The following is a 71167-nucleotide window of genomic DNA, read 5'->3' on the forward strand; positions in this document are numbered from 1 at the left end:
TGGGCGTGGTGTCTCAGATGTTTAGATAAAAAATTTAGCCAGTCAAGGTCTCTGACGTGCACCAGGCAGTGGTGATACGCGACCGCACGCTGGTACGATGTTCATCCAGATCGAAACGGACAAGGGTGGGGATTGAACCTAGGATACCTGGGTTCTGCAGCGCGAGCTTTCGCCCCACGTGCTCCGAGCTGGCTTGCGCTAGTCCACTCGGCCACCGATCCCCTGATCTCATCAGCCAGTTATGTTACGCCGCCACTGTCGCAATGCATCGAGGGAACTTTAGTCTTTTTGCACGTGGGACAACCTGGCTGAAGCACTGCGCGTCCAGAACATGACACGGCACGAGGCGTCTCGAGAACTTCCACCTGCCTGCTTTGAACTGAAGTTATTGCGGCGTCACACATAAACCGGACACTTGGTGAGACCGGCTTATTAGAAGTGCTCCTTGTTCCTGTCTACTTCGATTTGAAGTCAAAACTGCCGTGTGCTTTTTGAGTCTACGCGAGGAAGCGGGCAAGGAGGGGGGGGGGGGGGGGGGGGGTCTTTTTTGGTGTCTTGCCGGTGGTGCCATGAGAGTGTCTCAATGGACTGCGGGTTGCCGACCCCTAGTGACAGAGCGCCCCCCCTTCCCCCTTCCTCCCCCTGCCCCCACACACACTTAGTAGGAAAACCTGGTATTAATGCGGCCAAAGTTCCACGTATCCTGAAGTGCAGGGGAGGAAAGGAACAAGGCCAACACAACACAATGCTGCCCTCGCTTCAACCTATCACCTTGTGTTCGGCTGGAAGGGCCTTCACCGAGCGGCACAGAAAGTTTACTGGAAAAGATTCACTTGAAGTAGATTGACATATGGCCACTTAAAGTGTACAAATACGAGGGGGGGGGACGGGGAGGGTCGATGGACGAGAGTGACCTCCAGAACTCAAAAGGGGACGTGTTCCGTTCACTTCTGAGCTGACAGCCGGGAAGGGGCTTCGCTGTCGCTGGATCATCGGAAAGGGAGGCGACCTGATGATCTTGGCGAGCGCGTAGCTCTCATCGCGTTGTCAGCTCAAATGGTGGGAAAAAAGGGAGGATAACGCCCCCACTTCCAATTTCGAACTGCAGGTGCTACACACTGCTCATGCTGACAATGCGGTTCTTTTTTTTTTTTCTTTTTTTTTTTTCTTTTTGGGCGGGGGAAGTGGGAGAAGGTCATAATGCATCCTCTGCTGATCTCTCAGTGATAGATTGTTTTGGATAAAAGCTTTCGGCATTTGGTTCCGAGTACGAGCGATATCCCTGGAGCCCGAACACCTGTTGAGCGCTGTGGATTTCCCTACGTCGTGTGACCTTTTAAGATAATGTGCTTTTGTTATATCCCTCGCTATCGCTGCAAAGCCTCACCAATAGAACGATAGAACACAGAATTTTCAAGGACGAAAAATACAATTTAGGATGTTACCATCTTAAGTCTTGCTCGACGCTTGCTCTCTCTAGGTAACCAAGAGATCCTGAATTCAACCCCACCCCTGCCCGTTTCGATCTGGATGAGCCTCGTATACCGCGGCGTGCGGTCGAGTATCACTGCTGCGTGATGCACGTCAAAGATCGCAGGCTAGCAGTAGCATTGCATTGGCTGAATTTCTTATCTACAGCGAAGAACCTATACTCGTTTTCACCTCAAGAAAAAAAAAAAGCCTGCTGAAGAAGTTCTTGCAAGACTTGGTTGTTGAAGAAAGAAGCGAAACGTGCACGTCTTGATAAGATAACATGTAGCTAATCTAGAATGCACCTACATATGTATATCTTAACTCTCCGCACAAAGGGGCAAATTAGTAATGTCAGCGTAGAGCCGGACTTTTTTCCACTACGGTTCTTGAGGCGAAAACGAGTATAGACGTCCTTTAGGGCTGACTAACTTCCGCTTGTACAAATAAACACACTACAAATTTACGTGCTTTTTCTTTGTTGCTTATAATTATACCGTATTGAGGGCTCGTAATTGCTGTACAAGTTCTACTGTGAATGAACTGCCCATCTTACTGTCAATATTTTATTTAAGATATTGCGGCACACTATCCGTATAAGGTAATTGGCTAATAATAGACACTGAACTGAAAAACGATGAAGGTGGTGACGATAATGACGACTCGGATTATGGTACTGACGCTGATGAGGATGCCTACTGCCACAAAGAGTCGTAATATCTATACCCTTCACTCTACTTTCGAGGTTTGCGCCATTAAGGAACATTCAGCGCGGTTGTCCCTTCTCTTTCAATCTCTACCGTCATTTTATAGAGTTGGTAGCAGCCGTCTCAGTTCGCGACTATGCGCAACCGCTGGCCGCTCTAAAGGCAGACGACTTCCGGTCATGAGGCGGACCTCGACAGCAGACGGCGCCAAACTGGAGCTTACTGGTGCATGCAGCGGGCGCTCGCCAAAGCGGGCCTCAATCGCTTCCGTAAAGGAAGTAAACATTGGGCCCCAGTTTTCGCCCCCTTTTTTTTGTGTGTGTCTGTGTGTGTGACTTTGCCGGGAATTCGCGCTCCACTACACAGGACCCAGTTGTGGCGGTATTAAGTGCTCGTCACGGCTTAGTATAGCGCTAGTGCAATAAATACCGTCAACTAAAGAAAAAAAAAAAGAAAAGTTTTAGAATATACCGTTACCGCAGTTCCAAAAAGCCAAGTGCGCATGCGTGGCTGACTCCTTGGAGTGACAAGAACAATCTTCTGCAGTGCTCGTTTCCAAGCAGCCACTCTACAAAAGCTTCTCTGGCCACCGTGGATGCAACTGCTTTGTTTGGGCTTCAGTCCGGCAACTGTGTGTAAGATGGCCGCTCCCAGAGGCCGTACTTGCAAACTCCAAACCTATTTCATAAGGGGAGGGCCAGTCAGAGAAAAAAAGGGGAAAGGGCTACCGGCGCTTTCCTCCTTGCTGGTGTGTTAGAAAAGAGCGGAAGACCCGGATGAACGCCTTGGACGCGTGTGTTTCTCCAAGTTCGCTTGTTTTCTTCGCGGTTTCCTCTATTCTCTGAATTTCAGACTTAAGTGGAGCTAGCGGATTGAATAACGACAGTCCCCTGGTCATCGCGGGACACAATTGTTCGGTAACAGGCTGTACGAAGAAAAACCGAAAGCGCAGAATATTAACGGTGGCCATCTGAATCGCGCACGGGAAACGACAAGGCAGCTGCGGCTGCTATGTCTCCAAACTCCATCGCTTTTGAAATGACTGGAGCCCTGCACGGATAACCGTTTGATCGTCAGCATCCGGTCCGCACCGGCAGATTGTATCCGCACCCTAATCGCATCCGCAATGTTCTTAAATTATTCTATTCGGATCCAATCCGCATCCGCATACTTTGCATCCGTATTCGAACCGCATCAGCTAAATTCGGAGCCCCTCACCATTCGCAATCCGCGCATTCACGTTATGTGATGAAACCAAGCGTGGATGAAGAAAAGAAGCTTCGCAATGGTACCTTATAAGTCGTTTGCAAAAACTCTTCAAGTCATAAGCGAACGATCGCTTATAATATAAATACGGTAAAACAGAATACGATAAAATTACTTTGAAAGTAATTTTATTGTATTCTGTTTTACCGTATTTACACTATAAGCGATCGTTCTACCAGAGACACTTCGCGTCACTATAAAGATTATCGCCGTTACGGGATCGCCCTGGGAGTCTCCGACATTCTGCCCCAAAAATGTGTGTTTTTCTTCTTTTTTTTTTAATTTTTCAGGGTAAAAGCAGCGCGAACAAGGACACAGGACAGAGATGTACACAGACGGAGCGCTGACTGTCAAATGTTTATTTTTAAAGAAACGCCCAACGGCGTGGTCACACCCAACAAAAATTACATCGTGACCCATGACCGTCACATGACCCATGAAACATGACCGTCACATCTTCTCTGTCCTATGTCCTTGTTCGCGCCGCCGCTGAAGCGTAAACACGCTTCATCAACTAGCCCAAAGTTTCAACAGTATTTAATTTTTCTTTTGCTTTTTGCTTTGTAACACCCACTTCAAGCGTACGCGTATATATCCTAACCATTCATTCATTCATTCATTCATTCATTTGTTTATTTTTTTGTGCTCATTAACAGCTTTCGTCTTTAAATTAATAAAAGACAGACTTATAACATTCTGTCATTTTATGGCTGCAGAACCCAAGGATCCTGGGTTCGATCCCTGCCTTTGCCCGTTTCGGTTCGGATGAGAATCGTACACCGGCGTGCGGTCGGGTATCATCACTGCGTGGTGCAAGTTAAAAACTTCACCCGTTGAAGACCCCAGGCTAGCGGTTGTACTGCACTGGCTAAATTGCTCATGTACAGCTGGGAGACTCGTCGCCCGTTGAGACTGACCAAGTTCTAGGCTGTAGAAACGTGGTAAGAGTCGACGTAAGTACACCACTGGGAAAATGTGAGGGTATTCAATGACGGAGAGACTTTTTACTGGATTGAGTTTTAAACACAACCCCGCAAGTTTGTGCTCCGGGCCACATACTTAGCAGCAACTTGCCAATTACTGAGAGAAGAAACGCACGCACAAGCAGAAACCGAGTTTCACCTGTCGATGAGACTTCTACTTTCTTGTAACTTGTACTTATTGAGTTTTCATATATACATATAGATATATACATATATATATAAATTTTGTTGACACGTCAATCATCTCTCCAGCCAATGAGAGATGTGAGCACCTGATACGCACGGGGCGGGGCTTAGCGGGCAGGCTGCGACCTTCACCCACCTTCTGCACCGAAATTGCGTGTAGAAGCGTAAATATTCCTAAAAAATATTTAATTTCCGTGGTAAAATTTTTTTTTAATATAAATATCCCATCTAAGCTTTTCAGAGATTTTTTTTTCTTTTTTTCATTGCGGTGTTTTTTATGCTGTCAGTAGAAGGAACCATCTGCGCATGTCCCTTCCGCAGTTTCTGACGTCACGGCCTTCCCGTGACGTAAGAGTAGACACATAACGACCGATTCAGGCGTCCGATTCGAGAGTAAGAGAAAAAGCCTGCACGCAGACGTCAGGGTGTACGTTTAATCTACCGCATCGGTTCCATCCCCGTCGGTCTCGCGTTTATGGGGGACATAGCTATAAAGTTTAGCCACACGATATCCCGGACGTTCCGACATGCAACGAACCGCGTAAACGCGGGTTATTTTCCGCAACTCTGATCGGCGGCACTTGGAGAGCCCATGATTAAAGAGGGACATCAACTCATACCCTGGCGGGCGTTTGCAGTGTAATGGCGGACACCTTCCGCGCAGATTGGTTACAGGTGCGCGTGCGTGTGTTTTAGAGTGGCGAGGAGGATACCGGGCGGAGCGGCTGTGTGAAGCCTGGAGACGCTTACAGACGATCAAATACAAATCACGTGACCTCGATCGAACGGTTGGAAACGCTCTGAAATCCAGGCACGCCAGTGGCACTTATGGAGCGCGTCGTGACGACATCGTCTGATTACCAAGATCTCGGACCACCCGATTAGACTCGCGCACGCATCGATGATTTCCGAATGTCTCACGAGTCCAATAAAACCGCGTTTTAATTTTCCTACTTGGCTTTCCTTTTTTTTTCTTCTTACGACATAAACGCGGAAACGATAGTTTTTTTGTTTTTTTTTTTCTCTCTCTTATGATACATGTTTATTACGGAAGAATCGCCATTAAATGCGCGAGGATTGGAGAGGAAGGCGGAGAAACGTAAATTATGAGGTATAATTACTTTCGTTGAAAGCGCGGCCGCTCCATGCAGATGACAGATTGCAGGGTATAATATTACACGGATAGTACGAGCTTCGCAACGTCACGAGAATTCTAATATTCCTTTTTTTTTTGTCTAAATTATAATTGTATATACGATTAGGAATATTTCGTGAAACGGATAGATTTATCTTGATTGAACACTCCGTAATTCGGAAAACGTATACCTAATAGACATTTCCCCAATCAACCCGACCACCATGGAGAATGCCATTTGTTTAAGTCTTTGCTGCTGTATCATATGGCTTTATAGACGCCATCACGTGCAGAGCGTGCAACTATAACTCGCGACGGTCCTTGGTGCTTCGGTAATATATATAAAAAAGTACATTAATTGTTTGGAAAATTTTCTCACCGCCGGCGTGTTTGATGCTCTTCTCCTTTTCCCCTATACGCCATAATTGATGGCGCATATATAGATCATTCCGATTGTCGTTTTCTTCGTTCATCTGCGCGCTTCCATCTTTGCATGCCCACTGGACTGTGGATGACCAACATGGCGACACGTTCCCTTTTGGCTTCATTGCGAGACCCCACGTGGCGTCTAACAGCTTGTTGTTGCAAACGCCCGATACCATCGAACAAATGACCATGAGCGCCTGGAAATGTGGTTTGGCCTCGGAGCGGCGTTGTACATGAATGTGCTGACTTTACGGGGGTTACCCGTAAAGTCAGCACATTCACCACCCGTGACAATATTGTGGTTGCGAAAAGTTTCGAGGAATAATACGTTTTCATAGAAATACTGAACTTTTTTTTCTTTTTTTAGAATGTGCTACGAGTTATACACTATCTCGGTCCTCGGAAATATTATGTTTCTTCACTATAATAAAAAAAAAAAAGAACTTCTTTTAAATTGGTTTATACGAGTCAATGCAAACCAGAATGTCGGACCTAGGAATACAAAGAGCGCGTTACCACGATGTTCTGATTTGTGTTAATTAATATTGTATTACTGCCGTCTATAACTACCAAAGTGCTCACTGTTAATAGGTCCGAAGCGCTGCCCAGTGGCGATAAGCTAGGATTGAAGTGGCATTAGTAGAGTTCCTAGGGTTCCATCATTGGCGGTGTCTTTTTTGTCCGCCATTGTGCGGGGGATTTCCAACAGAAGGCACACTATCCGCAGTTATTCGGCGAAAGCATGTATGTTACTGTTGAGAACTTTCTAGAGAGTTGGCGAGGGGCGAATGTTCCAGAATTAGGGGATATGGTATAAACGCGTTCTGGAGAAAGCGCAGGAGATATCAGACACCGCACACGCGTCCACAAGCCCAGTGACTCGACAGTTTTCGCCTGGATGATAAAAGCTGGAAAGCTGTAAATTTTGGCTATAAGACATTGAGCTACGTATATCAGGGTTGCTTTGTCCAGCTTGTTCTCATCAGAGGATCGGTGTTTACTCACAAGGCCTTTTGAACCAAGTTCTTCATGTCAGCTTCCTCGATCGAACGTGGTGCACGGATTACCCATGACGACCCGTCAATCAAACAATGCGTCAGAAAAAAAGAATTTTGTTTTAAAGTGTTTATAGTTCTTGACGTAGCCGCTAGGGGCGTGACGGTTGCATCTCCTCCCCAGTAGGGACTGACAAGAAAGGCAGGACGTGCCGAGATCCCCAGCATCTCAATATCACTCCGCGGCCATTCAGGTTGCGGCATGGCCTCTCAGAACACCCAGTAGCCAATCACGAAGCAAGAAGCATTAGCAGCATAAGCCTTCGTTTCTTTACGCTGTCAATCCCCCCAATAAAGGTTGCGTAGAAAAAAGAAGAAAAAAAGGGAGTATGTCATTTTTGTGTTTGTTTTTGGTCATTAGGAATAGACAGTATGACCTCGGGCGACCCGCTAGGACATTAACGATCATAAACAGAGGTACAATAACCTCTTAGAAGACGTGTCATACGTGGAAAATGGTCGCCGTCGACGCACTGTCTTCGCCGACTAACACACACCGACGACAAAACATCCTGTCTCTCTAATCTATGTACGGTCTTCTGATAACTGGACTTTCACCTGTTCCGAGCAAATACACTCGCAAAAGGGGGTGCGAGCCGTCATTCACTGACGGCTACAGACTAGTACGAGATAAGCGCGAAAAAGAAGATAGAAAAAGGAATACACAGAAAAAAAAAAAAAAAAAAAAAGCGCGCTAAAGCAATTAGATGAAGAAACGCGCCGGTGGAGAGTCAGCCATTCATAAAATCATTTCCGTTTAGTCGCATTTGGAAATACACGCGATGCGATCTTTTTTTTTTTTTTTTTTTGTCTCTTTTGCTCGTATTTTTTTGCGTTATCGTTTTTATCTGATAATTGTTTTAGACAAAATGACGTTCATCTACTTTTATTCCTTTCTGGGTACTTCCGGGGGAAAAATCCAAAGTGAAATAAAGAAGAAGGAAAAAAACAAAGTCAGGCCGTGTGACTTTTTGCGTTCCGCCCCCCGGCATGACGCCGAGGGCGGAGCAGGCGCTCTTCGGCGAAGTGTCTGCGCCTGCGCGATGCCCACCGCAACCTAAGAGTTCTGGAGCGCTTACTTTCCCGTAAAGCACTCGGCTGAGCCCATCGCCGCCATCTACGTAGGCATCTCGACGAATGGCGGGGTCTCAACATATGCTTAGACCTAGAAAAGGACAGTCTGCGCCGTAAATCAGTCAGTCAATCAATCAATCGATGCATTCAAGTTTATTGTGCCCCAGAAACAGCTGGCAGGCATTAGGAGGGGGCACATACGCATATGTTGCGTCACTTATCATGATGTTCTATGCTCAGTGTGACAGGGCACACCCCAGTTTTTTTTAGGTCTAAACATATTTTTTACAGTAGATTTGCAGCGATTGGCTCGCCCAAGTGTGACGTCACGGGAGAGGCGGAGCATGCGCGAATGCTTCGCTGTTCGACGATCAGTAGCTTCTTTGCTCGCGATGGCACACTACTGTGAGGGGAATACGCTCTTGTTCATAAACAGATGAGTCGGTGTTTGTGTGTACACCGTGGCAGTTTCTTGGTAGGATGTGACGTTTTATCCCAGCTGGGAATTATCAATAAAACACAGAGACAAAAGAAGACAAAGAAAGAAAAAGGGAATTAAATCCAATTGGTGCCGCTTGTCGGGTTGCGTGTGCGACCTTTTCTGACGTACTACACTAATGCTTTTTTTTTTTTAGAGTATTTTGCTTGTTTAATTTGGACGCCTAAGTTGCTACTGTTCAAGCTATAAAGCTATACGTGTTGCGACTGTTAACGGCTGTAAACCGAGTGTGTGACGGAACGAAAAGAAAGAAATTCAAAATAGATATACCGGATTGCCCTCTCCAACACGCGCAACGCAAGAGCCTAGGATTGTCGGTATGCGACTCCGCGTCACGAGTTGTTTTTGCAAATTGTCTCAAACCGAGAGTTATTTCTCTTAGTCACCTGAACACAGTAGAAGAAGAAGAAAAAAGTGTTTAGCTTCGGCTAGCGAAAGTATTTACGCCAGAACCTTTTTGATGATAACAAATGTTAGCTTAACACCTCCCTAAAGCTTAGAGGTTTGCTAATAAAAAAAATAAAGGCGCTTCATCTCGAATCCTTTCTTTTTTGCCACAGGCGTTTATGCACCGGCGCTTGTCACTGGCGTTTATATTTATGCAATGAATATATATATATATATATATATATATATATATATTACCGTCAACTGCACCTTCAAGGTCATTGGTACGGGCCACGTATTTACCATGATATTCTAAGGAATAAAAATAAAACCTGCAGTGAGTATTTGCCACCAACTGCGATTTCAGAGTGGTTGATTGTGGGTACTGAATTCCCATGATGAACAAACGAAGGGCGAGAAAAGTTGTTAGATCACTTTTTTGAATTACCTTTCTGTAAACAACTTTTTTTTTTTTATTCACCTGGTTGTAATGAGGTCTGCAAAAACCGCGAATCAAGTTGCGGCTCGATCCGTGAATAATCCGGTCACTTCGTACTCTTTCTCAGTGATATAAGAAAAAATATATATATATATATATTTCTTTAATTTTCTTGTTACGTTAAACATTTAGATTTTCTGATGTAATTACAAAGAGCTAAGCAGTTCGGAAACACACACACACACACACACACACACACGCGCGCGCGCGCGCACACACACACACACACACACACACACACACACACACACACACACACACACACACACACACAATGAAAGACGTCCGTTGTTTTTCTAAAGCTTCGAAAAATAAGCTCGGACCAGCAGCGATGTTGTCGGTTGTGCGGAAAACACGCGAGTAAAAATCCAATCCTGACCTTTGAAATAATTAACGGTAACGGAACGCTGTGGCAGCGGTCACAAACGGCTTTGCTCGTCTATTTTTGGCGCGAAACGCAGGGAAATTCCAGTACGTGTGCTTTTCCCCCGCACTTTTGCTCGACGCTCAAATAGCTAATAAAAGAAAAGCTTCTCGTTTACGAACTTTTTTTTTAATGTTTACTTTCCGACACATCGAGCCTGGGAAAATCACGTACATATCAAAAAGGTATTCATGCCATTAACCACCTACGCGGACTTTACGGGATTGAACAGAAATCCCGCCGTGACTGCGGACGACACACAGGCACACACACACACACACGCACACATACACAACACATTTGTACTTAACAACTAGGAACATCGTGTGATCAGCGAGTTGTTTCGATTATGCAAGCCGTCTTTCTCCAGCGGAAATACCCCCGACAAGAAAACAGCAGGCAACACACCGTATAATGTCAAGATTGGTTTGTGCCGCGTACAATCCAATAATAAAAAGAGAGAAAACAAAATACGAGAAGAGAAAAGAAAGAGTACAAATAACTTGTTTTATCATCCCAGTAAGCTTTATGGTAAGCCGCAATTGACTAGGGGAGAAGGAGAATGATCAAGAAACTGCACCCAGCGCGACGAAGTGACGTCAACACGCGACCTTAGCTACAAAACACCAGAATACTCAGAATCCCACTGAGCTGCCAACAGCAAAAGCTCAAGGGAAGAGAAAAAAAAAAAAGAAAAAAAAGAAGAAGAGTGGTTTGGCTACCGTCCATATTAACCGGTCTACGCCGCCATCTTGGTGTGCACATAAAGCGGACACGGAGAAAAACCTTCACGAGCCGGCTCCAGCCGCCACACACATATCGAGAGAGGCCCTTTCTCGAAGTCTAGCAGCAAGAAAGCAAGCCACTTCAAAAGCACGCGCGCGACGCACGATGAACGTGCAATGTCCTCCACCCAGTGACGTCAGGTCACGTGGACCCGCCGCGTCGTCGCCCGTGACGTCACGAGCCTCTCCGGAGCATAAATAGCGGAGGAGGGTTGTCCGTGCTCTCTCGTATGTCGGTGTTCTGGCTTCGGCTGCTCTTGCTCCAGTTTAGTCAGCCGCGCGGTCTGCGGCGGCCGTGCGTTGTCGGTGTTCTTCGTGTGGTGCGGTGTTGTGTGCTCCTCCCGACAGGAGAGCTCTCTTTCACGTGAACACCTCGTGTGTGTTTTTTTGCTCCAGCCTCCGCAGGTTTCGGCGGGGTTGTGATTGCGCTGCTTGCTGCGAAAGACTGCTAAAAAAAGGAAACCGCCGCGATCGGCAAGAACAAGATCTTTGCGCATGCCGTGACAGCGAGATTTTTCGTCGTCTGCTTCGAGCAAACGTGAAGAAACAAGCCGGATCCGTCTGGTTTCTGCGATCGTCTGCTACGGGTCTTCCGAGCTTTCCGGGTTGTTTCTCGGTTAGGTGAGTTTCCTATCCGACGCTTGATTTCTGGTTCTTCGTGCTCTATATACGGCGTAACGCTTCCGCACACGGTCTCTGCACCGTTTGAACGCGTCTTCGTGACGGACCAACAACGGACTCGGGCGAAATCGTTTATCCGTGTTTACGGCGTACCTAGAAACCGCCCCACGCAGCTGTCTGCTCCGGCCGAGGTTTTTGAGAAACCGGGGCCCGAGCCCTTGGCGCGCTAGCCCTAACCCAAAGAAAGGAGGAACCATTTTGAGCTGGCGCCTTGCGCGAGTTTCGTGTGAAACTTTAGTGAACGCAACGCTCGCGACGTTTATCTCTCATCTTTAGGAGAATCGGAATGTTCGTTAAACAGCACGGCATATCTATCGCTCCCAGCTAGCTGCTGTAAGCATCGCGACCTGTCATTACCGTGTCTGTCATGCTCGTATGTTTGCGACCCAGCGTTTCCCACTCGCTGTCGGTCAAGATGTACCGTTTTATTTTTTATTGGAATCTAGGTAACTCTCGTATAAAAGTGAAGCAGTGGATCAGGCAATAGGGAGTCGTACAAGTGTATAAAAAGAAGCGAGGGAGCAAAGTCGCACCCTCACCCCCTCGCCACTAATTCGCGCGACCTTGTACGAGTTGGGAGAGTATTGATTTTTTCGGCGTGGGCCACGGCCCCACACATACACTTTTTGATGGCTAGCGGCGGAACAGCGAACGTATGCGGCAAATTGTTGTCTGATTTTCGCGTTCGCGAAGACGCTTCTCCAATGAACGCGACCGACAAAAACAAAAACATTGAAACAAAGAAACTCTAGTTATTTTCTTTTGCCGTGTGAGGTATAGGCTTGCTGAGAGAATACGACAGTAGTTTTCTTTGTTGCTGCGTGTATGACCAGTGACATACTGTTTTTTTGTTTGTTTTTTTAAAAAGGGGGGGGGGGATGAAAACGGGACAAAGCGAATGTGCTTCTTTAATGTTGTTTTTTGGACAGAACGAGCGAGGAAAACAGAAATGTGTTTCTGTAAATTTACGTTTGCAAAACTCAAATAAAAAAAAAAAATCCTGCTTTCTTATTTATCTTTGAAAGAACGCGCGTCTACAGCACGAGCAATTAGTTTCAGTTTATCTTTTTCCCCTGCTGGTTGGCCGCGCATAATCGGAGCGATTGTAGGCTCATGGCGACAGCCAATAAGGCCTCGGTGTTACACGATAATAGCAGTAAAGCGAGCAGCTCCTCACCGGGCGATATTCCGGACCTCTTTAGCTGTCAGAAAATGAATCGACTGACTCGGTCAAATAATGAAATGACCCAAGATTATCTATCGTTCAGTTGAAGCATATATTTGTGACACTTGTGCACACATAACTAGGCGAGAGAAAAAAAAAAAGTTTGCGTTAGTAATCTGTCTGTCCATCAAACGAAGGTTTGGCCAGTTTCAAGCGTACCCAATGATATCACAGGACGCATCATCTAAGCTGGGAATGCTGCACAATCGCTCCGTAAAATCACAAAGGAAGGGTCACGTTATTTGGTTTAATAGCGTATTCATTGCACGCAGAAACAGCTGTCGCATGTAAGGCAGACAGAAACAACAAAAAACACAAAATGCCGTGCTCGGCGTCGACTATTTCGATCTGCGCTGTCAAGGTTACCCCAGCTTCCGTAGTGCTCGAACGCTGTTTTAGAGATACTTTTCGCTAGCGCGTGGGAATGCAAGAGAAAGCTTCACGTGGATCTCGCAGTAGTGCGGTGCTGTAACACTGTGAAAACTACCTAGCCAAATAAAAAAAGTTGCAGGTTACAGAAGATGTTGACAATATGAAAGGCCCTCGTTTATTTAGCATAGCTCAAATTCTCCCATTTATGTTGTATTTCGTGAGGTAATTACAATATGTAATGACTATGGCTGGATTCGAATTGTTTTGAACACACAAATACAAAACATAGCCACTGGAAAAAGAAAAAAAAAAACCCCGATTTGTTGCCGGCTTGAAGAAACGAAATCGTGATTCATTTCAAGCTAAGAGGACAAATTAGCCTCCAAGGTAGCCGCAGCACGCCACCGCTCATAACCGGTACGCGATATAGATTGTTATCAACACATTCCCGGCGGTAGATATGTGGACTGCTAATTTAGTCAGTGACGACTCGGTATAACTCATCGCGGCGAATATGTCATGTTACAACTTCGGTGTTGGGTTGTTTCAATTCCGATCCCTTTTCTCCTTTCTTCTAGGTTTTTCTTCTTTTTTTTTTTTTTCTTTTTCTATCTTATTTTTGCTGGGTTTATTTTCCAAATGGGCTTCAAGCAGTGATCGTAAGCAAAGACAAGCACCGGTGTATAAATGCTGTACACACCCCAGAAGAAAAACAGAAAAAGTCTTGACTGTTTTTTTTTTATATACTAATTGCCGTTCGCACCGCTTCTGGGAGTGAGTTATTTCATTCTGACGAGGCCACGGCTCTCAGGGTTCCCCCTGCGGAGTTGCCGTCTTAAAAAACGTCATTCAACCCCCCCCCCCCCCCCCTTTTTTTTTTCTTGCGTTGCCATTTTGTATTGTTTCGACTTTGTTGCTGTAATGTAGCCGCTCCAGTTTTCCGCGGTAATTTGAGGCGCGCTTTAGGCTAGCTATAGTGGTATCACCGTCGTTAGACATATGTGCCTAATTATTTTGTCAGCGTTTTGCCTCGCTCTGTTGTACAGCTACTCAACTCTCTCTCCTCTCTCTCTCTCTCTGACGTCACGCCGGCACCGCGAGGGGGAGCCGCTGTCTGCACCGCGCATGTGCAAACGCTTCATTTAACGCGAATCATGGTGTGGGGGAAAAAAATGCAGGGTGGAAAATAAAAACCGAGATGATTTAAATCGGTCCGGTCTAACCATGACGATTTTCATCAAACCTTTCCCGCAAAAATAATAATACAAAACATATTTCATTATTTACCGTTCGTGTATCATTTGACGCTTACAATGTGCGTTTGTGTTGTATTTTCGTCAGTGACGTAACGCCCTATTACGAAAACGCGAAATGAAGAAACAAACAATAGAAGAAAAATGTTTTATTGCTCAAAATTCAGAAGGTAAGAAAAGAAAAAAAAAAAAGGCAAATAACGCTTTCACATGAACTAAAGTAAATATCAAGCTGTTTCTGTTCTACTACGGCGGGGTTTACTCAATAAGTTGCTGTTAATCAATCTGCACTTTAAATGTACAGTAATTATTTGTTTTTCGTATTGTTTTTTTTAGCAGCGATGTGGACTAGTTGGTTCGCGATGACAACTGGGCAAACAGCGCGCAAAAAAGGGAAAACAGGGACAAAGTAAAACAAGTGCGCACACGGGACAAGCGCTTGGCCCGTGTGTCCCGTGTGCACTTCTTTTGTGTTGTCCCCGTTTCTCGCGCGCGGTGTGCCCGGTTGCTTTTAGTGACTGGACGGATCGATAAATAAATCTGTCACGTTTGAAAATACATCCAGGGATTAAAGAAAAAAAAAAAAACACTATTTTATAGCCAGTGATTTAAATCAATATAATCTTATAAAAATCAAGTACATATATAATTTTAAAGCTCTCAGTCACTATAAGTATTATTATTATTTTAAGCGTAACCTCGAGTTTATTACACGCGTTACGGCAAATTTGGGTCGTTTCTTTTTTTCTTTTTTTACCCCGAAATGGTAGTGATTTTTGTTTATTACGCCGAAAAATAGAAGGCACTAAATATGGTCACTTGACAGGATGTGAGGTAGGCAGGGCGTTTCTGTTTTGACGTCCGGCCTCCCCTCCATGCACGCGCTCGTTCTTTGCCTTCCGCCATGCTATCCAAGTTACAAAACTCGCCCCGGAGGCGAAGCAACCAAAAGATCATCCTGTCGCTCCGTCGGTGGTGATTCTGCGACGTTCGCTCCGGAACCCAGGGATCCGGGGTTCAATCCCCCACCACCCCGACCTCCGTTCTGAATAAGCACAGGTCGTACCGGCGTGCGGTCGCGTGTATGATCACTGCCACGCGTTGCGCGTTTCAAGACCCTGTCACCCTGCAGGCTAACGGTCGTCCATATATATATATATATATATAAGTCAGAGATCCGTACTTGCGGAGTTGCTACGCTATTAGTTTATTGCATGTATTTCGACAGTTTCGCCGAGAGGCTCGGCTTCGTCAGGAGATGTATGCCATCTCCTGACGAAGCCGAGCCTCTCGGCGAAACTGTCGAAATACATGCAATAAACTAATAGCGTAGCAACTCCGCAAGTACGGATCTCTGACTTATTACATTTTCCCGGTCCATTGTTCTCAAGCTACTCTACTGCCTCACCTATATATATATATATATATATACTGCACTGGCTAAATTTCTCGCCCGAGACAGCAGTCGCCCTTTTTTTTTTTTTTTTTTTGGGGGGGGGGGGGGGGGGGGTGACTAAAACGCTTCGCTGTCTGAACATACCCACAACACAATTACGTTGTTCGTCGTGTCTGGAAAATATAGGTTCGGTTCGATAAAGATGGGGGAGATTCGTGTATAGCGAAAACACACACACACACCTACCTTGACACAAATTACCGCTCAAAGGTGACCTCAGTATACTCTCGAAGAGCTACAGCAAAACGTGCAAGTGCCACTGGGCGACGCCGAGTGGACGACGAGCGTGTGTGTCATTAGACTCATTTCTAACGTCCTGACTGGCCTTGAAAGCGAGCTGCGTCTTTTTTTTATTATTTTTTGTTACGTTGTCTGGTGATAGTTTTAAGAGCTGTAACCTATGCAATATCGTTTTTTTTAACAACAGTGGCCTAGAGCACATACCGTTTCAAAAGGCACTGCTTGATATTTCTATACCTAGAAACAAATCTAAAGACATCGTGGAACTCGGAGTCAACTCTACAGTTTGTATACTTTGTCGAGGGTAGCCTAGACTCCGCAGTGCTCTTCCGGCGCTGTGGAAACTACGCTATTGTTTTGACAGAGTAGCACAAAGTAGTTGACGCCGAGCATCGGCCGGCGACTCTAGCGAAATCGACGGTACCTTATCTAGCGGCTAGAAGAGAAAGCTCTGGCTGCAGGTTCGCTCGCCAGCCTTTTTGAGTGAATCAGATACTCACAGCCGTGAATGTGGGTTCGAAAACACGCGGTGACAATATCCAATACATCCTAATACAAGTCACGTGATGGAGGCACTTTATGCCGACCTTTTTTTGTTCTTTATTTTTGTGATTGCGGCGTTTCGCTATTTTTACTATGAGATAAACTATCTATTGCCTTCTTTATACAGAATAGAAAATATATGTTATCACATATGTACGCCACGCACGATGAGTTATAAGTATAAAATAGCTACGTGGGGAAAAAAGAAAAGTTCGGTAGCTGCCAGCTCCAGAATCCATAAAAACGAAAATGGCAACATCGATCAAGTGCTTCATAACATAGGTTCGCAATCAGTTTAATTTAGTCTAGCAGATAAGCGTTTCGGATGAAATTGTTTAATGACAATTAAAGTCTGAGGGTGATGTACTGGCTAGTTATACAATGAGTATTTTGATTTTTTTACGAAAATGAAACTTAGCAGCCCCTGCACCACTCTTTTTTTTTGAAGATTATTATTACCAAGAAAGGCGTTTTTTTTTTTTTTTTTGCTTTTTTGTAACACAAGAAAGACAAGTACCAACGAATCCAGTGACTATAGGTGCACACACGCTAATAAAGTTCATCAAACTACGAAATCCCTCCTCTGGCTGTCAATGTACCCCAAGTTCAAATGAAAGCATTGCAACGCCAAGAAACGCCTCGACTTACGAACCATCTTTTCTTTTACGCCCACTTCAAATCGCTTCGCATTTGCCAACCGACGCGCCACACCGTGCGACCGCAGACGCGCCCGCAAACGCGTCGTGTTTAGAAAGCACGAGTGGATATCACATGCCCTGCCGAAGGACGTCAATGTGTGTAAGTGTCACGAGCGCATGACACGCTTGAAGAGCTGTGCCGCGGATAAGGCGCCCGATAACCGATCCAGGTCCGCGGCCAAACCGTTTTTGTGTTCGTCAGAACTCTTTTTCTTTTTTTTCTTCCCGGACCGATTTGGATTGTCCCGTCCCTTTCTGGGAATGCTCCGATATCTCCTGTCAACACAAAGAAGAGGGGACTGTTGGGTTCACGTGACGACGCAGTACCGAAATGTTTACCTGAACCTTACGTAAGCATCGACACGAGGAATATATATATTTTTTTCTTGCCTCGAGTGGAGTTTGCGGATGTCTGGCGGCGGTATCGGCGACGACATACACACACACCCTCGCGAAGCATCCGTCCTTGCGTTCGATGTAAATGTGTACACACGTGGTACGTATACACCTCGACGTCCTCGAAAGCCACACTCGACCACGAGCACCACTTCATATCCGGCTCAGATTGTCGATGTGCGACGTACTACGGGACGAGCATGGATGATGATGTGAAGGGGATACTTCTCGCTTCACAAGTTTGCTGTACACTTTTAAGAAATTTAGTTCGTCCCATACCCATACATAAGGACCTAAGAAAACTGTTCTCCTGAGCCTCGTTACTAAATTGTTTTTTCCTTCTTGTAAACAGCACAGTGAACGTACTCTTTGAGATACATATACAAGTACCACGCACTGTTTACAAGCAAGAAACGCGCTGCGTTTCAAAGTTGTCCGTAACTACAGTACGTTCAGACTCGTCGCCGAAATGATATTTCTATCCTAGAGACGCAACTATAGGAGTTTTTGTAGGTAGAGGACGTGAAATACAATCGCAATATTCCGAAACCTATGGGAAGTCAGCAGCTTCTGGTCGTCTGCTAGAACACACCAGCGGGCGACTATCGTCTGCTTACGATCTAACTTCCGGTTGGCCTGCTGCACAATTTCCGGAACACTTTTTTTTCTGTCATTCCTGGCCGTGATAAAGAAGTAGGTCTCCCTGTACATGTGTACCGAGTAAGTTCTTTTCGGAAGTGAACATATGACTGCTGAGTGTTTAATCACGATGTTTACTTCGAAAGAAGCGCCTGATGTCGCGACATTCTCACGTAAAATGTTTTTAAACCGAAAGCAAGCCCCGGCAGAATCCGCTTAGATTCATTTCCCGTCGTCCGCTCGATCGCGGTAGCGGGCAACGTCAACGGCGTGTCGTCGTCTGCAGTCGATCTTGGTCTGCTACCGCAGCACGCGGCGCTAGCAGACGGCATGCAGGCGAGCTCTGGAGAGTGAGGAAACCGAAGGGCAGGACAACACGAATCTCCATCGAGTTTGGATATGGAGATTCGTGCTGTCCTGTCCAGTCCCTGTTTCTCTCCTCTCCAAGGTTAACAATGCCAATAAACGGCGTGTCGTCTGCTTGTTCGCGGTAGCTGCGGTGGTAGCAGACGGCGCGTCGTCCGCAACCGCAGCTCGCGGTAGCAGATGGCGTGTCGTCTGCAATCGGTCTCCATCTTCCGGTTCGTCTGCTACTTCGGGGACGCGTGCGAACGCCGCGAACTCGCCGCCGCACTGTTTCTCCTCGGATCGCACGAGAGGAGAATCCCGTCTTTTTGTTTGTTTTTTCTTTTTATGTTTCGTGCCGCTTTACCGCTTTCTCGCGTCCCGACAAAGGTCGTTTTCCTTCTCCTCGGGGCGGCCGCGTGACCTCCAAGCTGCCAAACTCGCACTCGACAACAATAAACCAAAAACACACGCGCAGAAAAAGAGAGACGCTTGCCTTCTTTCAGCAGAGGAACCAGTTTGCGTTGTTATAAACTTGTTATCGTTTCTGTCTTTCGTTTTTGTTTAGTTTTCTCTCTCTGTCTCTTTCTCGCTCCCTTTCAGCTATCCCAATTTATTTCTTTTTTCGATCGAGTTCTCTTCTTCAACGTTAGCACAACTTCCGGGGAAGAGACGATGGATCCTCGTCGGATATTTATACCGGAAGAATGTTTTATTCATCGGGCTTTTTGTTTGTGTGTGCGTGCCTCCACGAGAGACGAAGTGCGAGTTGTTTGAAGACGCTATGGTATGCAAAGAACCGTCCGTCCTTCGCCGAAAAAGGCCGTCGCGAAGAAAACTCGTCGTCTCATCTACACAATAAAAACTGCATCAGCGGCAACAACACTATAGTTGCCATTGTTTAGTTGTTTTAATTTTTTTCTTGGGATTTACAATTTTGGTAGTACAACCAGATTCAACTTCTCAGGCAGCTTGGCTTGAAATGCGAGATAAATTCGCGCATCGACAGCCCAACACTGGGATGATCACTCGCCATCTTTGATTTTTGTGAGTGACGTTATCTATGCAGATCCAAATTCAACGAACCTGCTACTGTTGTCTTTTTACTCTATTTTGTCACGAAAATATAATGAACAGATGCCCACAACCTATAACTTCCGAGTGACGACCCCTGAGCCCACCTTGGTGCATAAAAATAATAAAAATTGTTCGAAGCTTTAGCTGAAGCCACAGGAAACACTTTTCCGTCCTTTAGAAAAACAGACCGCGACAGAGGGCAACACGACATCGCTCGAGCTTCCTGAATCGTGTCTCTGAAATTCAGGAAGTCGGTTTCTCGAATCTGCGACCGCTCTGCACTTTAGGCACCAAAATGGCGGCGGCCACGAGGAAATCGCGGGAAGGGAGTTACATAACTTTAAAATAGAGCGAAAAGTGGACATTTCCTGGTATGCAGTATTGTGGTTTGCTAAAAGCGCACCCCTCTTTCTAAGTACGTTTCTTTTGTTTTTCCCTGCCCCCCCCCCCCCCTTTTTTTTTTCCCGAAAAACAAACAAACAAACAGGTTTTGGGTTTGTTGGTAGACGAAAATTGATGTCTGTTGTCTTTCTGGCACGACATTTCTTGTTTCATTTCATTTTTTTTTTTTTTCCCTGACATATTGGGTTTTTGGGTACTTTTCTTGACGCCGTGTGTCCATGGGTAGGTGGTGCACGCCGCCATCTTTTATCCTTTGTCAGTTAGGAAGCAGGCGTGTGAACGAGCCGTCGGTACGAGGAAAAAGACCCAAGCTGAGGTCGCCCATGAGAAACGGGAAGGGAGCGAAGCCGATCTCTGTCCTGGCGCAATTTGATCGGAGACCTGTCCCCGGTGGTCTTGAAACGCAAAGGGAGAGGGGGGGGAGGCGAGAGCGCGGTCCCGTTTAGCGGTTTCCTTGAGGCGGCATCATCGGCAGCCAGCACTTGGTCGTTGGGCCAGTTCAAGGTCCTGTGCACTGCGGGGAGAGAAAAAAACGCCGGCGTCTGCCTGCGGGCACTGACCGAAAATGGCGCCGCTCTCCGCGCGTAGCAAACGACGCCCCCCCCCCCCCCCCCCCCCCCCCCCCCCCCCCCCTGGTGGGCGCCACTTTTCGTGCGGTGATGACTACAGGTTGTTCTTGCGCTTGACAGATTGTCCCATTGGTGGGCGCCATTTTTACCGCTGCACCTAGGGTTGTCTTTACCGGCGTTACGGTGTACTAGAGGTGTGGTGCATGGACTGCCACACTGGAGAGCGACCTGTAGCAGAACAGGCGCCTGCCACATACACCGCAGCTGTTGGAACGCCGCCAGGATCGCGACTGGCGACAGCACGGCACTTCTATGACGTCATTAGGTGGAAATCGAGGCACCACTTTTTTGGACGCAGTAAACACACCGGTCGAAGACGCGTTCCAGGCACCATACTACCGGCGTCCGCCCGCGGGCAATAACCAATAATGGCGCCGCTCCGCGCGTAGCAGACGACGCCGCTTGGTGGGCGCCATTTTTCGTGCGGTAAGGACGGGTCGTTCTTGCCCTGACGGCGTCTCCAAATTCCCCGACTTTTTGTTAACTCCGGTTTGTCCTAACGAAATCGACTCACGAATACACGTTTTGGGGGTGACTGATAAAGAAAAAAGAAAAAAAAAAAAAGAGGGAGAACTTAATTTGTTTAATTTTTTTTTTTTTAAGTATGAGACTGGTCGGCCGGTTTTTCAGCTTGTCCCGTCTCAGCGCGAGCTTCCCACCTTCGATAATGCTTCGCGGGAGCTTCGAGCGTGCACGCGCTGTCGAAACACGGCGGAAAACAATGAGCCACCGCCATTTTCAGGCAGCACATGCCTGTTGCCTTCCGCCGTGCTTTAGCATGCGACTGCACGCTCGAAGCTCACGTCGTCGAAGACAGAATGTTCCTGCTGGAGGTGGGGCAACTCAGGGCCTTCCTGCCTTCCTTGTCCTGTCCGTGACCTGTACACCGTTCCGATGACTCCGATAACTATACCACGGTGCTTCGCCGCTACTTTTGCTCGTGCATCGTATCATTAGCGTGTATCGTTATCGGAGCGCAAAACCGATCTACTAAACCCCCCTAATAATGATGCCAATGGTGAGCCGTTCTGAATGGTGACGTGACCTCGTGCGAGTCGAAAGAGTACCAAACACAGAAAAAGTCCTCCGCGTTGTCCATCAGCGAACTTAGAAACTGCACTGAGATGGACGTGGAACGCCTCCTTTGACCTGGGACCGCTTCTATCTATAAACGTGTATCTAATCATAGCCTCCCCTCCTCTATACTGACAAAGCCTGGCAGATCGCAGCAAGAAGCGGCCACCGAAATTGAAAAAAGCAGAGCTGCAGACAACAAATCAGAGGAGAGCCACGTGACTGGCGCCCCGCTGCGGCGAGACGCCGAAACACACTTCTCCCGAGCGAACAAGTGTGTTTCGGGTCCTCTCCGCTGCAAAATCTGTGCGCTGACGTCCAGGGTCTGGGTTCCCGAGAAATGCTCGGTGCTACCAGATCCTCGCGCTTCAAATCTGCGGTTGGGCACTTTATGGCCCCGTCGTCGAACTGGCAGGCTTTGTGAGGAGGCTCTGACCTAATAGATCAGTGAGTTGAGAGGGTTCTAATAAGATCAGTGTTGAAGTGGAGCCTCTTCGTCGAAATTTCCGGACGCGTGTTGCCTTCTGTTTGCACAAAACATTAAATTACCATTTAATCGTGGTGTCTTTTTTAATATTTTATTTGACGACGTATTTAAAGTACGGGCGTAGAGGAGAAATCCTTCGCCGCGGTAGCTTCGTCGGTGTCGACACGCTTCGTTGAGGTAGCACGTCCGTCTGCAAATCGACGCTATCCCCCTCCTCCCCCCCCCCCCCGTGCCCCCTCTTCCCCCCTTTTTTTTATTATATTATTATAATACTTTTTTTTTTCTCATCGTGCTGGGCACACGACAATAGGCGGACGTAGCCCTGGCAACACGGATGTTACGAAACTAGACACAAAAAAAGGATGTGCGGAAGGTTTTGTTTCATTAGTCTTTGTGTGCGTTTTTCTGTTTCTTTAATATTTTCTTTTTTCTTTCGCAAGCACGGGACGAGACCAGACTATCAATACCAGAATCGCAATATACAAAAACATGCAAAAGAAAAAGAAATGGCGGTACGTTGAGCGGTTTTTAGTCCTGCTGTCTCATGACCCTTTTTTTCGTTTTTGCTTGTTCGTGCTGTGTGTATCCGTGCGCGACCGTTTTTTTTTTTTTTTTTTTTTTTTTGTGTATCGCTTGCAGTCATACAGCAGATGCGTTTATAAGACTGCGCGACACTGTTAGCGCAAACACAACTTCGGCGTTTTTTTTTTTTTTTTTTTTTTTTCTTACCTTTTGTTAAATTGCCGAAGCATCAAGGGGAATGCAGGGATTGGTGTTCCACGCACCGCACGTGCTGGCCTCGGCAATAGTAATTTTTCTAAAGCAAATGCCTAAAACAAATTGCATCTGGCACGCGCGTTCGTCAACGCTTTAGTTGGGTTATTTACTTAGAATGTTTTATACGGGGAAGGCGTGCGCGTGTGGCGCGTGGAACACCAATTCCTGCATTCTTCTTGATGCTTTCCACCACTGTGGTATAAGTACAGTCTTTGAGCACACCGAGAAAATACCAGAGAAATCCGGCGGGTTCCAGCCAGCAGTGACGTAAAAGAAAGAAAGAAAAAAAAAAGTGTGATTACTGTCCTGCAGAACACGGAGACCAGCCAATCACGGCGAACGATAAAAGGATATCGACGAATGGCGAAGCTCGGAATGAGTTTCGTCATGCCCAATGTCCTTCTCGCATCGCTTCTTCTTCTTCTTTTTTTTTTTTTACGTTGTTTGTTAGTCGTTTTCTCTTGCTCTTCCAATTCGCTCCGTCTTCTGCACGCGAGTGAGTGAATAGTAATATAATAATAATTTTGTAATTTCCTTTTTTTTTTTTTTTTTTTAAAGGGGGGTTGGGGGGGGGGGGGGGGCGACTTTGCTTGGTTCTTGCGCGTGCGCAATAGTCACATTTCTTTATTTTTTTTAATTTTTAAAAGAATGTCGTTTCTATTGTTTCTATGACGTGTCACACGCTCGGGTGTTAACGCCGTTGATTACGACGATAATTATACTTGGCTGGCGCCCGCAAACTTGTACGCGACAAGAGCGCCAGCAATCAACAAGGCCGAAGAAGAACAAACATGAAGAGGAAATAAATAAATAAGAAAAAAATGAAGCGAATTCTCTGAACTTACAAAGGGCCCAATTAAGCGCTTTTGAAAGTGCGCCACATGTTTCGCTAAATTTTTGAAGCGATATTAAGCCCCTCGACTTTCAGGAGCTACAAAGAAGTAAAAAAGGAAAGCTTTGTTGTTTCCGCCGGGTGGGCATGAATATGTTATTTTAGGGATGATTATACGGATGGAAGTTTTCTTCAGCTGTTAACAAATTATAGAGCAACACACCGTTGCAATACTGATATTCGTCTAAAAATTCGAGTGATTCTTCATTATTAATTTGCCTAGCATAAATAAATTTTGTTTGGAGTAATAACCTGTGTACGTCCTTTGTTATCGCTATTAACTGATCGGCTGCAGTTTTATGCAGTTGTTAATAGTGTAGTCGTGGGACGTTTCTAAGTAGATACGAAATTGTATTATGAGTATATTTTAGTATCTTTGCGCCGAACAAATATTACCACTCAACTTCCCGAATCTTCCAAGAACACGATTTCGGGCAGTTCGTCAGTGTTTCATCAGGTGTATGGCTCTAAGGGGCCTTCTAAGTCACCCCCCTTCCCTAAGAAAAAGGGGGAAACAAATTGAAAACAGTTTTTGCTCTCCAACGTAGTCGCAACGGCACAACAACAACACAAGCAGGCGTACCCCACCGCGAGATTCAAAGACGGGACTCCGCGGGAGAGTCTCGCCGAAACCCGGAGATGCGTGCCGGAGTGGCGGGATCTGTCGAGAACTAGACTCGCTGCTCGCGCTTTAAATTTAGCGCGTGGTCGGGCGACTGTTTTTGGTCAAAGCACTCCCGCGTCGTGCTGATAAATAAAGTTCCGGACGCCGGCGTCGTCGCTTGGCGGGGGTCGTGCCCGCGGTTTCGCCGTCTCCGCCCAGTGTCTGTTGTTGCTATGGCCGTCCGGATGATCGCAGCAGCCTGGTGGTGTCCCCCGCTTGTCCGGAGGCAGGACTGTCCCTGGCTTCATCTGGTCCTCTGTCTCGTCCTGCTCAACGCAGTGGCCGTTCTCGTCTGTGCATAAGTCCATTTTGGTGTTGGCATGATCTTAGTGTATCCCCCTCCACCCACTTTTTTTTTTTTCCTGCATTCTCGATAACTATTTCATTACGAAGAATATAAGGCACGAATTCTAAAATAACACGCTGAAGGCTTTTTTTTTTTTTTTTTTACTCGCGCATTAATAATAACATTTCGTTGTGTCTGTCACAGCAGGAAGTTAGTCAGCCTCAGAGAAGTCTCGTGCCTCTGCTGTAGATGAAAAATTTCGCTAGTGCAGTACGACTGCTAGCCCGGCGTCGATCTTTAACGTGTGTCACGCGGCTACATTTGGCTACGCTGCGTCACTTCCGTCCGTGCTCCGTACCCGTGCTTCGTACGTAGCACGGCTCGCCGTCGTAAAAGGCTACCTCTCGAAGGGACCGACTACACTTTGTTTTACCTTAGCTTGGACCGCAGAGAACGCTACGAGCGTCACGCGACCCTCGGGCGGAGCAGGCTACCGCCCATGGTTTCTTGGCTAGGGGGAGCGAGCTACCGCCCATTGTAAAGGACGGCCATTAGCGTCCATCCGTCCAGCAGTGAATTGGCTGGAATGGCTCGTGTAACGTCTGGGGAAGCGCGTGCTGCAGCGAGCTTTCGGATCGCCGTTTTATTAGGCACGAAGGAAATTGCTTATAATTTAATAAATTCAAAGGTATTTGCAATTGGAAAAATAGGTGGGTGCATGCGGACCAATCACAGTTCCAACTACCGGGCCCATAGCCTCACAAAGGGCCCCTGGTCCTTTGTGAGGTATATATAATCGGAGATTTGTGTTTGTCCTTTGTCCCTCTTGTTCCCCTTCTCCAGGGATTATTTTCATCATTCTTGTCCAGCTCGCTTGCACCTTTGCATTTAATTGCATTCTAATAATAACACTGAAACATTTTGTGGAGCTAATTAATTTCATTGACTGAGTTTAGCGTACAAAATTTAAATTAATTCTATAAAAAAAAAAAACACGTTCGCAAGTAACGTGCATAAATAATTTCCAGCATTTAAGCTTCAATAGCTTTTTTACTTTATTTTCGCCGGCTCTATACTTTGCGAATTCGGCAAACCGTGGTTTTTCTGGAATATTTTGCGGGAACGAAATTTCACGATTAGGGTGGCATGACATTTATTTGTTTCCGTAGGAAAATTATATTTGCGGGTTCTATTTTATTGCGATATTATTGAAGTCGCGAAAATTAAGTCGTTTACAGTATGCTAATTTTAAGAGGAAGTTCACCTCATTACAGGCAATTATTATTTATTCGCACATAAATACAGAGGTGATGATGATGATGCCCTGTAAAATATGTATCCTTTAAACCGATCGGGCCCCTCTGTCTGAAGCAGTTGTCTGAAATGCGTATAGTTCTTCCCACGAAACACAAATGCATGGAAAACGAAAGCAAACAAACAAGCGGACAGCTCCACAAGAAGACTCGATGCAAGCAACGGTGGTTGATGAGTCAGCGGATTCCAAGAGGAGGTCATTGCGACGTTCCCGCCCACACTTGACAGGCACTGTCGCAAGGATGAGCCGCCTTCAAAATAGAGCGCGTTTGTTGTTTATTGCGGGCCGCACAACTGTACTCGCACTAATTATCTTGTCGCTACGCGGACTCACTAGCTGACACGCTTTTTTAGTGTGTCAACGATGTTGTTGTTGTTGCTGCCCAGCTTTACCATATCGCTTCCCTAGATGACGACCCAAATATCATTTCGCCAGCGAAGGCACGTCTTGTCTATCGATGGGACCTTGGCCAAGCTGCAGCTGCGCTTCCTGCAACCCGCATTTCACCCTCCATTACGCAAAAGGGGTTCGGGCAGCGTAGATTTCTTTGACGATATTTTTGTGCGGAAGTTTTATACTGATGATAAGACGTGTCCGCATGCGTGTTGTGGGAATGATGCTGTTAAAAGCTGTATATATAGACATAAAAAGTTAAGGAAACTTTAGTTTTTGGCTGATTTGACCTTTGTATATTGTCTGCCTTGTATGTGCCACTTCTTTTTGTGGTGTTCATATGACCCGGCTAACGAATAAATAAATAAATAGATACACGTTATATCTCCCTTGCCGCTATTTGTAGTGGTGGGACAAGACGCATCGGCTCAATAAATTATACTCTTCGAAAGCAGAGGACGCCACTAAAACGCCATCGCGGACGGCACTATTTTTGAAGCAGACGACGGTACCAAAATGTTGAAGCAGACGACACGCGCAAAATTATATTTTATGCAAGCCGAAAATGCTATACCAAAATGCCGTAGCAGACGAAACACGGAGACGAACGCGAAACAGACGGAGCCACCAAAATGTCGTAGCAGACGACATGCGCAAAGCAGACGAATAAATATTTTATGAAAGCATACTAAAGTGCTGTAGCAGACGACACGCGCAAAGCGGATTCGAACGTTAGTCCGGAGATTCACGCAAATGCAACCGGCTAAAATGCAATTTGAGACGGTAGACGAGAGAACGCATCAACCGACTGCGTAACAGAGCGGGCATGTAGCTGCAAAATGCATCTACGGAGAGCGCGCGCCAAAGCAGACGACAAGACGCGGACAATGGTAGCGCGTCCGTTACGACATCCGTGACAGAATGGATACCCTGACCTTGTGCGGGGGGCTTTTCCCTTTTGTAGTCGCATGCGTTGCGACTTGGCAACTGCCCGAGTGGGATGTCAGACGCTTTCGCAAACTGTCCACGCGCCCGCTGCTGTTTACAAACAGATGATGTCATGCTAGCGGCGCGTGCTCGGCCTAGCAAAGCATAGCGCAGAACTGCACTCACTGGGTCCTGACTCAACTTTCTGAGAATGCGATGACTGCTCACCTGCGTGTTTTGTCACAAATAACTTGTTTACATCTGAACAAGAAAGGCCAGCTTCGACAAGCTGTGTTGCTTTGTTAAAAAAAAAAAAAAAAAAAAAAAAATTAGCTTTAAATTACGACCATATGTTATTCCAGCTGAAAGCACTGCCGTCCATCTTTTGCTTGAAATCTATTAGGTCTTCTGCTGACTTTGCTTAAATTTTGTGCAGGCACATGATTTAGCACCTAAATTTTCACAGTAAAGCAAAGTTTACAAGAGCTTCATCTGATTTTGTGTGTGTCTGATGGACCTTTTGTCATGTAAAGGTCAGTTTCTGCCACAGCATTTAAAAACTATTCTCAGTTTTGTGGTGTTGCCACTCGCAAAGAAGGCTATGAATTGTTACCTTAGGATTTTTGATTGGGACTAGTAAAACAGCAATTGAATGCAAGCCATGTAGATACATTTTACTCAGCTTCACAACTACAATTTCACAAGCGACCGTTTTCTTAATTCTATTTCTTTCTGCAACATACGGTTCAAAGAGACAGATGTAACCCTTCAATTAGAAACTCGCTTAGAGGTAAAAGCTTGGTCTGCTGGGCAAGTTGGTAGTGGACATTCATATTAAAAATAGCGCAAAAGAGACACACCAAAAAGACGAAGAAGCACATAGGACAAGCGCTAAGCGCTTGTCCTGTGGGCTTCTTCGTCTTTTCGTCCCGTCTCTTTTGCGCTATTTTTAATATGAATGTCATTTACAGATCTCCAGCAGTGTACGCTTCATCACTTTCCTATAATTCTGGAACCATCCAGGCCCTACCTATAAGTAGTGTTTCGTGTTTTCTGATAAATCCAAAGAAATATGAAAAACACTCGCCGGAAAATTTTTCCTCAGTTCATATTTATCTGAAAAACTGAATTTCGGTCTTAACGACAAAATGAAAAGCAAAAAAAGGCAGTGTTTTACAAATAAAGTTTGTAAGGGCACTAGGTCAGTGTCAGTGGTCCTGAGGAGATGCATGTCTTTAGTTTCCTTTGAAATCTCAAACTACTGACAAAAGGGATTTGCCTGTTAGCTTGCCAAGGTTCCTCCAGGACTACAAGTCATGGTACCTGGACTTTATTTCGTTCTTGAATTTTTAAAAATTTAGAACACACTACTTTGAATTTGAGAATTGGAAATCTAACAAAAATAAAATCTGATTAACCCCTAATTTTTAGCAAAAAATAAACACAGAAAAACACCCTCTTCACTTCACGACGAAAACACGCAACCCTACCTATAAGCAAAGCTTTTCTCTATAACCCCTCCCCCTCCTTCCCTTCTTTCCTTTCCCCAATGTCCCGTTTTCTACTCTAAGGATTATGATCATCGCACCCATACTCTGATCACCATTATTATAGGGCATACCTTCGGAAGTTATGACGAGGGCGATAGCCGTGGGTAGCTATGGGTTGCCTTGAGCCCGTCCAGCGTGATTTGTTATGACCTTGCGAGTTCAGGAATCTTCCTGACGCCGTCGTCACTCTCTTTTGACTTAGGTGGTCATGGCACGCGGCGACCAGCCCCGAGAAAAGAAGCGGACTTTCCTGCCGTTCCGCTGGCTCATGTCTCGGTCCAGGGACAAGAAACCCGCCGCATCGGTCGTGCCCGCCAACGGCAACGGCGCCCCGACCATACCAAAGTCCCACACCTACTCCGGAGGCACGGCGACGTGCCCCAGGGGTACGCAGCGGTCGCTCAGCGTCTGCGAGATGGGCAACAATGGTGGCACCGGAGGCGACGTGGTGGGCAGTCAGCGCCCTCTCCTGGCGCTGTGCAGACTCTGCCTGGCCATCGTGCCGTCGCCCGCTCTCTACAGGGTGGCTGGCTGCGGGTGCTACTTCTGCCTCCAGGTATGGAGAAACGTCGGTCATTTGATAGGCACAGCTACATGTCTGTTGTTCGACAGGCACATACAAATTTCCATCATTCGACAGGTACAAAGAAATGTCCGCCATTTGGCAAGTACGGCGAAATGTCCTTCATTTGATAAGTACAGAGAAACGTCTTTCGTTTGACAGTTTTTGGTTGCAATGATTGCAAGGGTAGCTAGGTAGCTAGAGATGCAACATGAAAGCTTATTGCAGTGTGATCATGGATGGACATATAATCGTGTTGCTGCATAGACCGGCAGGAGCAGTGAAACTGCCGTCATAGAGGCTGGCTGTTAGAGGAAGTATTCCATTTCATGTCGTGCAGTAAGAAGTTTCACTGACCACTGCCACTGAATCATGAGTAAAGCTGTACGCACTACGTAGTGCACTTCAGACGGAAATGGCTATATGCACTACGCGGAGAGCTCATGCTGCTCAGGCCACCCTTTTCGAACGGCGCGTGTATCACTGGGGAGCTCGTTAACATAACCCCCACCTGCATTCACGCCGCTTCGCGGCTACAGTGTACGGCTGCTAATTACAAAACTTAACCAGTACACGCCACTTCGCGGCGTCCAGCCGGCAACCCAAGCCCCGCTGTCCCCGATCGCACTTCTGGAAAGAGAGTCCCATACCATTTAGTTCTGCGAAGTTTTGTCGGCAACATTCGTTGTTTTATAGTCAGTTACAGGTTAAGAAGGTAGCGGCAAATGCCCCTCAAAGGGAATCAGATATCCCTCCGCCACCTCCGCATCCAATAGCGTCCCACCGCTCCCGTGACGTCGCAGCCAACGCGCGAGGAGGGTCTTGCCTTTCTGTACATATTTGCTTTATCTTTGGACTTTGACTTAGCATTGTGGAAGCCACGAGAGGGAGATTAGAGTTCTCCCCCACCGACGGAAACAAATATGACTTTCGGGGATTAGCTTCCCCCCCCGATGGATAGAAAGGCTGCTTCCAGGGGCTCGGTTCCCCCTCCGATGAATACAAAGGTCGCTTTCTTAAAAAGTGGGGTCGGAGACAAGTGGGAATCCATTGAAGCGGAACAAGGAGCGTTTCCAGTGAACTCTTCTTTCGACTGCGGAGAGATTTGAAACGGGCGCATCACGCTTGTGGGAGGAGCTTCTCCTACCTTCTTGACTTGTAACCGACTATAGTGTTCACCGTAAAAAAGAAATGTCGTAAATATCGCCAAATGCTCTACAAAACAAAATGTTTGAAAAAAAAAAAAAAGTAGGCTTACCGCGAATCAAATTTGCGTCCACTTGCGTATAAAGCGGACACGGCGGACACCTTAACTCCTATGCTATGCCATCACTTAGGAAACTTGTTGTGACCATTCGTTTTATGGGAGTTTAGCGTAGTGCGTATAGTCATTTCTGTCTGAAGTGCACTACGGAGTGCGTGTATCTTTACTCCCGAATGGTACCCCATTGTCGACTCCTTCTCGACACTGCAGCTAACATTTTCCCAAAGGGGTCCTTCATGCATTTGTCCTTTAAATATTGTACACGACACCTTACGTATGTATTCACGGGGATGCTCTGAAAGACTTCACCGGGTTTGTTGTTTAGACCAACCTGGTGAAGTCCTCGCTGAGCATTGCTCTCGATACACCCGTGGCAGCCAAACCGTGGCTCAAAAAGCATTCTGCTAGTCGCGACCGGCTTGCCGCAATCAGACTTGTACCGTACGCATTACAAGTAATCAAATTACTTGTAATCGATTACTTTTTGGAGTAATTTTGTAATCAGTTCATTACTTTTTTTAGGCAGTAATCACAAGAGTAATTCGATTACTTTTTGAAGTAATAAAATTACTTGTAACCGTTACAATTTGTCCACTGGACCCCTCCCCTGGGCACACGCCTTTTTTTTTTTATAAAATGACAAAAATAAAATGTTTTTTTTTTTCGAGCGGAAAAAAGAAAGATTTTTGTGGAGCTGTAGGAAACGAGGTCAATCTGTTTCTATGTACAGTTTCTGTGCAATGACTGTTTTTTTTTGTTTTTTGTTTTGAGCTGGGACTGGGAGTGGGAAGCCCAAGGGAAGCCACAGTGCGTGACAAAGGCCCTTCAGGGCGAAGTTTGAGGAAGCAGAATGTAGCTTTGTGAGTCCTTCGTTCAAACTAGCCCCCTCACGCACACACACACACAGAAATAAAAAAAATAAAAAAAATCCTGCTTAGGGTACCTACTCGCAGCCTGTAGGAGAACCAGAACCGAAGAATGCCGAAAGCGGATGCAAAATATAAAAAAGGCAATTAAAATATTTCCCCGTTTCCCCTACGTGGTCTTTGTGACAAGCAATGTTTCAAGTTGAGAAGTGGTCGGGGTGATCTCTTCCGCTAATAGATACCACACATGATCCGTTTCAAATCCTGGAGCTGCTGCTCTTTTGTATAACATGCGAGCTCATCCACATGTGAATAATAAAATAAGCGACGCAATCTTTGAGCGACAATCCTTGCTCAAGCTTAACAAGATTTAGAACCCACTCCGCCCCCCCCCCCCCCCCCACACACAGACACACACACACAGACACACACACTGGCGAACGCCCAAATCCTGAAACGTCTTCAAGCGAATTCTATGCTTCTGTCCGCATTGTGAAGGTGCAACGACCACGAAGAGGAAGCCAGTTTTTCTTCTTCAATACTTGTGCAAATGTGAAATATAGGCTGGAAGTAGTTCATTGTTATGAGCGCTAAAGATGTGTCTTCACACAATAAAGTAATCGGAAAGGTAACGATTACTTCTTTAAGTAATGTCCAATTACTTTTGCCGTCGAGTAATCAAGTAATCTAATCGAATACTTTTGATCCAAGAGTAATAGTAATTGTAATCGATTACTTTTTTTTAGTAACGTGTACAAGACTGGCCGCAATAGACTGGCTCTAGGCAGTTCAGTTTCCTACTTACATCCGGCCTTAGTCTTTAAAAAAAGTTATGGCAAATTGCTTGGCAGTTGTGTTGCATACATGAAACATTCTAGCATCACAAAGGTTTAGCAGTGCTTTGAGTTTCCAGATGCTTATGTTCACGGCGCTCTTCATCAGATAGTTTAACGCTTACCATGTGTGCACTTGATATTTGTTTCCAGAACGAAGCGATACTACTGCTAATCGGGCTGATAAGCCAGGCGATCTTCCGGAGCCTTCCGCACTCTTGAGCTCTTCTCCCTCATTGTGCACAAGTGGTGGAATTCCTCCTCTCCTATCCCTCTGGTCGCATGACCAGAGGGTAACTAGTCAGCATCAAGCACCTCACTCCTTCTCCCCCACCTGTCAAACAATCAGCGCCGAGCTTCGTGGCGACCCTTTTATCCAGGCTTCACTTTTATCTGGGTTTAACAAAATGCCGAACACCGAGCCAAAGAATGTGTGACGCTAATAAATGGTCTGCATAAGTTGAACATACACGAAGAACTAATTGTTTTCCTTTTCCTCCCACAGTGCACCCAACAGTACCTGACATACAGTATTCGTGAGGGAAATGTGGTTCTCCCGTGTCCCGACGGCAAGTGTCCCAGCGGAGGCACCTTTGACTCATCTGAGGTGAGTAGCGACCTACACCGACTACTTATTGGTTCGCACCGTTTGAAGTAGTGTCCCATCGTAACAGAGTGGGAATTTTAGTCCTCAAAATTGAATTTGAAAGGCTGAAAGCAAAAACAGTGATAGAGTTAGCTGTGCCAGAATAAATTTTGATTGGTTCAGACAAACTTCAAAATGGCAATCATGTAGCACATTGCGACGGCACGCCTCCACGAGCTTCCGGTTTCTAGGTGTCGAAAAATATGTTAAAATATTACATTTGTATTTAGCTTTTGTTTGGGTGAACTGCAGCTTTAACATACAAAGAAATGGATATGAAAATTTGGTTCAGACACTTAAGTTTTCAAAACCGGTGCTGTTCCAGGTTGAAAAACTCGTCGAGAAGGACGTCTTGGAGCTGTACCTACGTTGCAAGTTGAACAGAGGTGAGTTTGTCTATCTGCGAGTCTGTGACAATCTGGCCTGAGCTTCAACAAAAAGGTATCTTCACGTTGAAACCATGATAGCGCCGTTTTTAGCAAAGATGCTGGTTTCTTGTCCCAAGGGGGATTGCAATTTGCATTGTTCCTCACGCCAAGTTTTGTAGCGAAAGTTACTACACGACTAGGCAGCCTGAAACTTGAAAGTTTGATTAATTGTAATATGTTTTGCATAGTAGTGTATAAGCATATATCTCCAGAAAGAAACAGGCTTGTATCATCTAGATAGATAATAAACTAAGCTTACTATATCGTTAATATAGTCATTACATAAAATAGGACCTAGGATACTTTGTTGGGATAAACAAGTAAGAACATTTTTGGAAGGAGGAAGAATGCCCATCAGTGACAACGCACCGTTTTCAGTTATTTATGTATGGATCAAGTAGATCAAGACGCACACCGCATATGCCGTGATGACTTAATATGGCAAGCAAAAAGTTTTGTGATTCAAGAAATCAAACAATTTTCTAAAATCAATAAACTAATCAAATGTAATAAGTCTTTATTTCTATGTCCTCTAATACAGCTTTTTAAAAAAAAATAACAATGCTGCTTCGGTACATTTATCTTCGCAAATACCAAACTGACCGTCCGTTAATACGGAATGTTTTGCAAAAAAGTGGCCGAGACGAGTAATTATATTATCAAGTGCCGAAAAAAGTAGGTAAAATGAATATATTATTCCTTATAGTGTGCTGATTGCCACCTTTGTGTAAAACGGATAGAGGTATATAATTACTTACAGTTTGCTTATTGCCACCTTTCTGTATAGCCAAAATCTTTGCCAACTTCATGCTCGCAGAAAATTGGCTAGATGATAATGATAAATTTTATATAGGTATGTGGTCTTTGCTTTCCATGGTCAGTGACCATGGGGAGCGGGGGTCGGTGGAGGGGCGCATCGGAAGGTAGCTTATTTTGGAGTTCAAATTTTCAAAATTAGTTAGACTAAAAAAAAAAAAAAGAGCTAATTAGTTTGGGGGCAGCCACAAATTGGCCGCCCCCCAAATTCTGCCACCCTCCGCCCCTGGACAACATGTCTAACAAAACAGGGGTCAGTATCATTGTAGGCCAGAAACGCACTTGCTGCCTTCCGACGTGCATTGGCTTTTTCCGATGTGCTTTTACTTTTGCTGATGTGCCTTGGCTTTTTCCAGCATGCTTTGGCTTGTTGCCTGCCATTCTTATCCTGTCCACAGCAGCCTCAACATGCATCCTCGTCATTCTGTCTTGGTGGCTGTTACAAAACTGCCAATCTGTTATCCTGCGTTAGGTTTTAGCTTCTAGAGGACTTATGTCCAAAGCGCGACTTTCAAGAGTGTGGTCGACAGACAATTTTCCGTGAAGGCACGACGAAACCTGACCCAGGCGTCCTGTGTCCTTTGCAGACGTAGAACTCGACCCCTATCAGACCTGGTGCCCGAGCCCCGGTTGCGAGAGTATCTGCAGCGTCATGCCTGCTCCTAAGAAGTGCCAGGCTTCGCCCGTGCACTGCTCCAAGGTGAGCATTTTGTACCCATCGGCTCTAGCTGTCTGCTACTGTAGAATACCGTGCATCCGCCCATTCCCAAATTTGTAAGATCTGAGAAAATATGCACAGCACATTTATATGTAAAATTGATGACCAGACAAGTGCACATCCCCCATTTTTCCACGATTATCTCTTAGTTTTGAGTGGGCGCTTGCCCAGTTTTAATAACGCTTGCCCAGTGTTAAAAGGGAAGACACGGGTCTTTGTGGCCAAAAAATCCCCGTTTTTTGGGGTAATGGCGATTTTGAAACCTACAGCTATTTTTCTTCTGATCTGCCAAGTTTCTTACCATATTTCAGATCAATATTTGAGTCATTGTATTGGTTTATAATATCTATGATTGCTGGCTGGAATTTCATTGAGGTTGACACTAAATTGCCTTTTCTAAAAACACAGTGTTTCGACTTTATCTGCAAATTTTCGGGAGGGATATATCAGCATCTAGGGCAGATAGAAATATAACTTATTTTGCAACATGTAGCTAAATGTGCAAAGCATACAATGTTAGAGCAAATTCTTTGTTATATGTAGGTCTAGGAAAATTTTCAACTGAACTATTGTATTATGCTTGGTGGCCACACATTGAACACTGAACTTGCATATGTTGCAAAGTCATAAATAATGGTCCAATATGAAAAGTATCTCCAACATTGTATTCTTCATATTTCATAATATCTCACCACATTTAAAAAATAATTTTTTTGTTGTGCAGTTTTTTTTTTATTGTTCCTGCAAACATAGGCAGACAAGTTTTAATTATCTTGATGTGAAATCTCCCAATTAAAAATATACCATATATTTTATATCGGCACAAAAATCTGAACAAGCTTGTGCCGATATATTTTATATCGGCACAAAAATCTGAACAATTGGATTTCATAAAAAAGTAAGGGAAAAAGCTCCCAACACCAGTGTTTCCCCTTAAATCTCAACAGGCAGTAGATTTCTTACAAACAATCTGAGAAGTGGGAATATTGTGATCTAAAAATGAAGGATTTTTGAATCGCTAAGGGACATCTTATGGATACCAATTCGTGGCTGACCGTACCGGACATTCATGGTTAATCATATATATGACAGTATGAAAGGTTAACTGCTCGGTTTACGTGGTCAAAATAAGCCATCCTATTGTTTGCATGGGCGAAAGTGCTCTAAAGTTCTTCCATTCGGAAAGCATTGCGGCATATATGTTTCTGGCAACACCATGGGGCATACAGTACACTCGGAAAGCAGCGGCATATATGTTTCTGGCAATACCATGTGGCATATACTGTCTGTATCTATGTAATTTATTCCAAACTTATCATTCTGAGATATGACCTGTGTAGTAATTTTTCCCGTTAGGGATAAAATACAAGAGAAGCGACTTATCTCCGCCTTCGGACGTTTACGTTTCCAGTGCAAGCTGACCTTCTGCTCCTCGTGCAAAGAACGGTGGCACGCGTACCAGTCGTGTGACGAGTTCCGCAAGCAGCTCTCCGACGACGAAGCGTGAGTAAAGTCTTGCTGGTACATACATGTGGATCGTCGCTATTACCTTAACATCCAGCCAGGTGGCATCTGCCACCACTTAATCCCGCTGGTTCTCCAAAATTTGTTATGCGTGGTGGGTGTCAATAAGACTGAAATGGTACAAACAAACGAGCTGCCAAACACACGGCTTTATAGTCAGACAAGAAGGATGCAAAAGCTTTCATTGCCATTAAAGGCCAGCTTGCAGAATCAGTCTCTGCCTGGCAGAAGACCCTTTCCCAATGTCCTTCCGCCAGTTATTTCTTGCACTTGTTTTTCCTCCTTACGCACAAAGAGTATCCGAGTGCTAACCCTCGTTGAAAAGGGGAGTTTCGTCCTTTCTAGCTGTGAGGCAAGATTTAAGCGACCCAAATCCCCGTGCCGAATTCTATACAGCTGCTAAAACCAAAAATAGTAGGTATGCGCTTTTGTTTTTTTTCGCTTACAACATATGGTTCATGACAATGCAAGGCTGAGGAAAACTGGTCCAAGATGAGAGATGGTACTAGAATCCCAGCTCCCGAGACTTCCGTGTTGTCTATCCTTTAGTCAATAAGTTCCCTCGCTCGTGAGTCTGTATGAGCAGATTATACACACTCGCCCGCCGTTTTACAGACACTGTTAGGGCAGTCTCGGTTTGAGCTCTAAACAGAAGCCCACAGAAAGTGCGGGGACACAACATTTGTTGCCATTTTGTCTCTCTCCCTCTCTCCTTTTATGTGACGAGTGTTTCTTTCGGCTCACAGTCCAGGCCTGCCCGGCGAGGAGTGCGGCCTGATCAAGCGCTGCCCGCACTGCCGGGTCCCCATCGAGCGTGACGAAGGCTGCGCCCAGATGATGTGCAAGCGCTGCAGTCATGTCTTCTGCTGGTACTGCCTTGCCTCCCTGGACGTAAGTGCCACGGTTCTATGGCTGTTAATGTATTTCACAGTACTGCCAGGCCGGTTAAAGGGGAGGTCCGGCGAAACTTGGATATAGCCTCCGATTTGCCTCATAATCGGTTCATCACAGAAATAGTCACATCTGATCTAGGCATAAAAAAAAAAGGTACAAGTGAAAATAATTAATTTTAGGGGCAAAGCTCTTTAGGGTCTAGCTTTGTCCATCCATCTAGCGTCCGTGCTCACATCGATGGCACTGCCTCCGGGATCGGCCCACTTTAAAAAAAAACAACAACGTACGCCCGCACGGTGGTTCGAACTCAGGACCGCTTGTTTACGAGGCAGACGTCTTAACCACTACGCTACACTTTTTTTTCTTTCTCTTTATTGCAAGATTTTGACAGTGAACAAAGATTCACAGTGCACGATACATTTCACTTGAACATGTGCCAACGTTGCATGTAGCTGCTCAACGTCTATACAGGAGAGGGCGCTGCGGTCAAATGCGTATATAATCGCATTAAACTTTGCATGCATTGGCTCAACGTTTATAGACGAGAGGGCGCTGCGGTCAAATGCTCAAATGCGTATATAACCACATTCCATACCACACATTCTCTTTCTGACATGGACCGTTGACTTAAGCGGTGGAGATGCGTTCCCACGGCTTCTAGCGAATCCAAGCTGATCTGCTTGAACCCCTGGCTCTGCATTTCACCAACCATAAAGTAGTAATAATGAAGTCAAAACGCAACGGAACTCAGCACTACCTATGAACAATAAAATCAGAATCATCAGCACCACCAGAGCTTTGCCCCAATCAACATCATTCACCATGTGGAGGTGCGGCCTCTTTTTTTTTTCATTTTGGTTATTGTGCTTTTAGCTTTGTTTTTTTACCGTTTGTACAAGCTGAAACCATAGTGTAAGAACACTACGGTATAGAGCAGTCGTCTCAAACTTAGGGGAGTGTGGGGGCGATATCCCACACCGGAAAGGTTGAGGGCCAACAAAAGATGGGAGGGGATGGGAGGGGGAAGAGGGAGAGAGAGAGAGAGATACCTTGTGCTCTACGCTATTTGTAAACTCACAGTTTTGCCAGTCACATTTTTAGATTTGATTTGTTTATATTTTGGTTCCTGACCTAATGTGGTTACAAGGATTAAAATGACACCGCCCTGCCAACGTGCTGCCACTTTTAAGAGAACAAAAGAGCAAGTACACTGTCGTTCCCATTGCTCAATTCGCCCAGGAAATAACGAAACTTAACACGTTTTTTTTAGAAATAAAACAAATTAATTTGACAGTTCTTGCTTTCCCAACAATTTTAATTTTTATTACAACACTGAACGAACACTTGCCTTCTAATGGTGATACTTTTCATGAAGGCGAGAATCCCGAGCAAATAGCTTTTTATCTTTGGCAGTTGCTCGAGAATTCGCGCAGCCGAGATTCATCCTTCAACGAATAGCTCGTCCTTGCAGTCTAGTAGCGGAATTTTTGTACACTGCGAAAAGCAAAGAATAAAGCTAAAAAAAGGGCAGATGCACACAGATAACTATAAACTATGTGAATATGTATGTGTAAAGAGCAGATCACCTTTTCGAGCGAAAATAAATTGACGAGATGAGATCACCATGCCATTTCTAGGGCTCGAGACACGGGAGCCGGGGCTCATAGCCTGTTGTCCGTGGGTCACATGCGGTCCACGTTTTGAGAACCCTGATACAGAGTCCAGTGGTATATCAACCAAAGAACATAATTTGCTTTTTCTTCTAACCCTTTTTTTTAGGTTGTTGAGCCATACTCATTATAATAATGTGTAACAACAACAACAACAAAGTTAGAGCACTTCTGTCCCTGCCTCTTCTACTTTTGGTTGTTTCAAGATTTTCTCACCTAGTCTCAGATGTTTTAACAAAATGGTAAACTTACACCAGCTTGCCCGCACCCTGTTTTCATTAGAGCAGGACATCCAGCCGATCATAGCTATGACTTAATTATTAGGGTACCCCAGCAACTACAGGCACAGAGACTCAAAACTGAATGTGGTTCTCTTGCTTCTTTTCTTTAGGACGACTTTTTGCTGCGTCACTATGACAAAGGGCCCTGCAAGAACAAACTGGGACACTCCAGAGCGTCGGTTGTCTGGCACAGAACTCAGGTGAGCATTTCCTCGAGGGTACAATGACCTTTTACACCTTCAAACACCCGCAGTTGCTAAAAAGTGGAGCAAAGAGTAGCTTCACCCAATGGCGTCCTTCGAAGGTCGTCGCAGCGTGGTACTTAGAATTCAGATGTGGCAAAACCAAAAGTATTTTGCTTTGCATTGCTACCGGGAATTCAGCTTCACCGAGCCACCACCTCAGGTTGGCAGAAGTGGACTTGAAATTCAATTTCTCTAGTCTTAAATTAAGCCACTGAAAAGAAAAAAGTTTTTTTTTTTTTCTTTTTAGACAATTTGGGTAAAACACATGTCTCAAAAAATGAGGAAAAAAATTTTTAGTGCAATATTGACGGCGCAAATTTATTTTAAATTCTATGTGCAAAGTCCATGACGTCACGCAATGGTACACTCCTCCACCTTAGCAAGATGGTCATACACTCTCTCCACCTCAACGTGAAGGCCAAGCCGATCCACCTCTCCTCTACACGCCCGAAATGCCGAGAGAGAAAACAAATGGAAAGGAGGTGCAAACCGACTAAATCGCGTCTTATTGCCCTAAACATTTTTTTTTTTTTGCGTAATATTTTTTGGACACGTCTGTCCTATTTAGACTGTTTAAAAAACACATTTTCTTTCTTTTCAGTGGTCCTTTAAGATGCGCACAGGCCATTTAGAGGACAAGCAAACTTCAGCTGTCACTTTATAGCATTTGGTAAAATCTCAAGAATGAGAATCGTCACTTTTAAATTTTAGTAATGTTCTGCCCGGCAGAAATTCCCCCTTCTCTCCTCCCCACCTCGCACTACCACTAAACTTGAATTAAAAAAAAAAAGAATCCCATGGCATAGTTGAATGACACAATTTGCAGCATACTTTGAGCTCCTCCCATCATTGGAGCGACAAGTTTTAGGGCAATACAAGTATATATTCTTAATATTACCATGCTAACTGAAGTTGTTTTATTAGCGCAGTGGATAGGGTGTTGGCTAACTGAGTGAGAGGTCAGTGGTTCAATCCCTGCCAAAGGATATGGTCTTTGGCAAGGAAAATGGCTACACAGGAGATTGAGGTGTTTTTTCTGCATTATGAAGAAAACCCTGCCCTAGCTTCGGGACATTGTTCACAACAGTCGACCTTGTTCCCATGTGGGCAGGAAAAGGAGTCTATGGCACCTGCATTAATCAACCCTCAGTCCCTCCGAATGCTTGGGATTTGGGGGTCAAGCATGCAGGGACATTGCAGTGAACAACTGAGAACATAATGTTAAACAATTTTATGTGGTTAATTGTGCTTATGTTTATACAGCCGTTATGATTGAAAGTGTGACGAGTCTCATTTTTCTTTTATTGGAAGTTGACCTTTGTTTTATTGCACTATGAATCTTGCAGCAGTGATGAGGAAGATTGATAGAAACTGTTCCAAACAATTCAAGAGCCTCGAAATATACACCTTTCCAAGAAACACTCGACCCCAGGGGTAGCAAAACGTTTTCGAGCCCAGTCACCGTGTTTGAGGCTAGACTCTCACCGGTGTCTCTGCTAACCCTAACCGAGTGGACTGTGATTTCGATCGGCGGAGCCTGCGTAGGTGCAGCTTCAAACACTGCTGGTGGCTAAATTCTCGCCTTTTCCCGCTCTATTTTCTGTTTCCTGGTGCATGTATTTTCCCAAGGACATTAAGAAAGCATTATAGTACGTTTAAAAAAAAAAAAAAAAAAGCAAGAAAAACTTATGAACTATCTTAGTTGGGTACGCGCACACAGAACGAAGGCAACTAAAATGTTAGTTGTCTTTTTTTTTTTTTACGATAAGTTTTGACGGCGCCGCCTGATTAGCCGCGTGTCGTACGCCAAAGCACTCAGCTGTCAAAAATAATTTACAGCAGAAGATAGCCGAAAGCATGCAAATGCCTTTTGGCTATCTTCTGCTGTAAATAACGTATAATGTGTTTATACGTTATTTAAATAAATAAATAATGTGTTTACCAATGGACAGGACACGGAGATACAATTTAGCGAGTGTTTACATTCAAAGAATATATTGTACGTACCACACGATGCAGCGTTATCTGAAAGAAAGTTTTTTTGAGAAGGATCTCAAATACACAGTCGATGACTGTCACATATCGACGATCGGGCGGAATCCAAGATGAGATCGTTTTGGGGCACGTTTTGGGGAGAGCTTCTTTTTTTCACAACGGCACCAAGGCAAAGGAACAAACACGATTGACCCGTTTCCCACCCCAACCCGGACAACTATTTTTGGAGATGACTGAGGATTCTACACAGATTATCTCTGGGAGGGGGGAGAACAATTGTCACTGTTTGCAAAATCGCGTGGTGGGCCATTCGACGTCCTTCCCCTTTTTCGTTTCTTGTGAATGTCGAGCAGAAAAGCTAAGAAGATAACACAAAAAAAATACACAGCACGCATAAAAAAAAAAAAAAAAAATAAGGGGAAACTTTTAAGAGGGGCCAGCAAACGTTGAATGCACAACCGCAAAAACGTAAGTAGAGAATCACGCTGAGCGGGTTTTCGCAGTCCGAGAGAGTGGCAGAAAATTTCTAGCTGATAGAGGGCGTGCGAGTTGCACCAGCCGCATCAGCATCAGCAACATGGCGGCGGCCTAGAGCGTTTTTTGGAAAGGTGTATAGGCATGCAGGGTTTTGTTGAGGTCGAGCTTCTTTTGCATTTTGTAACTTCAGGTAGTCATCAGAAAGAATGACAGACAATATTCAACACAGTTCCAAGGTGTCATGGCTGATAGTTGTTACGGCTGAAGTGCAATACTCTAGAACAGTACATTGTTATATGCGCTCTGCATCTTCTGGTAATCATCCAAAATAATAGTGAAAAATGTTAGTTTTAGGTGACATGGCTGGCAGTGTCGTTACGGCTGAAAGTGCAACATGGTGTATCTAGAGCCTCAATACACCCGTTTTATGCACAAAAAGAGCGATCGAAAATGCTATGAAACACAAAATTATGGGTAACTAAAACTCCTGAAAAGAAAAAAAGTTTTTTTTTTTTAACATTCTAATTGGGGCACGCGTGGTAAAAAATAAATTTTATGCGAACAAATTTTTTTTAAATGCACTATTCACGGCAGGAGATTTATTTTAAATTCTGCGCACGAAGTCCATGACGTCACGGGTAATTTCGGAATGGCCATCTCGGTCGTGAAGGCGAAGCAAATCCATCTCTCCTCCATGCGACCGAAATGCCGAGAAAACAAGTGGAAAGGATGTGACTGCCAACTAAATCGCATCGCACGCCATCAATATTGCTCTAAAAAATATTTTTTGCATGTAAAAGTAATTTTTTGAGATGCGTGTCCCAACTAGACTGTTAAAAAGATATTTATTTTTCTTTTCAGTTTTTTTTTTTTAAGATTCTGCAATGGCTTGCAACCTTTCCTCCAACCACTTTTTTTTTTTCCCCATCATTCTCAGGTGGTGGGGATGTTTGCCGGATTCGGGTTCCTGCTCCTCCTGGCCTCGCCGCTGCTACTCCTTGCAGCACCGTGCCTGCTGTGCTGCCGGTGCCACACCTGCCACCGCTGCCTCGACCCAGAGCCCACAACCCTCTGAATGGGAGTCCAAGCCCCACCTTCTCTCGAAGAGGAAACCCTCAAACACTCGTCCGTCCCTGGTCGCTGCTGCGTCGCTTCACCAACTCATTGGCGCAGCCAGCACATCCCTCAAGTCTCATTTGTGAAGCCGGACGCTTTAACCGCAAGAGCGTGGCGACACCGTCTTGCGCATCGGAGTCACCGAGACGTCCTCAGAGTGTGGTGTGCCACGACGATAGCGTGCGGTCATCTTGTCACCGGTTGGAGTGAATGTGCAAACCCACGACCACCCGCACAATGGGAGGCGTGTCTATTTATTGCATCGTTTTTGTTGTCAGCCGTTCGCACTTCGTTTGCTTCTGGGCGGTTTTAAGAATGGATGCGCGTGTTCATGCAGACGCAGTAGGCGGTATAAGTCCGAGAGCTCGGTACTCTGCAAGTGTTCGTCGACTCTAGGCACTACACCGCTGTCCCTGTTTTAGTCTTGACAAGACTCGTAGAGCTGGTCAGTGGCTGTGCAGTTCCGAATGGTGTTGAGATGGTACTCGCTTATTTAGGCTTAAACATCATTCCTAGATAGGGCACACCTGTCAAGTAGCTTCTTGAAATGATCAAACTCGTAGGAAAAAGCATAGCTCCAAATTTTATTTTTACCCAGTTGATACATTGTTCGGGAGAACTACGCTTGTTGAGTTTCTGCATTTGTTGGCTCCAGGGGAACTGCATGGTTCCAAGTGTCCCGCCTTGAGACGACCGTGCTTCTTATAAGCAAGTTTATGCCAAATTTATTTTACGACACATAATGTCAGATTTATCCAGTCTCTCAATGTACATGTGCACTTTGTGAGTACTTCGGAGCACATGGGTACCACGAGCAGTCCAAATACCGTGGGAATATGTTTGTTGAGATTATTGCGAGATCTTCCTTTTAAACAGAATAGGCCCTCTTTTAATGGTTACAATGGGCGTTGTTAGCTCGTGAACTTTGGAACATTTAGAGTTTGGAACCAAGTTCGCGATTCTGTTTTCGCACTGATAAGACGGCTTGCCGAGACATAGTCCAAGTTGCCACAAATATTTGCCGCGTCATATTACGCAGTTTCAAAGAGGCAGGATACGAAAATTGAGCGGGTAGCACGGCCTGTATAATGTTGTTGCTCATTAGCGCATGCGGTGATGCAAGCATGCTTAGCAGTATGTCTGTGCATGGTTTTGCGAGCGACTAAATCATGACTTCAGACTGTTTCCCCCCCTTATCCTTGGCGCCGCTTCTAAAGCCTCCAGTCAACCCTTCATAGTACTAGAACAAATAAGAATACTAAAAACTAGAATCCTCACTATTTGTTCAGCTTGCTAAAAGCGATAATAGCAGGACGCAAGGGTCTGCCACGTGGAGGCTTCGTGAGCCAGCAGTCTTACGAGTTTTCAGAAACAATTCGGTGCTATGCAGTACTTAGTAAAGCGTTACCTAGCATACTCAATTCAGGTCATAGCATAGATGCAGCATTTGTCCTTTCAAATGCAATCCACACACCATTTTAACAAGTGTGGCTGCAGTAGAGGCTGGGTGTAAAATATCGGCACCTATGGAAAGCGTTGTTGCAGTGTTTTGTCGACACGACTGATGCAATGATGGGTCGCAGCTCGTAGCTTTTGGCTGCGACCCCAAGTTCAACCTCATTCTTTCAGTCATTCAAATCCACTTTACCATCCGTGTCACGCAGCGTGCCGTTGACAGAGTTGTACAATGTGCAAACGTGGCAGCACTTGTACTTCATGTGTTCGAGCGACGCCTGTAAATATCCGAGCAATGTACATAGTAGCCGTGCATTGAGACTTTGCCACGGGTGTTTAGTAGAATCATCAAAATGCTCGGGACTTCACTCTTCACCTGTCCTCTGTGATAGCCCCCCCCTTCTTTTAAATATTATTTTGTACACGCTTATTTGTGGAACTGGGGAATTGAACATAGACCATAGACTGTTCTGAAGGACTACTTTGCCTCCGAAACTGCCTATGTTCTTCAGTGTGCTCCTTTGAACAAAGGCTGGAACCCTGCGACTTGTTTTAGCTTGGATTTCCATATCCTTATGCAAGGCTAAAGACTAGAAACAAACAAAAAAAATCCAATGGTCACCCCAAGTTTTAGCTGCGCATAAGGGTAGGACACGATAGAACTGCCAAACATGCTGGTGCAAGTCACCGCTGAATATTTGCCATCATTAGGCTAGAAGATGTGTACAGTGTGTCCCCGAAAATAAAGGTTGCTGTGGATTTTATTATTGCACAAGCAAACTATATTTTGCCATAGTTTACTTTTTTCAATTATAACTTTTGAATAAGGCAACAGTCATTTCTGAAGCTCTAACATCCGGTCTAGATTGCTAGCGTCACATTTGGGCAGAGGCTGAGCATTTGGTAATGCAGAAGTAATTTTTGCACTGAAAAAAAAAAAAAAAAAACACTTGGGTAATCTTCTTTTTTGGGGACACGTGCTGTACAGCAAACAACTCGCTTGGTCCCCGTCTTGTTAAAGACAGGATGCATCTCAGCTTGTACAGCATCAAAGTAACATCACGCAGCTCATACCAGCAATGCAGTGCAGCTCAGCACTTGGTGCACAGAGGAGGAAACAAAGAAAAGAAAAAGCCAATGACCAGTTATCAAGTCATATAACCTAGCAATGATGCCCGCAGAAAACGCTAAACTTCATGCACCCGTGGATTGCGAGAAATCTTGGACAGGGCGTTGTTCATGGCAAAGGTTTCTAAAGAGTTCCCGAGACAGTGTGAATAAAATCAAACAAGCACATTGGATACTGCACACAATCTAGTCTATCGAACTAGTCTCTTGAGGGACTTGGCAAAAACTTCACGTTGAATAAAATAGTGCTGTCCTCTCTACTCAATGGAGTCCTGTGTTCTTGCAATCATGGTACTCGGTGGACGTTACGGTAACCATGACGTGTCGGAAGCAGTTGCCATAAATATGTTATAAATGTCCACAATAAAGATGTAGTAAATAAATTGCGAAAGCACACAAAGAAAAAATATAGATCGACTTTTCTTACCAAGGTTGAGCATAGCATCTTGTGGCCTGCAGAAACAGGTAAGTTTTCACTCTGAGCACAATAGCCTGGTTTGTTCATGATCAGATCACATCATGAAGCCCGAATCTCGGTGCATTTCAAGACGTACTGCACGAGTGAGCCACTTCTCTGCAGGGACATCAAGGTACTACCTATGATGTTTAAATGAAAATATGTGAAGTGAAAGCAATAGCTGTAGCACGGTTGCGCAATGCGGGTGGAATGGTGCCGTCGGGTACCTGTGGATGGAGATGCGACGTAGTTAATTCTCATAGCCGTCGCGGTTGGCGTCATGGATGCCACTGACGGCCGCCAGCAGTGCTCGGTGATTCGTGAAGTGGGTAGGTGCGGTGGAAGTTTCTAAAACCATCCAGCATTATGCATAACAACTGGATACTGCCAAAGTGGGATTTCGCATAACGTGAGTAATGTTTGAAAACAAGTCTTGCAAGCAGACAACACTAAGATTCTCCTTTTGTTGCGTCGTTACTGGCAGGGTGCCGGGGCTTCCCTATCTTCCATCTCCGTGCTGGGTGGCTGGCGAGAAAACCCAACTTCCCTCTCAAGCCAGGAGGGGAAAAAAGAGTTTCTCTTCCCCTCTCCTTACACCAGGAGAGGAATGAAGTGTTTTTCCATAGCAGCGACGACAGCCCACGAGCTTGAAATCTCTGCAGTGTCGCCTGTAAAGCTATCGCTTCAGAAAGGAAAGATACATGTTAGTCTCCCTACAGGGGACAGCTGCATCACTTCACAGGAAAGGTAATCAAAGAGATGTTTGTGACGAGCTGGCAATAGAAAATAGAGAACTGCTTGAAGCGGGAGTTCTAGTATCGGAAAGGATATGGCGGTATGCAGAGCGAGTTTGTCTACTTCTTGCACAGGGGTTGTGATGATGTCAGAACACCGAGCTCTTATTGGCAGATTGAAAAAAAGTAGTGGGTAGACCTCAAGGAATCTAGCATTGAGGTCTACCCACTATCCTTTCTATCAAAGCAAATCGGAGCTCGGTGTCGTTCCGGTGTCACCGCAACTCCTTAGCGAGAGGCAGACGACTTGCTCTCCGCATTAGTATGCTTTTTTTCCTGTAGGCACCCTATACTTTTGCGCAGAGGTGCCAAGTCTGTCCTCATAATTTCCCTCGGAACAAAAAGCAGAGGTTGTTTCAGGATTAGTACATTGCTCTTGAGCGCTCTAATGGACGAAGGCAATTGGCCCGGTTGTAATCGTGCACCGAGATGCTGGCAGACCTCAGTTTTGTTGTCACCTCACCCACGCAAAGCAGCAACATTGCTAAACACAAGGCCAATTTCGGGCTCCGCAGCAATGCTCATTGTAACAGCATTGGAACGACATTCAGCGGAGGTTTGGTATCTGATTGTGACCATTGATATGGCCCCATAATTTCTACAGCTTGCTCCATTTAAGTTGCTACTGCAAGCTCGCCTCCTATTGTTGGAAACCAGACATGGGCATATTCTTGGAATGTGCCCAAAGATGCACAATTGCTCTTCACATGGCTTTTGAAAACTAGCGGTGCAAGTGCAACTTCATGCTACGGACATGCAGAAACAAACTGGTTTCAAAGTTTGATCAAAACCTGCTGCACTATTGTCAATACGAGTCAGAAAAAGGCAAGCGTGGTCTGCGATGGATCCTGCCACAAATTGAAAGCGTGGAAGTGAAACGAACTTCTGAATCACGCCAATCGGATTAAGAGACCAAGGGAGGTGTAGCACCGTTGAGTTGAAGCTGACACATAGCACCTGTCTGTAAACAGCCTCGAAAATGGCAATCAGTACCGGTAGAGCTTCATTTTGGGTTTTTTTTTTCCATTGAATTCAGGGGCCTTTTTACCCCCCATAGATTCATATATCCGAGTCTCCATACCGACAAGATCTTGGTTCTCAAAGCAGCAGTAGCCTTGCAGAGTTCAGTGCAAGCTGTGCTATCGAGGCCTAGTCAATACCGGGTTTTTCCTTGATTTTGACAAGGCTTGGGAATTTATTTTGGGGCAGTCGCCGACAGATTTTTCGGACTTTGCAGGGATCAAAAAACATAAATAAAAGTTAGAAAAATCAATTAAAAAAAATTTGCCTTTATTACGTCTGAACAGGCTTAAAAAGCCATCAATAGTGTCTTGCTCTAGGCTACGTCCCCGCTTGCGTTCGGCCATAGCTTGCTGGGATGTTTGGTTGAACATATTAAAAAAACATTGCAAAAAGGACGGGACAAGTTCAAGGACAGCATATGTCTTTTGGACACAAAGTAGAAGACAGTGTATGTCCTGTGTCCTACTTTGTGTCCCGTACTTTTTGCAGTTTTTTAATGACGCTGCCTTCTTTTCTAGCGTTACACTCGAGTACTTTCCGTGCTTCTTAGCAATGCTTCACAGCGGCAGGAAGACAGATGGGGCCACGACGTCCAAGTAGTCCCAAAACACGATTCGAGAATTGACGAGGCACAAGTCCGCGGCTGGCTGCAGAATTACCATGTCGAATGAACAAAGCAAAATGGCAAGAATGATGATGATGACGAACAGCTGGAGAAAACCAAGCCGCAGCATAGCGTCGCTTTGGCAGGACCATGCACCATAGTAGGACTTGGCAGTACTCGAGTAACGCTGCCAAACCAAGCCAATGTTTTGACCGATCACTCAATTTTGTCAGGAAAATCAAACTCTAACTTCAACCTGTCTGAAACATTGGTTGTATACACTATTTCTATCAGGTAGGTCACTGTTCCTCCTTTAGGTCTGAAATAAATTGGTTGGCAATGTAACAAAAACGTGGAACCCTAATTATGGCATACTAATGATGATACAAGATTGACAGACAGCAACACACAAGCAGAAGACAGTAACTTTATTGTAAAATATATCACCTTTTGATGCATAAAAAAGGATCCAGTGGTGTAGTGCTGCGGAGGAACGAAAAATGTCACTGGACTGACAAAAAGTGTCAAACACACCCATCTGATATGCACCGCCTATGTAGCAGACTATGTACAACATCCAAAATCTGCGCCCTACCATCAGCACGGTTTGCCAAAAAATAAAAATAAAATAAACCCCAATAAAAAAAGAAAAACTAATTTAAGTCTTGGCAGAAGCTATGTACAACATCCAAAAGCGGCATTATATCGTCAACACAATGTGCCTAAAAAAAGTAAATGCAAAATCATCAGAAGGGCTATGCGCAACACTTAATACCTGTGTCTCGCTGTCAACACTGTGCGTCTCAAACGTAAATGAGCAAATGACAAAAAAAAAAAAAATTTAAAATGACATTCATATACATGTGACAATCCCTAAACAAAAAATGGCGCCATATAAATACGATAAGGCCCAAACGCGTGCCAGACCAAAGAACTCGACATAAACAAGGTCAGTCCTCAGAAATTCGCAACCATCGCTGCCCCTCGCCAATTTCTTCAAAAGTCTGCGTCCAGTGTAAACACCTGTTCTTCTTTGTTGGCCATCACTCCGGCCTTCTGATACTCCCCAACCCTCTTCTCAAAGAAGTTTGTCTTCCCTTCCAAGGAAATGTGCTCCATGAAGTCGAAAGGGTTCTCCGAGTTGTACACCTGCAGAGACAAAGAAGTCCAAGTTGAAGGGATTTCGAGCAAATAGCAAAACCTATCAAGTATACGAAGATCACTTTTAGTAGCAATTCCAAACTGTAAACTTCCAAAGCAAACTTTCAGTAGCAATTACAAACTGCAGCAATAAAGGAGACCCATTAAGCATGTTTTGCAAAGTGCCCTAAACCCCAACGGTTTCTTTTGAAAATATATGCTCGAACAAATCACCTTCTAAAATCTGAGCTTATCAAGAATGATTGTACAGCAATGCGCGATATAGAGGACGACCTATTGAAATGGGTGGAGAAGAGTTGCGGTCACTTGTACCTTGCGGAACACTTAAGACGATCCGCAAACTGCGCCTCCACCTTGCCCCTGGTCACCCAAAAACGGCCCAATCGCGGCATGCAAGATGGTCGACGCGGACAAACCTTTTCGCAGCCGAGCTCCACAAGCAGACGGTCAGCGACAAACTCGATGTAGCGCTTCATCAGCTCGCAATTCATGCCGATCAGGGCCACTGGAAGGGCATCGGTCAGGAACTCCTGCTCGATGACGACAGCGTCGCAGATGATCTGTCGCACACGCGCTTGAGATGGCTTGTTCACCAGATGACTGAACATGAGACAGGCGAAGTCGGTGTGCAGGCCCTGCCAATGAAATCAGCGAAGCGGTTAACAACCTCAAGACACAAGCACGACCAACCAGGGGAAGACGCCCAGAAGAGATACCGAGGTACGAGAATCGCTAAGCTCGCTGCTAGACATTATTAGAGACATTACTAGCGCTCTTTAATCTATGTACAAGTATTCACACGAGATGTGCTCTTGCTACAGGCCGGACATCGGCAGCTAGTTAGGGTAGGCCATCAGTTCCACGATTGCTCGCGCGTTGTTCTTGAGACTGTCTGTGGGTTGTCGTCGTCGTTAGTGCGACACCAGACGCACGGGAACAAGATGATGTCCGAGATGCTGCACTCGCAAACTCTGATAACACAAACTCGGGAGAAAGGTGGAACTGCTTGGTTCGTGGCCACTCATCGAAGCAGTGGTCACTTTTCTTAAACTGTGCAGAACATGGAAAAGTATCACTTTGGGATCTTCTCTGGGATCTTGAAAACTCGCCCTACACAGTCGGCTTGTAGAACAGATGGGCTTGGGTTTACACGACCCTGAGACACATTGTAAATTTGAAAACATTTAGAGATCCAGAACCCTTACTCGTAGCAAAAAGAAAAATGCAACTGCACGCACGACCTCTGCTTGCAAGATCCGACAGAGCAGCGGTCGATTCGTTCAGCTGTTGACAGAGTGTCGCTCTTGCTGCCCATTTGGAAACAAGGCCAGACATCGGGGACGTTGTTCCGAAGCTGGGGCACCGCTCGCTTTAAGACGACGACACCTACCTCGTCCCGACTGATGAGCTCGTTGCTGAAGGTGAGGCCGGGCATGAGTCCCCGCTTCTTCAGCCAGAAGATGGATGCGAACGATCCCGAGAAGAAGATGCCCTCGACGGCTGCAAACGCGACGATGCGCTCGCCAAATGTGGCGCTGCGGTTGCTGATCCAGTTTAGTGCCCAGTCCGCCTTCCTCTTAATGCAGGGCATCGTCTCAACGGCGTTGAATAGACGGTCCCTGTCGCAAAAAGCGGAAGTTGGAGCAATTAGAAAAGAAAAATTTGCATTTTGATTACAATCCGTCGACAGAACCATCATACACAGAATAACTTTTCATTAAAAAGCACGAGACGCCAACTCTGGTCTCGGCCTTCCAAGCACGTGATGCTGGGTCAACGTTGTTACATTCTCCTTGTGTACAGATTTTTTTTTTTTTTTCTGCTTAAAAAAAAAATGTTTTTGCAGCTGTAGAAGTTTTTTTAAGAGTGTCTGAGTTCTCCCTTCTGCTGCTTCAGTTTCCGTTGCGTGGCCAATGGACCTTGCGGCGCAGGTGTTTGGCAGTCAGCCAACTAGGCCAATACTCTTCAACCGTTGCACGTTTGCTTTTAGAGGCTAAATTAGAGAGCTTCGGTAAAAATGCAATTTGCATTAAAATCGAAGCACTCCTTGACCTGCCGCTGAAATGTCTCAAATGCACAATGTATGGGGGGATATTATAAGGAGTAAATCTGGGCAATGCGATGTATGCCAGGTCATGCGACTTATATGGCGTAAAGTCGTAGTGTCATAAGCGATGCCAAAATGTTAACGTTTATTAGATCGATACAGCTGTGGTGCAATCTGACCAGGCTTCACACGACACCATGTATTTGCAATGCAAGTCATGTGACCTGACTAGTGCCCGCCGAATTAAGTGGAAAGTTGGGAATTTAAATGACTGCATGGTATGGCTAAGCAAATCCCGTCTTTGCTTTCGTTAAAATGCGTCCTGCACTTAATAGGATCGAACGTCAACCTCGCGACGAGACAAGTGTCGAGCTGGATTAACATAGAAGCACAGCGTTGCTCACCTTTCAGAAGGGTCCTTGATGTAAGTGTCGATGAGGAGGCTGTACATCTCTGAGTGCACATTCTCGATAGCCATTTGGAAGCCGTAGAAGCAGCGCGCCTCCGTCACCTGGACCTCCTGACTGAAACGCTCCACCTGCGCGGGAAGGCGACAAATTCCCTCAACGATTCATGCACTTCATCAAGTTAAAACCCGAAATGTTGCAAGCACTGACTTTTGATTTGCAAGGCCCGGACGGTTGTGTGGGGTCTCGGGCCAAACTGAACTCTGTCTTTAACGTTTCCCAAACGAGACGAATTAGTTACTGCCATATACAAAACTGTCACCTACACTTTCGCTTCGCGTGCTAACAAACAGAGAAAGACTTATCCGTTAATCCTAAGCCCCGATGCTCACAATCTCAATGCAGAATCTGTATCGGGGTCCAAACATGAACCGCACCCAGCCATTTGCCCGTGGGCCTCAGAAGTATGGTTACCAGAGGCGTAAGTATGCACTTGCAGTATGCGGCATTCCATTTCCCGATTTCCTCGCGGGCAATGGCATTGTGGTGCAAGTGGCAGTCGTTACAATTTGGAAATGCGACTCCCTCGTGTGTAGAAGCACGAAGCTCGGGAAACGTCATTTTGCTCAGTCGCGTAAGGGTTTAACATCTCCGGACGAGAAAAGAATGTTTCCTGCAACCTCAGATAAGGCATCAAATAACTGGCAACCACGATCTCAAGCACCAAGATGGCAGAAGTGTTGTCGCTCTTAAGCATAGCTCACTCGGTGGCTCTGGGCACGACGACTGGCCTTCAGCAAGCTGTGTAGGGAACACAGTCTGGGCTTCGTCTACCAAAAGGTTACGCTCTATTTGAGTCTAACAGATGGGTCTGCCAAAATATCTCGACTGACACCTCCATTTTGGAGCATCCTCCATCTCAAAGCTCGTTTAGCACACCGCCACAGAACATCGGGACTCCGGCACACTAACAACCAGTAAACCAAACCGCCCTAACCGAACGGGTGTCTACCAAACTGCTTCTCTCATATTTACTGATTTGTCCATGTTTTCTTGTTAATATTTAAATTAAATTCCCTAATCATAAAAAAAAAGAAGAGCAGGATTTGGCAATTACTTTTTCTTCAACCTAACGAATCGGGACGTGGTTTACGCTGCCCAGTATGGCCACCGACAACTAATACTCGACAGGAAGGCTATCCAGACCAAAGCCACACTCTCCCACTTCATTGCGTGTCACCGGTCTGTGCGCGTCAGTAATTTTCCCCGACTTAAGGGGTGTCCAAACAGGATACTACAGAACGCACGACTCCGACAAATCGGACAAATCGTGCAGCGCTCCGCTTCCGGCCGTTTTTCCTTCACGGGGGAAACTTTCCCCCATCAAATCTGCCAAGGGAGAAACTTCCCCCAGACAAATCTCCCCCTCGCGATTTGACGAGGAGAAGTTTCTCCCCGGCAGATTGGAAGGGGGAAGTTTCTTCCCGTGAAAGAAAAACCGCCGGAAGTGGAGCGCCGCACGATTTGTCGGAGTCGTGCGTTTTGTAGTATCCTGTTTGGACACCCCTTTAAACAATCTCTTGACGGAGTGTCTGCGGAAGAACATAGACTAATCGCTGCTGGCGTTGTTACCAGGTTCTCGTTAACGATGCCGTCGCTGGCGGCGAAGAAGGCAAGGATGTGGGAGATGAAGTGCCGCTCCTCGGGCTTGAGCCCGTCCCAGTGGGGGAGGTCCTTGCCCAGGTCCACCTCCTCCACAGTCCAGAAGGAGGCCTCGGCCTTCTTGTACATGCGCCAGATGTCCTCATACACGATCGGAAACATGACGAAGCGCCGGGGGTTCTCGCGCAGCAGCGGCTCATCCTGCTTCTCGAGCTCGACGACGGTCTTCTTTGCCAGCTGTGGAAGACACGCAACGCTCGATCGAAGGTCGACAAAAACAAGACATGTAGCGGGGGGAACAAAACTAAACATAGCAGTAAAATGGCGGCCTCAATAATCTATCGTAGGACGTGGCCCTTCAACAGAAGTCTGCCTCATCGGGGGAAATTATATTCTAAAAGGACGTCCAGCCAAGTCCCAATTAGGATATAATTGAACATTTTAATGAGAGGGGAGATGAGCAAAATATTAATACTGTAGAAGACAAAAAAAAGCGAAAGCCGTTTACAACTCCCCGTAAAGCCTAATTAGAGCGCATCTTTTGAGGAGGAGGAGGGAAGGGTACTGGGGGGGGTCAAGTGACGTCGGGAGGGGGTCATGTGACGATGACGTCATCAGTGATGACGACAAAGCGGATGCCGGTGACGGCATCAGTGACGATGACGGGGGGACTTGCGCGGTACATTACGGGGGGAGGCACTCACCGAATGACACTTTAGCGAATAGTCGGACGCCGCGAAGCGGCGTTTACGGGTTGGCCAAATGGGTTTACAATTTTGTAATGAGCCGCCGCAGACTGTCGCCGCGAAAGCGCAGCGCGGCGGATGGGTTAACGCGCGCCCCCGTTATTCGCTAAAACGTCGCTGTTCGCTAAAACATCATTCGCTCATGTGATATAGACCCGCATTACGGGACAGGTCCCATAATGCACCGCGCGGTTACGCCGACGGCGACGCCGTTCAAGCCGCAAACGGGCCCCGAAGAGCTGCGCTCTAAAACACTTCTCAACAGCCTTGTCAGTCACCCCAGAAGAAAAGGGAGAAGAGGGTCCCTACAAGGGCTTAGTTGGAAATCTTTCTTAATTATTCAAAAATCTTTGAACAATCGAGTCGATAAACTCTATGGAGCTAGACAATTAACACCCCCTAGACCAAAGAGACAGCAGTATTGGAAATAATACTAAAAACCCGAGTCCCAAAAATTTATACAGACCCTTTTCTCTGTTTTTAGGCTGTCCTTGCATTCCCCTGTCTTGCCTTCGGGAATCTGCAAAATAAAAACACTTCTGCTGAAACCGCAGCTACTTCGGATTCGCCGCTCACAGCAAAGCATCCCGTCAAAATCGTGAAAGCTATATACAATACAAAAGAAAACTGAGTAACATTGCCCTTTAAACACACTCCCTATAATCAATAGAAAAGCTCGAATACCTAATATAAATTCAGCGAGAACCACTCTACACAATACGGGCGACTTTCTCCCGCCAAAATCCTCATCCATCGTTTTGGCGGGATTGTATTTCCGCCTAGTAAATGCTAACCATAAATTTGTTCCAAATTGTGCCACGAACCCCACAAAAAAATTCTAATAAATGTGGGCTGTACAGCACCTCGCAGAATTGATGTTACCCCCCTTTCATCCCAAAACAAAAACACCCTTTAATTGGTCGCCAGCCGCGGAGGGGTGACTTTCCAGACGCCTGAACTCCTCGTGAAAAATTACGAACGGAGTAAAAATGAGTAAATTTAGAGTTCAGTTGACAGCTCAAACTCAACATATACCTAATAAGCGCAGTATTACTGCTTTCAGATGTAGCTTTAAACGGGCTGAAGCCGGTACCGCAAAACGATGCAAAAGGATTGCTCGCGGTTGTGCCTCATTTCATTCAAAATGAGACGGCGGAGTGGAGGAAAACGCACAGACCTGGTTTTCTTTGTCCCCTAAGGTCGTGTTCTTCAGCTTGTTCAGCACATTCATGTCGACGGTGGATAAAGACATGCTGGAAGTGGCGCAGAGGTTGAACGTAGCGACTAGGACGACGTATGGCGCATCCACGAATGAATGCACGTTCGCGCCAAGAACTACGCGTACAGTTGCGAGCGGGTACGCAGTAAATTATTGTACGAGCCGAACGCGTAGCTGCTGCTGTCCAATCAGAGCTGTCCTCGGGCTTCGCCGCTGGCCAATCAGGCTCGCGCAGTGTAAAATATGCGCTCGTCGTTCGGGGGAATTAACGTCAGAAAAACATCGCTGGTGTCCGTGTTACTATGGAAATTGACGAGATGGGTCTTTGAGCGCGCATTATCTATTATTTGGGCTGTGAAAAGAGGGCGCTAGCGGTGAAACACGCACTAGAGCACTATATAGCTCCTACGGAGCAGAGTAGCGCAATCCTTTGAACCTCGTGTTTTGCCGACAAGATGGCCGACAGAGCGGCTCGGCGCGAGTCACGTGGTACTCAGGGTTCCAAGAGGCGGCCCGCCCTATGGGAGAATACATGGAGATCGATACAACACGGCTGATTAAAAAATGAACGGCGAGTTCACACTTTTCAAAACTAGTCTGTCGTGAAGTTAGTAAAGCACTAAACACTTTATCAAAATTTTAATAATATCGGATGCGTGTGCAAATTTTGAGAAGGCAATTTCCAAGGCAATGGCGTTTGAAGCAGACGATTTTTGCTCGCAGCGGAGATGGGCTTTTCGGGTTGGCCGGAGCGGGTCACGTGAATGGTGTGACGTCGCCGTGTCGTCTGCTGCATGATGCCGCTCAGGCAATTTTTTAAAAAAAGTTACGTCCTTGTATGGGACAAAACTTATCGCATATTATTCTAAAATGTTTCATTATTATGTCAAAAATGATTTCCATTCCGCACATCCCCACAAAACTGAAGAAACAACGATTTTCTCACGTTCTCCATGCATTTCTGACCGCAGTTGGAACCTCCGGGCGTTCGCCGCTAGTCGCCGAGAGACGGCGTTCTTGATTGCGCTACTCTGCTCCGAAGGAGCTATATAGTGCTCTAACACGCACGTACACGCACCGAACATGTTCCGACTTGCGTTTAGGCAAAGCAAAACACAACAAAACCAAAACCATGCGCAGTGTTGCCAACCTCCGCGGTCGTTTCTTCTTGATTTTCCGATTCCCGACGTTCGGAAAATGTGTAATTTGCGTCAATATTAAGATTATCGTTAGGGGGGAGTAGCTTAAGAATAGGTTTCTGTAGTTGGGTGGCCATTTAGGCGTTAAATTTGCTTCGTTAAAAACCTTTCTACATATTAAACTTTGTTACATGTTCTGTTTGGTACGAGTCAGCATTGCAGCTTTGGCTGTTACTTCATGGAGAAGTACATAGCTTAGTTCCCCCTTTCGTCTTTTTATCGTGTTTATAAAGAATTAAACATGTGGGGATCACTAAAATACACAAGTCAAGCTGCCATTTCATGCCAAAGAACATAAAATGCATTTGAGTAGATTTTTAACGAAGAATTGCACCACCGAATCCTCAAACATGACAGCTTTTCTTTGTCAACTTGTCTGCTTCATCCCACAAAGCCCTCCACCCTTTCCACTTTGGCAGAGCAAATGCCGGGGGGGAGGCGCTCACTTGATCGAATGACGTTTGAGCGAACGCCCACGTTTCACCGAATGACACTTTAGCGAATAGTCGGACGCCGCGAAGCGGCGTTTTCGGGTGGGCCAAATGGGTTCACATTTTTGTAATGAGCCGCCGCAGACTGTCGCCGCGAAGCGGCGTAAGCGCAGCGCGGCGGATGGGTTAACGCGCGCCCCCGTTATTCGCTAAAACGTCAATTCGCTCAAATGTCGCTGTTCGCTAAAACGTCATTCGCTCATGTGATATGGACCCATGCCGGGGTGAGGAAGGAGACTGCCAATCATGGCGAGGAGCACAAGACTTTGTGGGATTGGCTTGTGTTGCTATTTCTAACTTGCAAGACGGTACGTAAAAGTAGCAGTGTTCGAGGGTTTAATGCTACAATTCTTCGTTAAAAATCTGCATTTAGAAGTACTTTGTGCTAAAATCTCTGGCTCGAGCTATCACCTTAAATTCAAAGTGTGTTTGTGTGGTCTTAACAACATATACTTACCGTAAAATACCGAACAGGCACCCACTCAAAATTTAGAGATAACCGCGAGAAAAAATGAGGGATGGGCGCTTGTCCGGTTACCAATGTTGCATATAATGTACTGTGTATATTTTCTCAGATCTTAGAAATTTGTATATGGGTGCTTAATGTGGAATGGGCGGATGCACGGTATTCTACGGTAGTCCAATTCTTTGTAAAAATTATAATTGTGCTGTGTGCGTGTTTATACAGTCATGAGTCAGTCGGTCCCGATGGGCGTTCAGACGTCTCCGTTGCAGCCAGAAATTTAGCCGGTGCAATTCGACTCCTGGCTCGGGATCATTCACGGGCACCAGACAGTAGCGATACATGACCGCACACTGGTACTACGATCATCCAGATGGAAACAGGCAGGGGTGGGGATTGATACCAGGATCTCCGGGCTCTGCAGTGCTAGCTGCAGCTCCATGCGCCCCGGGCTGCAGTGTGCCAACACACTGTGCACCGATCCCCGCTCCCTTTAAAAATGATAAAAAGGTGAAAAGGCGAGAGACAAATGCACGGCAACTTCGATGAGACGAGTTTAATGAACGCGAAATCGCAAAACTACCCGATCAGTGAGATGCCATCAGAAGGGGTGCCAGTTTCCCGCGCAGCCCGACTTTGTCCGCCAGGTGGAGCAACGCGTCCGGCGTCGCTTCCTGGGGTTCTTGCTCCACCCAGACAAGCAAGGCCTGGTGAGCCTGCTTTACCGCGTCGCCTCCGTGCTCCGAGGAGAAGTAGAGGATCTCGTCCTCGCTGAATTTGAGCAGGGGCGCCAACTTTATCCAATCCGAAGCCAATGCAGAAGCCAAAGCGAGGAGCTGCTCCTTGCCCAAGACGTCTTTCTTGGGGTCTGCATTAAATAACAAAAATGGTTTAGTATTATAAATAAGAATGTCTTTATAATAGGGGTATATAAATATTGCTTCTAATCAAAAACTGCAGTGTCGTCCCTACCTTTAAAGACATCTGATCCAGTGCTACTTGATTTGAAGCACCATTCGTACACCCCTACATTATAACAAAGTCAATTTAAACCAAAATGTTCTTGGCTATATATAAACTTTTCCCAATGGGTCTACGATTTTATTCATGGGATAAACAAGTAAGGTACCATGACAAACTAGAGCCTTATACAGTTATTAAAAAAAAGAAAACGCATGGCTACAAACATTGTTGTTGTTCCCCTGCTATTTCCCCTTTCAAGCGAGCCAACATATGGAAGCTACCGATTGGGCCCGAGACAGTGCCATTTTGACTTCTGGAATGTTCTATCCTAATCTCTCGCGGCAATTCTCCTTGCACGTCCCACTGCCACAATGTCCGATCTGCGATAAATGCTTCCTCTGATCTCACTGTGCAGCATTAATAGCGTTAATGACGAGTCTCCATTCCCGTACCGGGTGCCTTCGAATGCGAGTTTGTGTTCCCGTCCTCGTTGTTCTTGAGCAGTTCGTCCTCGCTGTCGTCTGCTCCGTAGTCAGCCACGTCTGCTTTGTCGTCCAGGACCTGCGATGCGGAGTTCTGTCGAGGGAGGGGGGCGAGGAAAGTACAATAAAATGCTTGACTGTTTTCAGGCAGAAGAATGCCACCACCAAAGTTAAAAGGGCTGTGAAATAAAAGCTTCTTCGCTTTGGCTCAGTGATGCTCAAAATAAACAGTTTATGCCCATGAAGCACAGAATGGGAATCGACGTTTGTTTAGAACATGCGCTGATTTTCACGAAGAGTGTGTTCATGAGGCTCCTCACATCCATTTTCTTCCTCTGACACCCACTTCCCCATCAGACCGATGGCTGCACCTCTTAAAGACACTGAATTCTCGAAAATAACTTATTTAAGTGTATATGGATAGGACAGGAAAGGTCACAAAATAATCCAATTTATCGTAGCACCTCTGTGCTATGAAAGAAAAGGAGTGTCCTCAGTAATGTGGATTATCATCGATAAAACAAACTACCTTTGATAAAACGGGCCATTCCTGACGAGAAAAATTATTCTTGTTAATGCAAATTATCCTCGATAAAGAGAGCAAACCTCTCTTTATCGAGGATTATTTGTCAAGGGACTATCCTTGACAAAGTCAATTATCTCGATAAAACTGCTTATATTTTATAAAGTGGGCTATCCTTGATAAAGCTCATTATTCCACAAGTTCTTTTTGATAAAATAAGTTTGCCAAGCTATAAAGACATTATATATCTTAGTCAAAGCAGGTTTTGTTTGATTAAATAGATTATCATTAATAAATTGCTTTATCCTTAATAAAGCAGGTTATCCTTGATAAACTTGCAAAAAAACTGCAAAAGCTGAAAGACGTCATAAATGAAATAAGGACAAAGACTTCCCACAGCATAGAAAAACGATTTCATAAAACATTTCGCCTCCCGTGCGGGAGGCACCTTCAGTAAGATGTTGCCGCCGTATTTCTGAAGATGCCTCCAGCATGGGAGGCGAAACGTTTAATGAAATTGTTTTTAATGTCACATTGTTTATTGTTTATTTGGAGTTTTTGACGATACAGAGATTGCCATGGAGTTCGGGCAAAAAGGCAACAATAAAGTCAGCTGACTAGGACCCTAGTACCAGGTTACACTCAAAACACAGGCAGCAGGCAAACCTACAGCAAAACAGCAAAAAAGAGAAAAAAAAAAAAACTAAAAAAAAGGATACATATAATATACTACCTATGAGGTCACAGAATTATCTATAGAAAAATTATATAACAGCAACATAATTACAAATACATCGATATGTATGATTAGAACAGACAAAACAGCAAACTACAACGGACGAAGAAAATACATTTTTGCTTGTTTTCTGAAGGACAACAGTGAAGATCTATTGTCAATAATACCAACTAGGGCTGGTTAAAGGTTCAGGAGGTTAGGAATTTGGCAGGTTAATAATTGTGTACCATAACTGGTTCTGGTTCTAATATATTTTTTTTAATTTCTTTGTCTAAAATTGTAATCAATGTCAGTGTCTGTATACAAGACAAAAATAGTTCACGGTCAGCTTTTAGATTTGAAAAAATAACTTCTGACAGTCGTTGATTATATAAAGACTCGACATTCAGTATATGATTCAGTTCAAAATATGAGGATGTGTGATCAGATGCAGGCAAGTTTTGCATATATTGTATGCCTTTTTTCTGCATTAAATACAAACAATCTATACTTGATTTGGATGCAGGCACGTAGCCAGGATTTTGTTTCAGGGGACGGGGGGGGGACCCACCCATGACAAAATGCTGTATGAGAGAGAGGGGGGAGAAGAGGTCCCAACAAAATGAAAGATTTCGGGGAGGGGAGGGGGGGGGGGGGCTGGACCCCATGGCTCCCCCCCCTGACTATGTGCCTGTTTGGATATAACCCCATAAACGAGTAAACAATAATGTAGTCTAGAATGAACGGTAGAAAAATAAAGCTCCATGGCTTTACTTTTCTACTGGGTCCTCATTTTAATAATAAAACAACTTATCCTCAATAATTGCCGTCCATCCTCAATAAAGCGGGTCATATCTGATAAGTGGGATGTGACAAAAGAGAGAGACGGGGCCCACCTGTGTGCTGAGGGGCAGCTCCTTGGCCAAGCGCAGCACCATCGACTCGAGGTACAGGGGCAGGCTCTTGATGGGCTGGTTGCTGCTCGTGAAGAAGTGCGGGGACTTCTGCGACAGAAGGCGCAGCGAGCGCCACCCAAAGTTGCCCTGGTACACGTTCCTGGACAAGAGAGGAATGTTCAAAGTCATCAATAAGATCTTTCTTCAAGAAGTTAAGAAATTTTGCAAGTTTTCCCTTGTAAAGTTTTGGCCTAGATAGTCCGCACCCGGTACCTAGTCCACAGATAGACAATTCTCATACACAGCACACCCTGACACATTCCTGCCGTATTAGCTCACAAAGAAGCTTGTATCATAAGTGAATCCTCATTAACATACAATTCACAAGATCTCTTAGGTCTCGTCATAACGAACAATCTAGAACAACGGGTTTAAGCTGCTCTAGAAAAAAAAACCCTCTATAGCCTGCGTCGGAACATAGATCACACCGCGCAAGATTTAGACTTTTGAACAAGTACAGTTTAGGAACTATAGTACGGTAAGTATGACAGACATGGCGATGTTCTTGTTTGGTTTTAAGGTACTGATGCAGTGGAAGATGAATAAACTACTTAATAAATTTTCAGTTTCTCGAAATTCAAAATCTTTGTGTAGAAGTCAGGCTACCCTTTCTGTAAGTCAAACTTCGTCAAACTTTGAAAAGATTAAAGGTTCACCGAATCAGTCGAACCTTGGGCTTGACAAAAGTTTGCAACATCCTTAGCTAAAATGCGTGTGTTTTTCAAAAGAGCATGGAATAAATGAAGAAGTTTGACTTCATGAATAACAATTGAGAATGAAGCTGGCTGGCTTGTCTTCGGCTCAAAAAGGACGCTGCTAAGGACACCCAAGCTTTTACTCACAAACTCTACCATAGCTCTTCAGCTTTTAAGGCTGTCTTTTTTTCGGCCACCTCATTATATGTCGCCCCGTTGAGATCACCTTTCTGAAATTAACCCCCGATACGCACAAATTAACGTGTAAAAAATTGGCCCCTTCTCCTTGCCATTTTAAACTGGAGCAGCCCTACCAGAGAAATCGGTGATCATGAGTCTTTTGTTGCCAGCATAAGCATGATGCTGCTCGAGTAGGTTAAGTCGAATTGTCATTTTCCTCTTCCGTTTTGAGCACATTATATTACAGTACCTTTTCTTTATATATATATATATATATTCAATTACTGCTGAAAGAACTGGCTTGTGTTTGTTGTATGTGTGCACTGTACCTTTTTCTTTTTTGTGTGTGTTACTGCTTGGTTTTGTTTTTCAGATTACTGTGCTATGTTCACCCCTATGTATTGCTCATGAAAGCATTTAGGGTCATTGAATAATAAAAAAATAAAATAAAACTGCCTCGCACCTTGAGATTTAGGCAAGGATAAAGGAGAAAACCAGAATGACCCGAACAGAGTTATTACTGCAACGGAATCGATTTAGTAGTCGCACCAATTAATGTACGCCACGACACGTGCAACAAAACGAAACTGGACTACGGTGTCAAAACTCGTACCTGCGCGACCCCGGCCGAACTTGGTGCTTGGTGCCGCAAGTACACAGATGGCGCCAGACAAGCGGAAATAAAGCCTCTACGGAACAGGTTGAAAGATCAGTCCCGCAACGGCTTGATAGGTCCTTGTGAAAACTCCCTTGAGCAACACTGGCGGCCGTCATTTTTCGGGCAGAAAGCATGCGACTGGATCCGAGGATTCGCTGAATGCCGACGCAACCCTCGCGTCCGCCGTAAGCTCGGAGCACGTGATCGCGCTACGGCGGACTCAGTTAATCAGCGCAGCAGTCGCCAGATGACGCACTCTTACGAAGAGGGTCCATGCGGAGCGCGAGTTTGTCCGCCTCTTTTGCTCGGGTTGCGGTGACGTCAGAACGCCGAGCTGTGATTGGCTCCGATCGAAGGGTAGTGGGTAGACCCCAAAGCAAGCTGCCTTGAGGTCAACCCACTATCTTTCAATCAGGGCTTGGCATTCGGACGTCACAGCAACCCCTGTAAAATAAGCAGACAAACTTGCGCTTCGCATCGAGCCCGTTATCCAGACAGAGAAACGACGGCGTTACTTGTAACGGTTCTCGATGGCGTGCGCGGGATCCGCCTGCTCCACCGCTGTCTCGAAGAATTTCTCCAGGCTCGGCACAAAGTCCCGCTTGGGCGAGGTGCACGCCTCCCAGTTGTCCGGACACAGGTTCCACAGGCGGTTCATCTCCGCACTGACGGCGGGGAAAAACAAGAAAGAAAAAATGCACCACCTTTGAAGGCGTGAAATTGCGAGACAGCACGACCGAATATCCCATTCTCCTCTCTCCCTCTGAGCTTGTCAAAGAAAAAAGAAAGGTGTGAACATTGCATAGGAAAATTATGGGGGGAGAAAGTCGACGACTGGCGCAAAGGAGGCTTCTGGTTGGAGACAAATGGGGAGAGGTTTAGCTTTCGTGCCCGTGGATCTTGCGAGGGAGCAATTCGAGGTCAGCTGGCACATTTCCGTTTGAGCGCGTTCAACTCAAACGGTCGCGACTGCTTAAGACGAGAAAAGAAACCGGTTCCCCCGGTCAGACAGCCCCAATTGCTTTGATACGCGTACGACTAGACCAAAGGTTTCGCGACGTCTGCGCGATCAAATCTGCGCGCAATCCGAGAGAAAGGGTTGCTCGTGGTGAAGTCGGAATTATTTCGAGCGCAGATATTTTATTCTGCATATACTTAGTGTGCAAAATATGTGTGGGTCGGAGCTGTTCCGGGGCTAGCCGAAAGGGGGTGCCAGCGTCTTCTCTCGTCGTAAGCAGTTCCAGGCAGCTGCAATGCTGCCCGTCCCACCCAAACGCAGATGTGCGAGCCAGCCCAAAACTGTATGATTTATCTCAGGTTTGCTGTCCTCCGTTTTTACGTCATCCATTCTGTCAAAGAACGCATCAACTCGTGAGGTGTGGGAGATTAAAGTAAAAAGAAATTGGGCAGTCCCGTGTTAATCTACAGTAGAGACCCAGTGACGGCTGCGACATGTCGTGGCGAAGTCGTCGGGTGTTGGAGTCGCATTTGCGCGCCATGGGGTGCGTGAACAGAAGCATTCAGAATAGATTAGAGATTTGACCATTTTGATATGAACGCTTTTGCTTCTTTTTTGTTCCCGAGTGCGTCAAAGTGCGTCTTCCGGCACGAGCTCTTGGCATTGACAGTGCTGCAACGGCATTTTGTTGTCGGCAATTTTTTTTTCCAGAGAATGCGTGCAGTGGACGTTACATACTACAAAAAGCCGAAGTATAAAGTGGGTTGTGGTGTAGCTCTGAGGCAATGCCTCCACTTTGCACACGGCGGACCCAGGTTCGACATCCGTAGGCAGCAGGCGATATTTTTTTTGGGGGATATGGCAACGTCCACGACGGACACTTTATGGTTTACTGCGTCAACTACAACATCACTAACCTCAATGGATGTCATTCCCAGTGGTAAGAAGAGCCCTTAACAGCTATCGCTGCAAAGAAAAAGCTACCTTTCTATCGTTATTTGTAAGAAAATTTAAGCTCTGTTCGTTGGCATCAAAGCTTGTGATACGTGGTTAATGGCAGACATGTGACACTCACTTTCCAAGGATGACTTTCTTGTTCGCCAGCGCCGCCTTGATTTCGTCTCCGAGCTTGCGCTTGGGTCTGTCAATGGGCACGGGACAATTTTTTTTAATGCGCGAGCAGGAACTCTTGTGCACGCTTTCTCAAGAATAGCACACCTCCCAATCAGGAAGGACACCAAATCTTCTCGGCTCGTGTGCGAGGTCTGCATGTGCTTTTCTAATGAAAAGCAAATCATGTGGAGGGAATGGAATGGAATGTGTGACAGACTGCAGTGGAACGTGTGCCAGACTCTGGGTGAGTCACGCATTCCACCCAGTGTCCCAGCACGAATGGTGTCCTTCTGTGAAAAAATTATCTGTCCCCTTGAAATTGGTTGTGACAGGCAACCCGCATGTGCCGCAGGAAAGCCGGCCAAGAGAACTTTATCCCGTAAACAGTTTACATCATCTGCCATCGGACGTTGTTCAATTGGAAAAGTACACGAGACAACTTCATGCTGTAAACAGCGCATGTCGTTTGCTATTGAACATAGTTTCACCAAGAAACTACACGAGAGGGCTTTACACCTTAAATAGCACACGTCATCTGCTATCGGGTGTCATTCGACTTGAGAAGTAGACGGCACATGTCGTCTGCTATCAAACGTCTGGTGCATCGGGTGTCGTTTGATTAAAAGTAGACGACGGATGTCGTCTGCTATCAAACGTCTGCTGCTATCAGGTGTCGTTTGATTATAAGTAGACTGCGCATGTCGTCTGCTATCAAATGTCTGCTGTCGAACATCGTTCCAGCGAGAAAGTAGACAAGAAAGCTTTATTTCATATACAGAACACATTGTTTGCTATCAGATGTGACTCTGTTTCCCGAATCTCGCAAAACTAAAGGGAGTGTGTTGATAAAAAATTGATGGAAAATTGCTATATACTTGTATTGCATACGTAATATATTCTACCATCATAAACATTTAGTGATACTCTTGAGTTTCCAGATGCCTATGTTCACGGCACTCTTCATCAGATAGTTTGATGCATACCATGTGTACACTTGATACTTGTTCCTGGTATGAAGCGATACTACAGCAAATTGGGCTGATAAAGCTCGCAATCTTCCAGAACCTTCCATACTCTTGAGCTCCTCTCGCTCAATGTGCGCAGGTGGTGGGATTCTTCCTCTCCTATCTCACTCCTCCTCGCCTACCCCTTGGGTAATATGACCTCCCCAATAAAATAACCAATCGATGTTGAGCACCTCACCCCTTCTCTCCCACCCAACAACCAATCAGTGTCGAGTCTCATGGCCATGCTTTTGTCTGGGCTTCACGGAATGCTGAACAAGTAGCCAAAGAGCCTATCACATTACAGCGATCGCCAGGTTTAAACATTTTGTCAATTGCAATGAGGGTGCAATGGCACTAATGTGCAGTTTTTGGCCTACTATGCAGCCCCTATCCCCAAAAAGTGAAGGGGAGAGGAGTATTAGCACGTCACTTACCACTCCCCCTCCTCATGCAGCACTATGCGATTAATTGCGTGCGCTACGACGTGAAACCAACAGCTGTGCTTCGTTGCTCATGCTCTCTTTCATGGCCTTACTACGGTGCAACCAACACCGACATTGGCAAGAAAGGTCCCTGTAGGGTCCCCTATATAGCTATCTCTCTCAAATAATGCTGGTTGAACCGAACGCTTTCGCGCAGCATCCCTCACCTTCCCTCTTTGACGATGTCGACTGGCTTTGCCTCCTTGAAGTCCGGGCAGCCTTCGTTCTTCCAGGTGTTCCAAAACTCCTCTCTTTGGAGAATGTGCTGCACAAATGAGCACCGGGCATGTTGTGGGAACTCGTTGCAGCACCAAAAGGCTCCTTGTAGGTGCACTTTATCATAACTGACATAAAGGTGTTGTCTCACAAGTTTTGTTAGTGCAACTTGTGAGGATAATTTCCTCACTGCTCCTAAACCATGCAGAAATTACAGCATCTTCCTGCTTGTAAGTCGCACCATGGTATAGGCTGCACCAGCCCACAAACGACCGTTTTCACGAAAAAGCTGGTGAGTTGCACCTCTGCACAGGTCGCACTTCTTTGTTTGGTCAGCACGGCAAAATTGCACTGGTAAGCCTGCGTGTACGTGGGCAGTCTGATTGCAAAATATGCATGAGCGAAAGCCAGTTTCAATAACCTCACCGACCAATAAATTGGAAGATAGAACACCCGTGGCAAATTCGTTTTGATGTGTCAACCGTGACCTTTACAAAAAAAACAAAGCGTTTGTAAGTTTCATATTGTATGTAAAACACAGTGCCAAAAATTTAGATTTACTGTACAGCAGGACCAATGGCACATGTAACAGTGCAAAAGAGCTTTAAAAGATATAAAACAAGTATCTTTTGATTTTACTTTAGTGTGTCGAAGTTGTCTACAACCGATGGTACAAAAATGGTTGACAACAAGAAATAAGTTTTCAACAAAACACGACAGACCATACCTTGATGTTTGCTGCAAATCCAACACCATCGGGCGGAGTTTCTTCCAAAAGCTGTTTTCAAAAAGCAACAAAAAATATTTTTTTTACATCATACAGGCAGTGTCCAACAACATCTGCATAAAAACTATACTATGAGATGCATTAGTAAATGACACCCACAGTTCTTGGCTGAATGTGCAAACGAACAGCATAGTGCAAAGTGTTGTCAATGTGGAAGTTGAAATCGCATCTCTGGTCCCAATTTTGCTTCAAAAGCTCAATCAAATTGTGAGAGTCTAGACTCTAGAGCAGGGGTCTTGAAAACTTTGGTTAAGGGGCCGGATTAGGCATCTGCCGCAGTCTCGAGAGCCGGGATGAAAAAGATTAATCATAAACGAGAAAAAATTAAATGAATAAACCAAGGTATGAATTTAAATGCAAAAATGAATGTTTGAGTAACTATTAAAAAAAAATCTAAATGGATGACTAGGTATATAAATTTAATGTTTAGATAATTATGAAGTGACAGAACAATTGCGACCATGAAAACTCACCAAGCAAGAATCAAAGCACACGGAAATTTTGGCAGATTTGTGCAGTGCAAAAGATTCATGAGAATGACAAAACTAATGCTGACACAATGTACACAAGAATGGAAAGGAATTTTAACATAGTTACACAACCATGAAGCCGGGGACTAAAAATGGTGATACTGGTGATGAAAATGTTCAGTCGTGGCGCGAGAATAATATTGTGATGCAGTTTCTCGTGTTCTTTCTGGTATTTTCTGTTGGGCACTTGGAGTGCATTGGGGTGCCCTATTTTTAGGGGTACATCTTTTTGCGTCGGTAGAAGCAGGCCTACTATAAGTGGGCTGGGGCCGGCTGGGAGACTTCCGGGCCTGGATTTGGAGATGCCAATCCTAGAGTGAGCATATGATCACGACGAAGGCAAACCTCCAAAACCTAGAAACCATTTTATACTAGGTACAGTGCAATCCACTTATAACGATAATAAGAAAACCCAAAAATTCAATCGTTATCACCGATTACCTTTGTATCTGGACTAGAAGCTGGATGTTTCTAGAAACTGATCGTTATAAGCAGTGCATCGTTATATCCGGTATCGTTATGACTGAATTGCACTGCAGTATGCACATCAGTGTGCACTGTGCAAACACCGTCGGCAACAACAAAACACGGGCGTGTTTTCTAGCATAACTTTAAGGGAGTGTCGGCACGTGGCAAATTCAGATGAGCACTCCCCACAGTATTTTCAACTCTTTGAGTGCCACATCTAAGCACACTTGGGTGCACTCCCGTGTGGTTTCAGTTTTGAATCTTCTCCTTGCCAATCTCAAGTGGACTGAAGGTTTCCTCATCCCGTGTAGCATCATGTATCAGCAAGTGATGAAAACAAGGTTTAACCTTGTGGCGTAACTTTTGGATGGCATATCAAAAGTTCCAACTAGGCGACATCTCGTTTGGCATGAACCTTCGTTGTCGCCAAATGGCGAATCCATGTCGTTCAACCTCGCGCTTCCCGACCAACGCCCACATCTAGAAATTATGGATGAACCCTGTATTTGACGACCGTGAAAACAAGGAACTTACAGTTCCGAATAAAAAAAAAAGGCAAAGTAAGGATGCTTGAAAGGCTGACCTTGGTGTGCGAGGACGAGGTACCACTGCAAGATGCTGGATCTCGAAAAGTATGACACGAAAAAACTTAGCTAGGTTGGATGCATGCAGATATCAATTAATTATCTGTTTATAGAAGAATGTCTGATAAATAAATATTCTTCATAAAGCACGCAACAGTGTTACCAAAACAAAATTTGCAATAAACGAAAAAATAAATAAATAATGTGGTCGCCTAGCTGATAGTTACGCACCATCTGCAGCAAACATTTCAGAGCACCAAATGTTTTTTAGAGCGCAGCTCTTAGGCGCCCGTTTCCAGCTTGAGCGGCGTCGGCGTCGGCATAACCGCACGGTGCATAATGGGTGAATTTCCCCGCTAAATCTAGCGGAAAAATTTCCCCGCAAAATCTAGCGGAAAAATTCCCCCGCTAAATTTAGCGGAAAAATTCTCCTGCTAAATGTAGCGGAAAAATTTCCCCGCTAAATCTAGCGGGAAAATTTCTCTGGGGGGTCACGTGACCCCCCCGTGACCTTGGGGAGGGGGTCATGTGACCCCACCAAGGTCACGTGACCCCCCCCTTCCCCCCGAAATCACTTGCCCCCCCCCCCCCGAGAACACATGAACCTAAGTACCCTTCCCTCCTCCTCCTCCTCAAGAGCTGCACTCTAATTCGGCGTTACAGGGAATTGTAAACGGCTTTCATTTTTTTTTCTGCTCAAACATCCCACACCCTTCCTGCCTTTTTTCCCTTTTTTCTGCTCAAACATCCCTTTTTGTCTTTTTATTACGAATGCCTTATACCACTGTAGTGCTTCTTGCCTGTACAAATGTCCACTTCTGTATGGGTCTTCAATGACCTACAGCATTGACAAATAAATAAACGAACATAAGCAGGAACACCCCCCCGGATGGTGTGATGACACCACAAGCAAGCCATACATACTATCAGTATACACTATGCTGACATAGGATCAGCTTGCTTTCTGTTTTTGCACAATGGCTTCGCCATAAAGTGGTATTGAACATTTTGAAGCTTAAAAATGTTTAATATACACCAGCTCACCTGTGCCATTATCTTCTGTTCACAAAGTGGTACTTCAGTAACAAAAAACGATTAGCCGAACCGTTTGGCGAGAAGCTACTGACCTTGTACACGAGGGACATGGTGTTCTTGACCCAGGTCGACTGCTCTTCCGTCAAGACTTGTGACTCTCTTCGGAAAAAAGCAATGTCATTAGCCATACAGTTCCTTCAATACATAAAAAGTTTGCTCAATGAATTGTGCAACTTGTTCGGACCCACATGCGCGGTCCCATAGCGTCTGGCAGGGACAGACCATGAGACGAAGGGGACGACCAAAAGACCAACGTTGACTTTCAGTATATCGCTTATATAACCTGATGATACCAGCGGTGCCATCTGTTAGGTCTGTCAACAAATACAACCCCTACACAAGTCTGC

At 45.4% G+C, this 71167-nt stretch overlaps 3 protein-coding genes across 4 annotated transcripts in view; 1 reads left to right on the top strand and 2 right to left on the bottom strand.

Annotated features, from left to right (window-relative positions):
• Nucleotides 1-11136: 11136 nt before the first annotated feature.
• On the top strand, nucleotides 11137-46395 carry LOC8027878 (probable E3 ubiquitin-protein ligase RNF144A). 2 transcript variants are annotated; one of them, XM_002409833.5, is made up of 9 exons: nucleotides 11137-11517; nucleotides 29420-29773; nucleotides 33248-33349; nucleotides 33714-33774; nucleotides 35220-35332; nucleotides 36762-36853; nucleotides 37621-37765; nucleotides 39830-39919; nucleotides 43374-46395. In XM_002409833.5, exons 2-9 carry the CDS (start codon nucleotides 29426-29428, stop codon nucleotides 43509-43511), a joined length of 1089 nt encoding a protein of 362 aa, XP_002409877.3. In that variant the 5' UTR covers nucleotides 11137-11517; nucleotides 29420-29425; the 3' UTR covers nucleotides 43512-46395. The 2 variants fall into 2 exon arrangements, with proteins under 2 accessions (XP_002409877.3, XP_042142565.1); XM_042286631.1 differs by lacking the exon at nucleotides 11137-11517 and adding an exon at nucleotides 24887-25036.
• Nucleotides 46396-49426: 3031 nt separating this feature from the next.
• LOC8027877 (ribonucleoside-diphosphate reductase subunit M2 B) lies at nucleotides 49427-56719 on the bottom strand. Its single transcript, XM_029984191.3, has 7 exons — nucleotides 56214-56719; nucleotides 55503-55556; nucleotides 54261-54527; nucleotides 52626-52759; nucleotides 51565-51793; nucleotides 50591-50809; nucleotides 49427-50162 (listed from the first exon to the last, which is right to left on the bottom strand). The coding sequence occupies exons 1-7, from the start codon at nucleotides 56286-56288 to the stop codon at nucleotides 50010-50012; spliced, it is 1131 nt and encodes a 376-aa protein (XP_029840051.2). The 5' UTR covers nucleotides 56289-56719; the 3' UTR covers nucleotides 49427-50009.
• A 2230-nt stretch (nucleotides 56720-58949) lies between these two features.
• Nucleotides 58950-71167, bottom strand: part of LOC8027876 (THO complex subunit 1) — a 24262-nt gene continuing 12044 nt past the window's right edge. The window contains exons 12-19 of the mRNA XM_029984192.4: nucleotides 70853-70919; nucleotides 68084-68134; nucleotides 67308-67405; nucleotides 65614-65679; nucleotides 64096-64245; nucleotides 61988-62147; nucleotides 59824-59947; nucleotides 58950-59276 (exon numbers count right to left, since the gene is read on the bottom strand). Coding sequence (XP_029840052.1) covers nucleotides 58996-59276; nucleotides 59824-59947; nucleotides 61988-62147; nucleotides 64096-64245; nucleotides 65614-65679; nucleotides 67308-67405; nucleotides 68084-68134; nucleotides 70853-70919 — 997 coding nt within the window. The 3' untranslated portion in view covers nucleotides 58950-58995. The remainder of the gene's footprint in view (nucleotides 59277-59823; nucleotides 59948-61987; nucleotides 62148-64095; nucleotides 64246-65613; nucleotides 65680-67307; nucleotides 67406-68083; nucleotides 68135-70852; nucleotides 70920-71167) is intronic.

Source organism: Ixodes scapularis, unplaced genomic scaffold, assembly GCF_016920785.2.
Source record: "Ixodes scapularis isolate PalLabHiFi unplaced genomic scaffold, ASM1692078v2 PGA_scaffold8__174_contigs__length_109621045, whole genome shotgun sequence".
In the NCBI taxonomy this organism is placed as follows: domain Eukaryota; kingdom Metazoa; phylum Arthropoda; class Arachnida; order Ixodida; family Ixodidae; genus Ixodes; species Ixodes scapularis.

What these genes read in the sequence shown, in the direction of transcription:
- LOC8027878 (XM_042286631.1), top strand. Translation starts at nt 24,920, where the DNA reads ATGGCCGTCCGGATGATCGCAGCAGCCTGGTGGTGTCCCCCGCTTGTC. An exon ending in TCAACGCAGTGGCCGTTCTC is followed by an intron (nt 25,037 to 29,419) that starts GTCTGTGCATAA and finishes CTTTTGACTTAG; the next exon opens with GTGGTCATGGCACGCGGCGA. An exon ending in TTGTCTGGCACAGAACTCAG is followed by an intron (nt 39,920 to 43,373) that starts GTGAGCATTTCC and finishes CATCATTCTCAG; the next exon opens with GTGGTGGGGATGTTTGCCGG.
- LOC8027877 (XM_029984191.3), bottom strand. Translation starts at nt 56,288, where the DNA reads ATGTCTTTATCCACCGTCGACATGAATGTGCTGAACAAGCTGAAGAAC. An exon ending in TAGGGGACAAAGAAAACCAG is followed by an intron (nt 55,557 to 56,213) that starts GTCTGTGCGTTT and finishes TTTATTTTGCAG; the next exon opens with ATTCCCGAAGGCAAGACAGG. An exon ending in GCCTAAAAACAGAGAAAAGG is followed by an intron (nt 54,528 to 55,502) that starts GTCTGTATAAAT and finishes TGTCTTCCACAG; the next exon opens with CTGGCAAAGAAGACCGTCGT.